This window comes from Pipistrellus hanaki (assembly GCF_964339955.1).
Source record: "Pipistrellus hanaki genome assembly, chromosome: 2".
Lineage (NCBI taxonomy): Eukaryota > Metazoa > Chordata > Mammalia > Chiroptera > Vespertilionidae > Pipistrellus > Pipistrellus hanaki.
The window spans coordinates 193,946,218-193,999,501 of NC_140504.1; the positions used below are offsets into that span (position 1 = coordinate 193,946,218).

General features: G+C 59.2%; 1 protein-coding gene across 4 annotated transcripts; it reads left to right on the plus strand.

Moving 5' to 3' along the window:
• The first annotated feature begins 2,655 nt into the window (after positions 1–2,655).
• On the plus strand, positions 2,656–45,268 carry DHRS3 (dehydrogenase/reductase 3). 4 transcript variants are annotated; one of them, XM_084872069.1, is made up of 7 exons: positions 2,656–2,832; positions 2,944–3,052; positions 36,771–36,914; positions 37,689–37,808; positions 38,092–38,330; positions 42,405–42,530; positions 44,749–45,268. In XM_084872069.1, the coding sequence occupies exons 3-7, from the start codon at positions 36,831–36,833 to the stop codon at positions 44,831–44,833; spliced, it is 654 nt and encodes a 217-aa protein (XP_084728195.1). In that variant the 5' UTR covers positions 2,656–2,832; positions 2,944–3,052; positions 36,771–36,830; the 3' UTR covers positions 44,834–45,268. The 4 variants fall into 4 exon arrangements, with proteins under 4 accessions (XP_084728195.1, XP_084728197.1, XP_084728194.1 ...); XM_084872071.1 differs by lacking the exon at positions 2,944–3,052; XM_084872068.1 differs by lacking the exons at positions 2,656–2,832; positions 2,944–3,052 and adding an exon at positions 3,746–4,797.
• Positions 45,269–53,284: the final 8,016 nt, after the last annotated feature.

Here is a 53,284-nt window from a genome sequence, read left to right on the forward strand (position 1 = left end):
TCAGCTCTGAGATCTTGAAGGACTTTCTTAACGCCTCTAAGCCTCAGGTAAGTACCGTAAAGGTAGAAGGCAAGGCGTGAGACCCATTTACTTCCAGCTTTCAGCTGGGATGCTAATGAGAAAAGGGCCTGGTTAACAGGCTTTACGTGTTTGACCCTGAGGATGCAATAGTAAGTAAAAAAAAAAAAAATGGGGCTTGGCCCTGGGGGTACGAGGAGTGGGGTGACTGGTTACAGCCTGGTGGCCCATCCAGGGCCAGTAAGTTCCCTGCAGGTCCCAGGTGGCTCTCTTGGGGTGGGGGTGGGGGTGGGGTTGGGGTGTGCACCTATAATCCTGGAACTGGCTGCCTGGCTAGACGGCACTCCCGCCCGCCCAGCCCAGTCCTCACACCTCCCTGGGCCGGGAGGGCTGAGTCATGGAAACAGTTAGCTCCTCAGGCTGCACCTCTCCTCCCTCCTCCTTCAAGCCCACAAAGGCTCCTTTCACGTTTGGGGGGCGGGAGGGGGTGGTGGGGAGAGGCTGTGGGGCCCGCTCCCCAGGCTGGGATGTGAAATTCAAACTTCACCCTGGAGTTCAATTCCCCACCCCTGGCCCCAAAGGAGGCTAAGGGGGGGAGGGGCTACCAGGAGCAAAGGACCAGGGCTGGGGGGAGAGGGTGCGAGGGGAGGGCAGCAGGCTCGTGTCCCTTTCAGTTCTCCGTGGAGCCAAGCCCAGGGACCCTCTGTGTGGCCGAGAGTGGTGCACCCCAGCCAGCACCCCTCGCCCTCCTCTTCCTTGAGAACTTGGAGGGGGGAACTCAAAGGAAGTGACAGTGCTTCTCGGGGCACCGATGACAAACGAGGCCTAAGGCCAGAGGCTCCCAGGGGTACAAGCCCACAAACCCACTCCCTGGAGGTGGAACCAGCAGAAATGAGGCGTCTGCTTCCCAGCCACCGTCCAACCCAACTCCTTTTAGGATTGCCTGCCGTTGCTTTTTACTGTATTTCACCCGAACCTGGTGGTCTGGAGAAGAGGCGGGCACCCCGTGTGGCCTGGCAGGAGTTCCTCAGATTTGCTGAGCCTCCGTTTCCTCCCAGAAAAATGGCCCAGCGGCACCCGCCTCCTCGGGCTGTGAGGAGAGTAAGCGAGAATCTGTGCAGGAGGCCTGGTACGGTTACAGTCAGTGTGGGTTCTCCGCCTCCTTCTCCCTCAGACACAGGCCCCGAGAAAATGTAGGTAGAACTCTGGCCACCAGGTTGGTTGGCATCTGAACCAGCTGGAGATCAGGGGCCTTAGGTGAGCACGCTGTTGTGTGTATGTGCTGCTGAACACCTCTGTGCCTCAGTCTCCCCATAAAGCAGTGGGTGTGTGGGGGCCTGGGGGTAAGGTCTTCAGGAGCCTTTTTAGGCCTGAAAGGAAAGGGATGGATAGCTTGGTGGGTTTAGCAGAAAAGGGGGAGGCGGAAGGCGGGAGCAGTACTGCACCCCGGCCACTAGGTGGCCCCGAGGATAACAGATGAGACCAGGCTGAGCGCACCCCTTCCAGCTCCAGACTTTCTGAGTCTTCTTCTTGGCAGACCTGGCAGACACCAGGCATGGCCTGGTAGGAAGGGCCGGGCTCTCCAGGGCTGGGATTCCTTTTCCATTTTTACAGACCTCCCTCCAAGGAGGAGGCGGCGATCACTCTAACCAAGTGCTGACTTGAGCCGTGGCCTGGGAGTTGGATGAAGGCAACGGCCTGCCTTTCGGTCCTACTTCTGGAGGGTCGGATGGAGGCCGGAGGGAGCCTCATCCTGCCCCTCTCTGCTCCCTCCTGCCCCAATGGGGTGGGTGGGAAGACAAATCAGGTCTAGATTCGGATCCTTCCCTCCTGCACTTCCTGGCAGGGTAACCTGGCAAATGGGGACAATGCTTTCCCATTGCATGGTCCATGGGAGATACAGTCAGAAGATAAGCATTTTTAAAATTTTATTTTTTATTGTTGAGAGTATTGTAGATGTCCCCCCATTTTTACCCTTTTGCCCCCCTCCACCTGATTCCTGCCCCACCTCAAGCCTTCATGGGACCACTGTCTGTGTCCATGTGTACATGCATATAAGTTCTTTGGTGAATCTCTTCCACCCACCCTCGCCCCTTCTCTCTGAGATCCGTCAGTCTGCTCCATGCTTCCAGGTCTCTGGACCTCTTTTGTTCATTAGATTCCACATGTATGCGTTCCGTGTGGGACAGAGGGTCTCTCATCCAACCCCACTCCCAAGCTCTCCCAGCTGCTTCCCGGTTAAAAGTCCCCCAGTTCACCTGGAAGATCCTCCCCTGCAGAGCTTCTCCCCGGAACTGGGCGGGGGGGGGGGGGGGTCTTTGCAGAGGAAGAGGAGGTAAACCCCAGCCACCTCTCCCCAAATCAGCCTGGCTCCCAAAGACGTCCTCCCAGGGTCCTCGGCATTGGCCAGGGAACGTGGGGCAGGGAGGCCCGACCAAACCTGCCCGCAGAACCGCTGCCCCAGATCGCAGGGCAGCTCCCGGGGTCCCCCTCACTCCTCCTGGCCTGGGCCCATGGGGGCCGCAGGAAGCGAGTCCCATCAGCACTTCTAACCGGGGCTGCTTCTGAGTGAGTCACCTCCCAGACTTCCTGCAACAGACAGCTCTGCAGAGCTGGGTCCCACCCTCCAGCAGGGACGACGGTCTTGGGGGAGGGGAGGAGACAGGAGGCTCCAGGGTGGGTGCCCAGCCAGCGAGGGCGGCCCACGGAGCCCCACGCAGAGAAGGCGCCGCCAGCCAGCGCGGCACGGGGGGCACCGGCTCAGGACGGTTTGTTTACAGGCTTTTGTGATTAAGGAAACTGCTGTCAGTCACGGTAATTCTAGCCCAGATGAGCCATAAATACGCTCCCACCTAATCTTATGGGGATTTTTATTGGCACCTTGGGGGCAGAGTTCCTTACCCTGCCCACCTTTTCTCCCCGCAGCAAACCCCTTTCCAGCAAACTCCCCAGCTGTTTCCCCCATCAGCGCGGGGCTCCCGGCGCGGCTTTGGAAAGCGCCCGCCAAGTGGAGACAGAAGACGTCTGGGCAAAGGTCGGGAGTGGCTTCCTGGTCCTACCTGCAGGCTGGTGTGTGTGTGTGTGTGTGTGTGTGTGTGTGTGTGTGTGTGTGTGTTGCCAAACGGCCTGACATAGACCCTGGGCGACCTGGTTAGATCAAGGCATGCGCGAGCTCCCCCGGGCCTGCCCCGATCAGGGGGTCCCCAGGCACCCCCGCTCCGGGAGACCGCACCCCCCGCTCCGGCGACCGCGTCCGGAACCGGGAGGAATGTCTCCACGAGGGAGCCGGTTCGCAGGACTCGGTCCCAGCGCGTTGGAGTTACAGCTGCGAGCCGAGCCCTCAGAGGCCCCGCCGGCAAGCCCCGGCTTGCAGACCGGGGAGCTGCCCCGGGAGGGAGGACGCGCGCGGAGCGAAGTGTGCGCGCCCCCCCGCGCGCCCCCGCGTTCCCCGCGCGCGCTCCCCCCGCGGCCGCGCAGGGGGGAGGGGAAGCCGCGGCAGCCAGTCAGAGGCACGGGCGTGAAGCCTCCGACCATCTTTAACTGTCAATCAGACTTAATGGGGTATTAAAAAAAAAAAATGGGGGGAAACACGGCGGCCGCCCTCCAGCCCCGCGCGCCGCCGCCCGCCCCGGGAGCGGATGAATCAGGCGGCGCGGACCCGGGCGTCCGGGCCACGCGCGCCCCGCAGCCGGGCCCTCTCCAAGTTGAAAAAGGACAAAAAAAAAAAAAAAAAAAAAAAAAAAGCAGGCCATACATGCTATCGAGGGAGAGAAAGCGAGCCGGATCGGGCGGCAACTCCCAGCCCGGGCGGCTGGAAGCGAGAGAGGGAGGGAGGGAGCCGGAGAGGAGAGCGGGCGGGCGCGCGCGAGGGCGAGCCCTGCAGGGAGAGAAACGGACACCCGGACCCCCCGCCGCTGCGGCGGCTGCACGGCGCTGGCCATCGGAGCGCCTTTAGGCAATTTCCTGAGCCCGAGCCTCGCCGGGAGCCGGGCGGCTTCCGCGGGCTGACATTGGGAGCTCCAAGCACTTTTTTCCCCCACTCCCCCCCCCCCTCCTGGAGAAGGGGTGGGGAAGCGCACCAATTTGGAAACAGAGTCTTTTTTTTTTTTTTTTTTCCATCTTGCACTTTGAAACGGCGGGGCTGTGGCAGGGTGCGCGCGTGCGGCGGGTGCCCTCTCCCCCCTCCCTCCGCCCGGGCTCCGTCCCCGGTAAACATTTACCTGCGAATTCCCCCGCCGCCCGCTGCCCGCCGCCGGGGCAAGCAACTTCTTGTTAGAACTTCCCACCTCCGGCTTCCCCTCCGCCCCGCTCGCGGTCCCAGCCTTCGCAGACGCTCTTTTCCCTCCTCCCCAGGAGGATTTATCTTTTTTCTTTTTTCCTTTCTTTTTCTTTTCCTCGCCCGGTGCCGTGCACTCGGGGAGAGGTGGTTTCCAGCGCGGCCAGGTGGGACGCCTCTCCGCCCCTCGTCCCGTTGTATTTATTATTGTTTGTGGAGAGGTGTTTTCTTCTCTTTTCGATTCCTGTTTTGCCCGGCGGCGCGGGGAGTTTCGCCCCCCGCCCTGCCCGGCCCCGGCGCGGCGGAGGATGGGGTGGAAGTGGCTGGGCGCGCTGGTGCTGTTCCCGCTCCAGATGCTCTACCTGGTGGCCAAGGCGGCCGTGGCGCGCGTGCTGCCCGCCCGGCTGCGGGACCTGTCCCGGGAGAACGTGCTCATCACCGGCGGCGGCAGGGGCATCGGGCGCCAGCTCGCCCGCGAGTTCGCAGAACGCGGCGCCCGGAAGGTACGGGGGGCGCTGCGAGGCCGGCGGGTGGGGGGGCCGAGGCTGCTTGGGATCAGGGGATCGGAGGGCGGGATGGGGAGGGTGCCGATGGGGGGGAGGGGTGCGCCCACCTGCCGCCGCCGTTGCCCGGACCCGCGCCCGCCCGGGACCTGAGAGTCGCCCGCCCGCCGCCCGCGAACGCTGAGCTATCAGTTTCACCTTGTCCGTTTCCCATTCCCCGGCCCCGGACTGTCTGCTTTGGCAGGTCCCGGGCTGCTCTGCCCCCGGAGGGCTCCGTGGCTTGGCTGGCTGATCGCCCGCACCCCGAAACTTGGGAGACCCACCCATTCCCCACATGCCTCCCTCCCTCCCCGGGAAGGTGTTGCGTCCCCCCCTCCCTCCTCGCTTCTCCCCTCCCGGCCACCGCCGCGGCGAGCGGAGGGTGTGTGTGCGCGCTGCTGGGCGAGCTGGGAGCCAGCGGCTGCTTGCTGGCGCTTCGTGTTTTCCTTGGCAACCCCGCTCCCCGGCCCGACCTGGGCGGCTGCGGCGCTGGAGGCACGGGGAGAGAGGAGACTTGGTTTGGGTTTGGGGGGGGGGAAAAGGAGGGGAGGGTGGTCTTTGATGGTCTAGCCTGGCTTGACAGGCGCTGGGAGGCCCAGGTGTTTGGAAATCTGGAGAGAGGGGGTCGGGGAACCGGCAGCTGATAAAGAGCCCTTGTTCTTCTTACCTTCCACCCTGTGTTCCCCCCTCCCTCCAATACAGCCTGGGAGGGGATCCCTGGAACTTTCTGGGAGTCCCAGCACCTCTTCCTCCAGCTTCCCCAGACCTGGTGCTGGGGAGTGGGGAGGGTGAGCCGGCTGTCACCCAACTCCAGCCCGAGCCAGGCTGACTCACCCAGCGCTGCGAAGAGGAAGAGCAAAAAAACAGAGAATTCGTTTGAAACTTAAACTGTGGAGAGCCAGGAGGGGGTGAAAGGGCCCGGCACAAGCCAGCTGATCTGACAGGGGGCCACATACCTAGGAGATTAAGTAAATAAGTAGAAAACCCGAACCTGCGTGCAATTCCAGGTTGCTTTTGTTTTGCTAAACGCTGCCCTGAGATTTACAATTCCTCCGGGGAGGCTGGGGCTGCGACTGAACTTTGGAGCCGGAGCTATCGGCCAACGCTGATCGCCATTAACTCTTCCCTCGCCGGCCGCGGGGGGCGTCCTGGCCCATCAGGGGGGGGGGGGGCGGGAGGGGGCTGCTGGCCCCGGGCTGCCTGCCGCTTCTCCTTGGGTGGTTTGGACAGCTGTTGACCTTGGAAGGGGAGTTTGGGAGTGTTTTAACCCTTGGACACACACAGAAAGGAGAAGTGGGACGCGTTCTCAGCAGTTTCATTTCCTCGGGATGATGCCCTTGGCGGAGGGGCGCGGGAGGGCAGAGGAGGGAGTCCTTGCAGGGGGGCGTGCAGTTGAGGACAGTCGCGTGTGATTGTCATTCCTTAGCTGTCTGCACCCCACAGACACCTCCTCCTGACTCTCCCGGCTGGCCCCGGTCCTGGCTCTCTCGCCGCTCCTGTAACTGGCTGCAGTAGGCACCCGGAGAACTCCTTCAGTCAATCTGGAAAAACTTGACTGACTATAAACAAGCCCAAATTGAAAGAAGCCTGTGGCATTGGGGGAGGAGGGAGGGGGGAGCGTGCAGAGTGGGCCCTGCAAGTTCACACACTGGGAACCGCGGCCCCGCCTCACTCAGGTTGGACCCTCTCTTCCAGGGGAGAATCGGGACCCATGGGAAATGTCTTAAAGTGGCACCAGGTCCCCAGAAACAGGATCCACGCCCCCCCCCCCCCAAAACTCCCAGTGCCCTTCACCCTAGGTTCAGTCACCAGACCTGTTGGGGTGACCAGGAACGGAGCTCCCTGTAACTCATAATTATCCGGCCAATTACTGGAGCCACTTCTGAACGAGCTGTCCTCTCGCTGTCACACTGTCGCCGTGGGAAATTTGGAACCTTGCCTGACCTTGGGACCATCTCCAGACCTAGGAGAGTGTGGGGGCCCATGAACGTGGGGACCCAGGGACACGTGTGGTGGAGTGGGGAATTCCCAGGAGACTGGGGCGTGGGTGATGTGCCCCATGGGCCTTGGGCAGGTCCTGGAGCTGCTGGGGAGAGCGGGAGGGCAGCGCCCCCTGCAGCCTGCAGTGAGGTGAGGCAGGTGGTAGTGTCAAACCACAGATGGCCGTGCCTCCTTTGGTGGAAGGAGGGGCTGCCTCTGAGAGCCCTTCCAGCTTGGATTTGGGGTGGGGTGGACTCAGAGGGGGAAAGGCCCCCAGAGAGAGAGAGAGGAGGAAGAGCCGAGTCTACAAACAGCCAGCAGGTCCCGGAAAGGTCTGTTTACTTTTGGGGGGCGCGCGCCTATCCAGTTTCACACAATGACCTTGAGTCAAACAGGACTTGCGATATTTGTGGACAGTAGTGTGCCTTAGGCCGTAAAGGTGACCCCAATAAGGGCTTTTCTTAAAGGGACACAAAGGCTCCGGGGATTAGAAAGGTTCGGTTGCAGGGGTCCTCAAACTTTTTAAAGTGGGGGCCAGATCACGGTCCCTCAGAGAGCTGGAGGGCCGGACTATATGAACTACTAATTCCTACTGTAACACCTCGGCTGCGCTCACTGCCCAAAAAACCTGGCGGGCAGGATCAGACTCCCCTGGGGGCTGCATGTGGCCCGCGGGCCGTAGTTTGAAGACCCCTGGTAGGGTCTCTCAGGGGAAGGCTCTTCCTCTTGATTTTCCATGTCCTCCCGGGGTTCCTGCCAGGGAAGCATTTACAGAGCTCAGGCCCATCCCTCTTCCCCCCAAAGGCTCCTGGCCAGCTGGTCAGCTGGCCCAGCCTCCGACGGCTTTGACCTTGACATGGTTTTTACAGGAGGAGCGGGGAGGATGAGGAGTGGACTGTTTGTTTGGAAGCATTTGCAGTGGCTGTTCCAGCCTTGGGTCCAGTACGAGGACGCGGCTGGGCCAGAGGCCTGAGCCATGATGGCAGGCTGGTGGAGGCAGGGGCCACATACAAGGGTCTGAGCGCCCCGAAGAGGAGGGGTAGAGCCGGGACTCGGGGCCCCATTTCAAGAAGGCGGTGTGAGAACTGGCTCGCAGTTGCGTCTGCCTTGCTACTACGGAATGGACGGTGTGTGCGTCTCCAGCCCTGTTCCTAAAGCAGCTAGCCACGAACTAGCCTCTGATGTAGATTTGTGAATCCCATTCTCCCTCACATCCGTCCAGCAAGTCCCGTGCTCATCTCCTTCCCGACACTGGGGCAGGCCCAGGCCCACCAGCCCCAGGACGGCAGCCTCAGCTGGGTCCAGGTTAGGGGTGGATCCACTAAAGATGAATGAAGACGGAGAGGCATGGCCAGGTGCTCACAGTCGAGGCGCAGATTACGGCGTGCGTTAGTTTCCCGTGGCCGCCCTGACAGATTGCCATGAACTTGGCGGCTGACATCAATGGCAACACATTCTCTCTCAGCTCTGGGGGCCACAAGTCTGGAATCGAGGTGCTGGCAGAGCCCCACTCCCTCCAGAGAGACTAGGGGACAGCCCTGCCTCACCTCTTCCAGCCCCTGGTGCCTCCTTGTGGCTCCCGGTGGCGTCCTCGGCTGCCGCAGCCTCCCCAGGCTCTGCCTCTGTCTTCACAGGGCCGTCAGCTTTGTCGCTCTGTGTGTCTCTGTGTCCTCTCATCTTCTCAGAAGGACACACTCATTGGGTTTAGGGCACATGTAGAGGCCCCCTTGGCAATGCACATGGTTGACCTTTAAATTAATGTCAGCTGAGTCCGAGGTGACTGGCATGGCCGTTCCCAGGAAACAGCCTCCCAAAATGTCTGTTATCAGTACTGATTTCTTATCTTGGAATGAGGGACGAATAGGACCTGGGCACACCCAAAACTTCTTTGACCCTAAACCGCCCTCTGGAAATCAGTACTTGTGCTGTGTTGTGTGTGGTGGGTGTTGACTGTCCCTCCATCAGAGTGACAGTCCCCACCCGGCACCCAGCTTTTGGATCTATTTCTGCCTCTTGTCCCTTTCTTTCTTTTCTTTCTTTCTTTCTTTTTTTAAAAAAAATATATTTTATTGATTTTTTACAGAGAGGAAGGGAGAGAAATAGAGAGCTAGAAACATCGATGAGACAGAAACATCGACAAGCTGCCTCTTGCACACCCCCTACCGGGGATATGCCCGCAACCAACGTACATGCCCTTGACCGGAATCGAACCTGGGACCTTTCAGTCCGCAGACCGACGCTCTACCACTGAGCCAAACCGGTTTCAGCTCTTTTATTTCTCAATCCCCAGCTCCTCCACTCAGGAACCTGTCCTTCTCCCTTTCTGTGCGGGACGTGGAAAAAGGAGAAGCACCCCCCGCAGACACACACTAAGTTCAGTATGACCTATGACCTCATCTGAAGACCCTTCACCAATTACCTTTCCAAAGACCTTAGTGCAGTGGTCGGCAAACTCATTAGTCAGCAGAGCCAAATATCAACAGGACAACGACTGACATCTCCTTTGAGAGCCACATTTTTTAAACTTAAACTTCCTCTAACGCCACTTCTGCAAAATAGACTCTCCCAGGCCGTGGTATTTTGAGGAAGAGCCACACTCATGGGGCCAAAGAGCCGCATGTGGCTCTCGAGCCGCAGTTTGCCGACCACAGCCTTAGTGGATATAAAAGGGGCCACCTACTAATCCTGACGAACGCAGACGGAAAGTAACCACAGGGGATGACCGGAACACGAACATTCTTCACTAAAATGAGTCATCGTGGTAGGCACATCCGGGGCCTATGGCTTCCCCGACAAAGATCTGTCTTTACCTTACCGGAGCCTGCCTGTTGTCTTTGCATCTAAGATAACATACCTCTGAGCTGTCAGAGGAATCTCCTTTTCCAGACCCCTGGGGCTCCTGTAAGCACCGAGACCAGAGGCCCTTCCCTATTCCCTTGTCTCCCGAAGCCATCTCTGTGCCTGTAAATGTTAACTGCCAACTGTCCCGCACCCAGCAATGCCAAAGTACGTGTTTCTTCGTTTCTCTTTTTATCCAATCCCAGGGGTTCCCTCTCCCCGGAGCTTTCTCCCGCCCCCTTAACCGACCAGCACTGGTTTCAGGTAACCCTCCCGTGTCTCCTCCTTTGATTCTAATGGAAAATGAGCTTCAAAACTTCCATTCTCCAGAGCATCTTCTCAATTCGTTACGATTTTGCTTTCTGGCCCTTGTCAGTTTGGCTCAAGTAAACTCAGGGAAAAAATTCTCTACGGGTTTGGACGTTTCCTAGGTTCACACCCTGTTTCCAAATAAGGTCCTGTTCAGAGGTTCCGGGGAAACATGAATTTTGAGGGGACACCAAACAGAGGAGGCCCAGGAGAGCTCAGGGAAAGCTTCATGGAGGAAGTGGCATCTGAGTGAGCCTCGAAAATCACAGCCCAGCCGGTGTGGCTCAGTGGTTGAGCGTCAACCTGTGACCCAGGAGGTCACAGTTCAATTCCTGGTCAGGGCACATGCTCGGGTTGCAGGCTCGATCCCAGTGTGGGATGTACAGGAGACAGCCCATCAATAACTTTCTCTCATCACTGGTGTTTCACTCACTCTCTCCCTCTCCCTCTCCCTTTCTGAAATCAATAATAATAAAAAAAAAAAAAAACATATATATATTTTTTTTAAAAAGAGTCAACCAGAAGGGATGTGAGAAGGGCGATCAAGCACAAGAAACCACCTGGGGAAAGGCTGTGTTCCGGCTGGGACTGAGGGAGGGGAGGGAGAAGGCAGAGAAGGAAACTATTGCAGAGCTTGGGAGGTAAGCAGGGACTTCGTACCTCACACTCAGCATGGCTGGTACTGATGCAAACAGGACAAAGAGGGAGGAGAGGGGTTCAGACTTAGGGGACCATGCAGAGTCTTTGGGGCAAAAGTGCTGCACTAAACACCTGGCATGTGATGGTCACAAGGGCATGGGTGGCTTGGGAGATGCGCTGCCACCTCCCGGACCCGCACCCCAAATGCAGCCTTTGGTGGGAATTTCTGGGAAAAGTACCGGCTTCCATTTGGCAGGAAGGCGGGCTGCCTGTCCCACCTGCAGCATCAGGGGAAAGCCTTTCAGCTCCTAGCATGTAGTATCCGGTCCTGAGGTTCAGACAATGGGCCTTACAACTCGGCCTGTCTCCTGAATGGACAAACACCTCCCTCTGTCTGCCACCTCCTTCCCCCGAGGGGGGGGGGGTGGCGGGGGGGGGGGAGACACAAAAGCAGCAGCACCCACCGCTAGGGTCACGCCCCCTGCTGTTGGCTCACCTGGGCTGGGAGGCCAGAGGCCAGAAGGTTCTAGACTGGGCCCTGCTGAGACCCTGCTTCCGGCTGCAGCTAACACACCTGTGAAGTAAGAGGGGACACTCAGACCCTAGCCCGCTCTAAAATTCTCCTAGGCCAATGGTCGGCAAACTTTTTAGTCCACAGAGCCAAATACCAAGAGTACAACGATTGGAATTTCTTTGGAGAGCCACATTTTTAAAACTTAAACTTCTTCTAACACCACATCGCCAAAATAGACTCGCCCAGGCCATAGTATTTTGTGGAAGAGCCACACACAAGGGGCCAAAGAACCGCATGTGGCTCGCGAGCCGCGGTTTGCTGACCGCTGTCCTATGTGGATCGGCCATCCCAGGAAAGAAACCGATGGCCAGGCTCCCTGAGTTGGGAAGGGACTCCAGCGAAAGTCGTTTGTCCTCGTGGCTGCTCATCTCAATGAAAAAGCAGCAACTCGGTTAGAAAACGCATCCTCAGTGGGTAGGACAGCCCACTTCCCACCCCGCCCCCGCCCCCGCAGCCATGGATGTATTCCTGCTCTTGGAGGAGATGTGAATATTTCCAACCTGGAGCTTTCCAGGTAATGAGTGGCCTAAGTTTTCCAATGAGCGTGTCAAGCATAACTTCCTGTTTATTATCCTAAAATCACCAAATTGTCTATTTGGGCTTCGAAGAATGCCCCCCTGGGCCCAGTAACACTGATTCTGAATCAAGAGGTCCTGCTTTGGCCTGGCCGGTGTGGCTCAGTGGTTGAGGCCACGGTTCCTGCTTTGGTCTAGCTAGCCCACTCCAGGTGCTTCTGAACTTTCAGCCTTCTGAGCCCAGGGCTCCTGTGGACCCCTGCACAGAGCCCTTCCGACCTCCTTTGCATGCTGGTTCCTTCTGGTTCATTTCCAACCTCTTACTGTTTGAGGTATCACTGAGAAAACCATCTCGACCTTATTGATGAGAAGTTGGCTCTTAGCTATCCTTTTCTATTTTTTTATAATATATTTTATTGATTTCAGAGAGGAAGGGAGAGGGAGAGAGAGATAGACACAGCAACGATGAGAGAGAACCATTCATCGGCTGCCTTCTGCATGCCCACACTGGGGAATCAAGCCCAGAACCCGGACATATGCCCTGACCGGGAATCAAAGCTTAACCTCCTCATTCATAGATCAATGCTCAGCCACTGAGCCACACCGGCTGGGCTTAGCCCTCCTTTTCTGTCCTGGAAAGAGACCTGGCAGTTGCAATCACTGCCACTTGTCCTCGAAGACCCGGTTCCAACCTGTCGCCGCCCAAATCCAGCCTCATCCTGGGTTCCAGACCCGACACCCTCTCCTTTGTCTTTGGGCAAAAGCAGGACCCCACTTAGAACGTGCTAAGGCGTTCTCCTTGTTGGCTGCAGAGGACACAATCTGAAGGCTGTCCCACGCGTGGGAGATATTTGAAAGGAAATGTCTGAGACGTTATTCAGAGGAAGCGCACAGGTCAGGAGGCAGTTGGAGCCAGAAGAGCAGGAGGAAAGTGAACCTCAAATGTGCGCTTGTCGGGGACCAGTGAGGGCGCTTGGATGAGATATGAAGATGCGTGCGTGTCTGGAGCCTGAGAAAGAGAGCGGACAGGACAGGCGAGGCCCCCAATGGTGGACGGCACTCACTTAGACACTCAGCAGACACGTGCCTGGATTCCTGCTCCCTCCTTTCCCGTGTGGCCTCCTCCGTGGGCCTTGCCTCCTTTGTTTTCTCCTTCCCACTTGCTGCAACCCACCCGGTTATTTTGTGTGTCTTGTTTACTATCTGTCTGCCCTGCACTGAACTGTCAGTCTAGGTGGGGATGTTTGTCTTCACTGCTCACTGCTACATCCCCAGTGCCTGAGGAGGGAATGTGCCCTGCCCCCTCCCCTTCCCCCTTCCCCTGTCTCCCATCCCTTATCCTGCTCCCCCACCCCCACCAGGCTCCCTCACACACCACACTCTCATCCCTCATTCTCTGTGCTCCTGCCACCCTGGCCCCCTTGCAGTTCCCCGAATATCCTCAAGATCCTTGTACTATAGGTGACCCCAGTCCTATATGTGACTACCACAGCATATGTGACTGTGGTGCTACACGGGACTGTAGTATTGTATGTGACTGCAGTACTGAGTGCGAGTGGTGCTCCATGAGGCTGTAGTGCTATCGTGACTACAGCAGTCATGTGACTGTGGTGCCATACATGAGGATACCGTGTCGACTGGGGGGTGACATGTGACTGTACTCTGTGTGACTACAGGATCATACAGTGCTTCCACACATTCACCATGTTGCCCATGCCCAGGGCAGGTACGATCAACAGCCCCATTCTAAGACACAGATGAAGTGAGCTGCCCAGGATGAGTCAGACTTTGAACCCCAGATCCCCAGCTTCAAAACCAGGCCCTTTCCTGCCAGAAGACATAACCTCAGCCAGCTGCCTACCCCCCGTCGGGGTCACGGCGAGGTCAAGAGACTAGCTGTGGCATAGTGGGGCCTCCGCACAGAGGGTTCTGCTGAGAGGGCCGATAAGCAGTAGCGGAGTCAACAGGAAGGCACAGGATGTCGTTAAAATTACTTTTACAAAAACAATGTGTTAGCCACGGAGCAGCAGTATTTGCATACAATGACTGGGACGCTTGCCAGGGGATTGAGGTAGTCATGGGTTATCAGGCCTCTGCTTTAAACGAGTAACTGATAAGCAGAAAACCAGCAGCAGCCTGGTTTCATTCCCTTGACCAGAGTACTTCCAGCCAGACCTGAGGTCACTGAGCAGGAGCCTCCGCAGTGATCCCCGAGCTGGGATAGAACAGAGAAGGGAGAGATCATTATAAATCAAGGGAAGCCTTAGAAGGCTTCTTGAAGGAGGTGGCAACTGAGTCTTTATCTTTTGCTGCTGATAGAGCCCTGAGAGGAGCTGAAGAAAGTACAAATGCCCCGAGAAGAATGCACAGAGATTCCCATTTTCATACTTTTAAGGGACCTCCAGCCCCACCCCCGTGCCCATCTCAGACTCCAGGTTAAAAAGGCCAGGACTAGATCTGATCGAACACCGTCTAACTCCTTCCGGTTTGGACCTAGGTCCAGGACTGGAGCTCCAGTCAGTGGCAGGGGACCATCTGGTGCCTTACAACCCAGGAGCCAGGACCGAGCCCGGAGTGGACAGTGCAGGTCTGTGGCCTGGTGGTGCTTCATGCCAGCAAAGGCCACCCAGCCCAAGTCCGTCTGACTCCACTGCCACCCCTACTTTAGGGAAGGTGACCTTGGACTCCCTTTCAGTGGTCTTGCAGAGGAGGGGCTAGAAAGCATTTGGATCAATGAGCCATGTGGTCATTTTGTCCACACTGAAAGGGACCGCTGGGAGTGGTCAAGGACAATTCTGTCCTGTCTAGAGACTCTGCCATCCACAGTCCCAACAGCCCCCAAAACAAACCCAGCTCCAGCTGATGTTTATTTGTTTATTTATTTGCATTGATTTTAGAGAGGCCAGGAGAGGGAAAGAGAGACATCGATTGGCTGCCTCCCGCACGCCCCATACTGGGGATGGAGCCAGAAACCAGGGCATGTGCCCTGCCCTTGTGGTTCATAGGTCGATGCTCAACCACTGAGCCATGCCAGCTGGGCACCAGTTGATGTTTTCAAACCACATTTCCAAACTGGGTTCCAGAGCACCCGAGGGGCTCCAGGGAGGTGGGCCCTGTGGGAGGGGCTGCGGGGGGAACTCTGAGAGGCCCCCACCTCCATGGAACTAGATTGGCTTCCATTCCATGTAATCTTATGTTTCATGTAGGATTGTGTGTGTGTCTTTTTAAAAAGTGTCATGGATTTAAAGAGAAGAAAGAATAGGCCGGAAAATCACTGTGTTAGCCAATCACTGCAGATACCTCTGCCTCACTTGGATCTCAGAGGCATCTCCCCGAATCTTTAGCCTTGGCTCCTTACTCCAAGGTGAGGGAGCTGGTGGATGGAAGTGACACCCTCTTAATTTGCGCCTTTGCCCCTCAGAAAGGGGGCCCCCACTCCCACCCCAAGCATGCCGAAGCCCAGGCCCTGCTCAGCCCTCAGCCAGGGCCCCTCTGCCGGCACTGAGGAGCCCTAATTATCAAGCAGGCCTGAGACAACCTCCTCAGCCTTGGAGAAATGTGATGGGGCCACCCAGCCCCAAAGCCAGGGGCTGCCTATAGGTACAGCCACCACGCTCTTTTGAGTGGCAGAGCCCAGCCTGCCTGCCAGAGCACTCATGCCCTTGTGCAGGTCAGGGCTGCTGGGAACCAGTTCCTGATGCCACAAATCCTAGGAGGCCTCCCGGTGACCTGCTGTGTGACCTTGGACAAGTAACTTGATCTCTCTGGGCTTCATTTGCCCCATCTGACACTTGGAGTGAGATAACGTAGAACTCCCAGGTCAGCATGAGAACTCTGGCAAGATATGATGGCTCCGGCCGAAACCGGTTTGGCTCAGTGGATAGAGCGTCACCCTGCGGACTGAAAGGTCCCAGGTTCGATTCCGGTCAAGGGCACCTACGTTGGTTGCGGGCATATTCCCAATAGGGGATGTGCTGGAGACAGCTGATTGATGTTTCTCTCTCATCAGTGTTTCTAACTCTCTATCCCTCTCCCTTCCTCTCTGTAAAAAAAAATTAAAAAAAGAAAAAAAGAAATGATGGCTCCGTCCCCATGGGTGGCAGGGGTCTGTGGATACCCGCAGCCTTGGCTCTGCACCTTTTGCTCATTGAATCAGGTGCTCCACTGGGCACGAGGGACAAAAGGCAAACGACCCGCTGGCGGGACTCGCCCTGCTTCCGGGATTCCCCAGGGAGGAAGGGAGAACGCTGCCCGGGCCACAGAGGCCTCAGGAATGCCGGCTCTTGACCCTAGCAGTCAGCGGGAGGGAACCCGGCTCCCACGGGGAGGGCTCACAGCCTGTGACTGGTGACTGTGGCCGAGGAGTGGAGGCCGGTCCAGGGCCGGGCCTCTGCTCCGTCCCTGTGGGGGCCCACTCCCCTGACCACCTCCCAACTTCCCCTGGGTGAGCATTAGTCATTTTCACCGCTGCGGCCAAGTAGCTCAACTGGTCAGGGCTGGGCTGTGGTGAGGTCAAAGTCATGGGTTACCATGGCAGCTCACCACGCTTGGTGGCTGCTTGTTGTCTTCTCCAGGAGACTGACTGTAAGAGCCTCGGGGACAGGGGACGTGGCCTTTTACCGAGTGTCCTGGGCACCTGGCACACAGTAGGCACTTTATCATCATTTGCCGCCCGAGCAAATGCATGACCAATCCATCACGGCTAATTAGAGACCATGTTTAGTGCGCACCTACTACGTGCCAGTACTCGAGAGTGGTTTACTTCCTCCAGGAACTGGGTACTGTTATCATCCTCGTTTCACTGGTCAAGATGCTGGGGGTCACGAACTTGAGGTCACACAGCTAGTCAGTGACCAAGGAGGGTTTGAACCCAGGGCATCTGCTCTTGAACCCGTGAGTTTTGTTGCCTCCCAGTCTTCTGTGGAGCAGAATAGACCATGTTGACAGCCCCAAGCAGAGTTGTGCAAGTGCATGCCTTTGGCAGGCAGGCTGTCCACATGGGTCAAACGACATGAGCTGCAGACTTTCCGATGGGCCCGGAGCTGTGCCTCAGCCTGGAGTATTGGCTGGTGTGAAGGCCCCTGTCTGGTCTCAATCTGGGCATGGCTTTGCCAGGACTCGGTCTCTCCTTCGGCGGGCCCTCTCTGCCACGGGGCTGCTCACCGCTGTCCCTGCTGCCTTCAACCCCCCCCAGCTTCCATTCAAGTGGACAGAGTGGTGTCCTCTGCCTGGCCATCCCAGAGGGTCCCGGGATTGAGTCTCCCTGCCTGGGACTGCGTCCGCCTGGAGAAGTCCGGGTTCTGTGGTTGATTGGCCAGCCGTGAGTCAGAGGCTCGTCTCTGAGCCAGGGGCGTACCAGCCCCGGCCAGAACACTGTGTTTGAGAGCGGGGAGGTAAGCTTTGGTGGGTAACATCGGGGTGCTGTTCCAGAGCAAGGGGATCGGGAACAGACGTCCAGACCTCCTCCTGTGGGAGGACCCATCCAATCCAATCCTTAGGAGGGAACTTCCAGGAGATGCGTGCCCGCCTGTGAGCTAGTCCTCCCGGGTCTGGCCCTGCAGACCTTGTCAGGTCATTCACTGACACTCACAGGTAAAAAGATGAGATGAACTTTTCAGAGTTGGGCTGAAGCATCCTTGCCAACGGGAAATTTGTAGTTCAAAGAGGCAAAATGGGCGGCCACTCAGAGTGGCCTAGTCTGTTGTCACCAGACCTTCTTTGTAGTTTTTTTTTTTTTTAATATAGTTTATTTATTTATTTATTTTTTTGCAGAAAGGAAGAGAGTGGGATAGAGAGTTAGAAACATTGATGAGAGAGAATCATCGGATCAGCTGCCTCTCGCACACCCCCCACTGGGGATGTGCCCACCACCAAGGCACATGCCCTTAGATGAAATTGAACACGGGATCCGTCAGTCCGCAGGCTGGCGCTCTATCCACTGAGCCAAACCGGTTTCGGCTTCTTTGTAGTTTTTTGTCTAAATTTCAGGCCCCGCTGATAGGAGAGGAAAAGGAAAGCCCTCTGCTGAGTCACCGTCCATGGTGGTGTCCCCTGGGTGTGAGGAGCCGGCTCTCCCTCCTTTCCCGCTGCAGGCAGATGAGCTGAGGGCCCTTCCAAGGTCAGAGGAAGTTTCTGGGTCCCTTAGAGCTCCTCAGACCCAGGGGGACACGGTCAGGCCCAGCCCACTGGCCCAGCCTGCCCTGACCTCTCACAGGCCCCGAGGCAGGTCGTGGGGAGCTGGAGCCAGCGTGACCAGGGGCAGCGTGACCTTCCTGCAGACAGGCAGCCCTGCCAGGCACGCCCATGTGGAGTCAGGCCACCCCGGGCTCCCACATCCCATGTCCTCACATCTCACTTGGCAGAGAGGGGGTGTCTCCCCTCACCTCTGCAGGCCGCTTCCCTGGGAACACGCAGCAGAGGGGCGGGGTCCTCCAGGCCCCCAGGGGCACTGGGCAGTGAGCGGGGCACGCTGTGTGCCCTCTGAGGGCTCATGCCCCCTCGGCTGGCAGATCTGTTGGCTTGATCTGGGGGTCACCTCTTGAGTTTTTGTGTTGACAGGTGTGTTTATGTGTGTGCATGTTTTTCGTGTTTTCTTTTTTCTTCCTCAAGGAGCCAGTATACAATGATGACTCAAAGTTCATATGCTGGCTTTTCCATTCCCTTGCTGAGTGGCTCAGGGCAGGTTACCAGACCTCTCTGAGCCTGTTTCTTCATCTGTAAAATGAGGACTAATGAGATCATGTATGGAAGGTCCTGAGCACAGACTGAGTGCTCAGCACACGCTGGCCATGGTGACGGGCTGTGGCTCAGATCCGACTGTCCACTCCAGCCCCCACGTGCACTTCCACGACAGTCTCAGGGGCATCTCTCTGTGACAGGAAGGGCTCCTTTTAAACACCGAGGACTGTGGTGCCATTGAGAGCCCGGACTTTGGAGCAGCTCGGGTTCCTTTTCCATATTTTTATTTTTAATACTCACTCGATATTTTTTTAAATTTATTTTTAGAGAAAAAAGGAAGGGGGAGAAAGAGAGAGAGATACCTCTGTGAGAGAGAAACATCCATTAGTTTCCTCCTGTAAGGGCCCCGACCACGGACCGAACCCAAAACCTGAGCAGGAATTGAACCCACAACCTTTTGGTGGATGGGACAATGCTCCAACCAGCTGAGCCACCAGGCCAGGGCCGTGCCTGGGTCTTCATCCCAGCTCCTTTGGCTGGAGGCCTTAGACAAGCCCCCAACCTCTCCATATAAGCTTCCTGTGGCTGCTCTAACACATGACCACGGACTCAGTGGCTGGCAACAGCACACATTTATTCCACTGAGCCAAACCGGTTTGACTGGGGGGTGACATGTGACTGTAACCAAGATGTCACAGGTGCTGGTGTCCACCCATCAGCTGCCCGCATTCCTTGGCTCACGGCCCCTTCCTCCATTTTTAAAAAAATTTTTAAAAAAATATATTTTATTGATTTTTGTACAGAGAGGAAGGGAGAGAGATAGTTAGAAACATCGATGAGAGAGAGTCATCGATCAGCTGCCTCCTGCACACCCCCTACTGGGGATATGCCCGCAACCAAGGTACATGCCCTTGACCGGAATTGAACCCAGGACCCTTCAGTCCCCAAGCCGACGCTCTATCCATTGAGCCAAACCGGTTTCTGCCCCTTCCTCCATTTCAAAGCCAGCAAGGCTGCATCCCCCTGACCCGGCTTCCAGTCACGTCTCCCTCTAACCCCCCCTCTTCTGTCTCCTTCCTCCATTGCTAAGGCCCACCCAGGGTACTTTTCTACTCTAAAGCCAGCTGATTAGCAAATGCAATTCCACCTGCCACCTTAACCCCCCTTCCCATGTCGGGTGACACATGCTCAGGTCCTGGGGGTTCGGATGTGGGCATCCTTGGGGGAGGCCATGATTCTGCCGGCCGCTCTCTCTGAGCCTGGATCCGAAGTGACAGTGCTAGCCCCACCTCCCAGGGCCCGGGAGGACTCCCGGAGGCTGCTGACCACGCAGGCCAGCCGTGCAGAACACGCCGCGTGGGTCTGTGCCGGGCACCAGCTGAGCACTGAGCTCTGCTCCAGGTGCCACCGCGTCACCAGGGACGGACGATGCTCCCGTCCCCACTGCCGAGCATCTGGCAGTGTGACTGGGGCAGTAGGACGTCATCGGGGAGGGTTTGTCCTTGGAGAGCAAAACAGCAACGGGAAACTGTAATTGACCCCGAGCTGGATGGGCAGCTGCTTCAGAAGGGAAAACTCTGGGTCAGCTGGAGGCTTCCTATGGGGAGAGGGGGCAGGCTGGAAGGGCGTGAGGGCCTTTCCTGGGCACAGGGACCAGGTGGGCACAGCAGGAAAAGCACCGGGGCCCAGGACCCTTCCTTACTCTCGCTGGGCAGATGGACCAGTGGCATCCGTGACACTAGGGTGTGGTGGGCGCTTGGACAGCAAACCGGGCAAAGTATGAGCACAGGGCATGGCTTCTAATGGGTCTTTGTTTTTTTGTTTCTTTTATCTTTTCTTATTAAATCTTCATTGTTGAAAGTATTACATACTTCCCCTGTTATCCCCATTGACTTCCCTCCCCTCCCCTCCCCCACCGACCTTTGAGTCATTATCAAAATTCTTCCTACACGCTAAGTGGCTGACAGGGATAATCCGATGAGGTCCTCATAGCAACCCAATGAGGCAGGCACTATTACTGACCCCGTTTAAAAAAAACACACACACAAGGAAACTGAGGCTCAGAGAGGTTCAATACTTGCCCAACATCACACAGCACACACACACAGCCATGGGATTTGAACCCAGGCAGCCTAGCTTCTGGGGAGGAAAGGCTGGCGATGGTGAGGACTCGGGTCTGAGGAGAGGCATCAGGGATGCGGTGGATGCAGGAGGAAACACCCCAGGCAGAGGGGAAGAGCGAGAGGTGGACCCCCTGGAGGAATCCCGGAGTTGGGGCCGGCCAGAGGGAAGGTGTGTGAGCAGCGTAGTGGAGATGGACAGGGCCTGGCCTCGCAGGGCTCGATGCCCGTGGAGTTTGCACTGGATTTGGGAACACCAGGGCGCCAAAGCAGGGTGTGCACAGTTCGCATGGCCAGGCCAGACATGGTTCTCTGATGGGCAGGACAGGGTCTCTGGACCCCTAAAAGCCACGCTCTGCAGGGCTGGTGCCAAAGGGAACCCCGCCCCACCTGGCTCCTGGGCCCAGGCCCATTCAGGTTTGCTCCCAACACCCGGCCCTTGTAGGATGAGCTGATCAGGCCATTTCTCATTGCGATGCCCAGTCGCTTATCCCGAATCTCCCCGGCCCCCTGGGCCAGACCTCCAGGCTGATGGTGGATGCCGGGCACCAGCCAGAGAGAAGGGGCAACTCTGTGGCATTTGACCTTCATCAGCAGAGAATAAAGTGATTCCTAATCAATAGCTGTAGGAGAGACACAGCTATCAAATAGGCATAGCTTGCATGTCATTGGAAGCTTGTCCTGGGGAGGCCAGGGCATAATTAGTGGAGGGTCTCCCTGGGACATACCAGCTTAGCTCGGGGACCCCCGAGGTTCAGGTGTGGTAGGATGGGGATGCAAAGGAGATGCCTGATTTAAAATAAAATAAAAAAAGTCTGTCTTTCCTCTCCCAAAACAACAGCTAAATCCGCACCTTCGCCCGCAGCTCCGGGAAATGTTGCCAGGATTGCGGTCCTGGCTCAGCAGATTCCGGGCTGACATTCCCAGGACTTCAGCGTCTCGTCTCTTAAAATGGACCCGTAGCTCAGGCCCACAGCCCCGTGAGGACTTGCCTAAATGCCTGGGTCAAATAAAGGGGAGAGGACTCCGGAGTTGGGGGTTGTGGAGCGGAGCGGAGGTGCGGGCGCTGGGGGTGCCCTGTGGGAGGCCTCGGAGTCAGTGCTTCAGTGGCGACCACCGCTCTGTGACTACCCCCCCCTCCCCTCTGTAACAGTGCTTTGTACCGACCGCGTTTGCCTTAGGCGGGGGTAGCAGGGTGTGTGTGCAGGCACCCCTTGCTTAGCCAGCTGCGGTCAGCCCTCCCTTTGGGGGGTGTGGCAGGGCCGGGGTGGAGCCTCGGGCCGGGCATTCATATTGCTATGGAGCCCCTTCTGCGTCATCACCTGGCCGGTGCCCTGGCTTCTGGGCCTGTGCAGTCACAGGGACGCTGGCTCGGCTCGGAGGTGCCTCTTGTTAACGCCCTGCTGTTGCCGCCTTGAAGAATTCTCAGTCATTTTGCAAGTAGGGGCCCAAATCTCCATTTTGCCCCATGGGGCCTTCCACATGAGGACCCACGGGTGGCCAACTTTTTCCTTCCAAGGTCCCCGTCAAGGGGCATTATCACCCGTTCCACAGGGGGGCGGGGGGAGGCAAAATGATTATATTCATTCGTTCCCATACTCACAGAAACCTGATTACCTAGCCAGATGCTGGCGTGAGAGCCTCCTAGAGGTGTGTGTGTGTGTGTGTGTGTGTGTGTCGGGAGAGGGGAACAGAAAAGTATCAAGCAAGCAAATGACTAACAATTTCAGACAGTGACAGCATGCTCCCATGACAATAAAACAGGGTGACGAGAGGGACTTCAGTATTAACCTCAGTGAGAGGGAAGCCGGGATTGGCTCTGGGGTGAAGCTGGGCCTGCTGCATTCCTGGGGCGCTTGTTCAAGACTCGGGGCCACTCTAGGGACCTGCGTTGGTGGGTTCCAGGTAGAGGAGTCAGTGTGTGGGGTCGGAGACTGCTCCCCTCTCTGTCTCCAGTCCCCAGGCCGCTCCCAGGGAGCCCAGAGGCCCGGGGCGGGAGGCCGGCAGGTGAGCAGAGCCTGCCTCCGCCTTTCTGAGCCTCTCCGTGCGCTCGCTGCCGGCCGGAGGGAGGCTCTGCTTCGCCCTCGCAGCCTGTGAGGTTTCCTGCCCTCCTGACCTTCCGCACAGCGGCCTCCGGAGGCCACTTTCGCTTCTCCCCGCTTCCCAGGAGGAGCCGATAGAGCCCAGAGATGCCAAGTGACTCATCCCAAAGTCACACAGCAAATCAACTCCAGAGCCCAGTACTGGCCTGCCCGGCTCCGGCCGGGCTGCTGTCCATCCCCGAGGGCCGTTCAGATGCCGCCGGGGCTGCCAGGGGTGTGTGGTCAGGAGCAGAGCGCGCTGGGAGATCCCTGGATAAGGGGTGACCCCCTGCTTGGGAGTGGCTGGTGGGGCACTTTGGCATCTGCTGGAGCCTGGAGGCAGGGCCTCCAGCCTTGGCTTCTGGAGGCAACTTCCCAGAGAGAGAGCCGAGTGGGGAGGCAGAAGGCCCAAAGCTGCCCCCAAAAGGCCGGCCCTGGGTTTGGAGGCCTGGGGGGGGGGGGCGCCCACAGGACCGGTCCCTCTGGGAGAGGCTGACCCCGGATGGGTGCACGCTGCCAGCCCCCCGGAGGGGAGGCCCGCTCGGCTGGGCCGGTGCCGCAGGGGCCGGCGGAGGGGGCGGCGGGCGGTTCACGCCGCGGCCAGCAGACGGGCCGCGTGTTGCAATGTCTGGTGGCGTTTGCAGCATCCTGTCCGCGCGCAGCCGGGGTAACCTCAGGCCGGCGGGGAGCGTGTGTGGCTCGCAGGCCGCCGGGCCGTGGGCCGCTGGCACCTCGCATCTCATTTACAGCCCGGGTTCAGCCGCAGGTCAGCGGGCCTGACATCACCGCGTTTGTTTACCGCGGGCTCCGCCGGGGAGGGAGGAAGCGGGGGCGGGCCCTGCGCGGGAGGGGGCCTCCCCCCAACAACCCCTCCCTCCCCCCCCCGCCCCGGACCCCTCCCTCCCCCGCCATTGACACCCCACCCCCGCCCGTCCTCGCCCAGCCCAACCCCCACAGACACCGTCCCCGACCTCACCCCCACCCCAACCTGTCCCCCTCCTCAACCCCCCGGCCCTCCCATCCCATCCGCGCTCCAACCCCAACCCCAACCCAGCGCTCTTTCCTCTCCCCCCCACAACCCCCACCCCTGCATCCAGATCCCGACCTGGCCTCCTCCCACCTCCAACCCCGCCCACAGCCAGTCCCGGGCCCTCGGCACCCTTCCCAGACGCCCCGCCCACTCTTCCCAGCTACCTCCCTTCCCACCCCTTCCCACCCCTTCCCACCCCTTCCCACCCCTTCCCACCGCCAAATGGGACTCCGGCCCAGGCCCCACCCAGACCCAGCCCCGCCCCGGCCCCTCTCGGAACCCCCGCGGCCCCCGCCCTGCACCCGCCCTGGGCTCTCCTCTCCCAAAAACTTCCCGGAGCCTCCGCCAGCCCCGCGGAGGGTTCGCCCCGAGGCTCCTCCCGCCGCCCCCGCCCCCGCACCCCGTCATGTGAGCGCGGGCTGGGCCCTCCGGGCGGGGCCGGGCCGGGATGGCCAGCCATTGCCATGGGGGGTGAAGGACTAGGATGCTGGGACGGCCGGCCACTCTGTTATTGGAAACTGGTGTGTTTACCCGCGGCGCTAGGTGGGTAGCCGGCCTGCTGGGCGGGCCTCCAGCACCTCTGCCCCGGGAGGCCGCCCGGCCACCTGGAGCTGCTTCCTGGCATATGGCCCCCTCCCCCTCCCTCTGGCCAAGCCCAGTGCTCTGGAAGCCAGAGGGACCTGGGATCTCTCTCTCTCTCTCTCCCACCTGGGGCGTGTGGAGTCCTTCCCCAGACAGCCGCTGGCTCAGGCCTCAGTGCCCTTCTGGTTGTTCTGGGCCCCCCCCCCCCCTCAGGCCTCCCAACCCTCAGCCTGAGGCTCCTTTTCCATCACCTCCGCCCCAATGCCCCCTTCCCCCAACCCGCACATCTGTCACCTGCCACACAGCTGCTGACTGGCCCCTCCGCCGCCTTGGTTCCCACCCCCAGGGCCCCCCTCACTTCAGCAGCCAGGCTGGTCCCAAAATGCCAGGCAGCGGCTGTCACTTCTCTGCTCCCAGCCCTCCGGAGGGCTGCCCGTCACTGGGAGGAGAATCCAAAGCCCCCCACCTCCTGTCTCCCATTTGGCTAAGCCACCTGGCTTCCCTGCCGTCCCCAAACTCATTCCCACCCCAGGGCCTTTGCACTGGCCGGCCCCTCGGCCTGGAATGTCTGCATCGCTGCCTCCTTCACTTCCCTCCAGTCTCTGCCCCAGTGTTCCCTTGTCAGAGGCCAAATTCTGTTCTGTATAGTCAACTGCCCGTGTGTTTATTGTCACACCTTCCACGCATGCGCAGGAAAGCAGACGCCAGGACGGCAGGGTGGGATTTTCCCCCAGCAGGGCCCTGAGTGCGTGAGTGAGTGCCTGAGCCAATGAGGCGGGAGGGAGTAGTGAGGGAGCTTGGCTTTGGAGTCCAAGTCCAAGTGTTGCCTTGAACCTTCCTGCCTCAGCCTCCCCCGTGGGCTGGACTGCGGTCCCATTCCTCAGGACGGTAATGCTGAGGATGTGCCCCCAGCTGGAAAGTGGTCTGACCGCTGGCTCTCTTCCCTATGGGGGCACCCCCGCCTCCTGCTCCCCTGGCTTCTCCCACCCGCGGCTCAGAGGGAGGAACTGGGACAGAGGTCATGGGGATCAGCCAGGAACTCTGACCTGAGCTGCTCCGCCCCCATGTTTTGCCCAAGTGCCGTCTGAAGGAGGCACAGCCCTCGGGCCCGCCTCGTGGGCAGTTCGTGTTTGTGGAAAGAGACACCAGCCCCCAGGTTCCTGGCTGGAAGGGAGACAGACACTGGCTCTGCTCTCCCCTGAGCCAGCCTTCGAGATGGTCCCCCTGGAGGCTGTTCCAGCCGCCCCAGAGCCGAGCCCGGGAATCACACCGGGAGGAGGCGCCGACTTCGCCGGGTTGTCGCACTTGCGCTCTGAGCACCTGCTCTTGGCGGGCGAGGACGGTGTGAGGTGTTGAGCGGGGCGTCCTCTGTCCTCGGGGACAGGATGCCCACCGCGGACGGAGGCCTGTGCCTCGGCCACAGGGAGAGCCTAAAAGGGCAGGGACGTGCCCGCCGATGTCCCCAGCAGCTCTGTGCCTCACTGCCCAGCCCTGTGAGAGAAATGAGCTCTCGGGCCCCGGAAAGGCCTGGAGGGAGCCTCCGTCCATGCCTGGGACTCAGTGGAAGAGGCCGGCCCGGAAAGGCTGCCTACTGTGTGATCCCAAGCCCATGCCACTCTGGAAAAGGCGGAATGGTGGAGACAGTGAAAAGATCAGTGGCCGCCAGGGGCTGTGGGAAGGAGGGAAGAACACAGGGTGTTCAGGGCCGTGAAACTGCGCTGTAGGATCCTGCAGGGTGTCATCACGCATTTGTCTAAAGGCACAGGATGGGCAGCCCCCAGAGCGGCCTGCATGGGGTCTGGGCTTCAGTGATGACGACATGTCGGTGTAGGTCCATCGGTTGTAACAAATGCACCATCTGGTGCTCGTGGTTGGTGGGGCGGGGGGCTGTGACTGCGTAGAGACCAGGGTTACTAGTATCAGGGGAATCTCCTTACCTTCTATTCCGTTTTGCTGTGGCCTTAAAACTGCTTTAAAAAAGAAAGTCTATGAATAAAAAATTATTTTTTTAAATATATATTTTATTGATTTTTTTTTTTTTTTTTTTTTTTTTTTTTTTTTTTACAGAGGAAGGGAGAGGGATAGAGAGCTAGAAACATCGATGAGAGAGGAACATCGATCAGCTGCCTCCTGCACACCCCCTACTGGGGATGTGCCTGCAACCAAGGTACGTGCCGTCGACCGGAATCGAACCTGGGACCCCTCTGTCTGCAGGCTGATGCTCTATCCTCTGAGCCACACCGGTTTCGGCTAAAAAATTATTTTTGGAAGCCAAGGACAAGGTTGGGAAGCGAGTGTCTGTGGGGGTGGGGGTGGGGTTGCACAAAGGCCTCTCAGGTAGAGGCACATGAGCAGAACATGTGGGAAGAGGGCATGGGAAGGGGGCCGCTTGGGGGAAGAGGACGGAGAGGAGCTGGTGCAAAGGCCTGGAGGGACGTGACTCCTGGGGAGGGATGTGCGAGCCAGCCAGGCCGGGGAGAGGGAGAGCGGAGGGCAGGTAGTGGGGCCTGCGATGATGGTAAACACTGGATTCACTCGGGGTGAAATGGGAGCCACTGGGAATTGTGAGCAGGGCCACAGTTGCATTCTAGAAGGGTCTTTCTGGGAAGGGGCAGGGCTGGGGAGGGGGTGGAGCAGGGAGAGCCGGATGGGCCTTTGTTGTGGTCCAGGGGGGTGCTGACAGGCTGGGCCCAGAGCGACAGCGCGGAGGAGGCGGGAAGTGGTCGCCTTCTGATTCCAGATGTCAAACGGGCTGGTCAGGTGGAGGGGAGAGAAGACTATTCCTGGGGGACATTGGGGTGTCCAGGGGGAGAAAAGAGCCGGACATCTGTCCGCACCATTCCCGCCTCCCCACCTACCCCCATGTCAGCCTGTGAAGACCCCGGGATCCTCCCCGGGGTGAGGGTCATCCCGGTCACCATTCCACAGACATGTGGTCAGCAAGACCACGTGCTGGCCCAGGGCAGGACGGCGGACGCCTCGCTGTCCGGTGCTTGTCACTGGCGTGGACATCTCCCCTGACGGGGTCCCCTGGCTCCCGTGGGTGGGGCACAGCGGCCGGAGCTCAGGCTGCCCTGGACGTCATTCCTGCGGCTCCCGGGGGCTGGCTCCGGGCTGGATGTCCGCGGGAGGAAGTCTGTCCGGCTCCGGGCTGCGGTCAGGGGCCGTGGGAGGAGATCTAATTTGGGGACCTTCGGCACAGTCCTCTCCGCAGCCAAGCCAGCGGCCACCAGACATGGTCAGCAGGCGCCACGGGGCGAAGCCAGGGCGCGCCTATCACACATGGCTGCGTGGGCAAGGCCTGCCTGCGGCGTGGGCAGCTGGGCTGTGCAGGGACGGGAAAGGGAGGATGTGTGCAGCCTGACAGGCCCAGGGGATGTCACCTCTGGTTCCCAGGGGAGCTGGGGGGGAGGGCTAGAGGGGGGCACCGGGCCAAGGACAGATGCAGGTGGAGTTTGGAAAGGGCTCCCAGGAGGAAAGGGGAAGGTTCGGAAGTCCGGGAAGGTCTTAGGCTGGTACCCGGCCTCTGGCATCCGTTCTAAGGGGCTGTGTTCGCGCACAGGGCCAGTAGGCTTGTTGGCACCCCGGTGAGAGCTGGAGGCACTAAGAAATGAACAGCTTCTGGGAAACAAAACACAACAACCAGGCAGCAGGCAAACTTCAGTCTTTTTTTATTTTTTATTGTTTTGGTGTTTTGTTTTGTTTTTACAGAGAGGAAGGGAGAGGGATAGAGAGTTAGAAACATCTATGAGAGAGAAACATCGATCAGCTGCCTCCTGCACACCCCCCACTGGGGGTGTGCCCGCAAGCAAGGTACATGCCCTTGACCAGAATCGAACCCGGGACCTTTCAGTCCGCAGGCCGACGCTCTATCCACTGAGCCAAACCAGTTAGGGCAAGCTTCAGTCTCTTTTTAAAAGTATATTTTTATTGATTTCAGAGGGGAAGGGAGAGGGAGGGAGAGGTAGAAACATCAGCGATGAGAGAGAATCATTGGTCAGCTGCCTCTTGCACAGCCCCACGCTGGGATGGAGCCCACAGCCTGAGCATGTGCCCTGACTGGGGATTGAATCTGTGACCTCCCCGTTCATAGGTCTACGCTCAACCGCTGAGCCATGCTGGTTGGGCCAAACCGCAGTATTTTTTTTAGCAGCAGAATCTGCAGAAATGACTGCTCCAGAAGTCTAATAAAGGTAGCATGGCTCTGGGTTACCAGGTCCCTGTCTACCCCGTCCCAGCTCTCAGCAGCCCTGTCACTAGCTTCCACCTTCCCCGGGCCGGGCCGGGCCAGGGTGTGGGCAGAAGTGGTTGGCTCAGTCAGGGGAAGGACAGGAAAGGGGGAGTGGGGGGTGAAGGAGGGTCTCTGAAGAGGTTCTGCCCAGTCAAGGCTGAGTCTAGAAGCAGAGGCCCCAGTGGGGTCATCCAGGCATCTGTCACCCCGATGACCCCGTTCTGTGAGGGACAGTGGGAACTTCTGTGAGCAAAAGGGGGGGTGTTTGTCTATCTCTGTTCCTGAGTTAATAACAACAATAATAAGCCCTAACTGGTTTGGCTCAGTGGATAGAGCGTCGGCCTGTGGACTGAAGGGTCCCAGGTTCGATTCCAGTCAAGGGCATGTACCTTGGTTGTGGGCACATCCCCAGTAGGAGGTGTGCAGGAGGCAGCTGATTGATGATTCTCTCTCATCGATGTTTCTAAGTCTCCCTCTCCCTTCCTCTCTATAAAAAAAATCAATAAAATATATAATAAAAATAATAATAGTATCTAACATTTACCCTGCCCTTTTGTCACCCTTCAGAATGGGTGCTCTGACTGACAACCATAATTCACAGCGCGGCTAAGTGGGTTTCCACGCTCCTGTGAGTCCCAAGTGGCAGATCAGAGAGCCGAGCCCAGGCTGCGGCTCCGGAGGTCTGGGCCACACTCCTCATGCTGGGATCCCCTTTCGGAAATGGACGGGGACGGGGACGAGGGGAAGCTCCATGCTTAACTCACACCCGTGACACCTCTAAGGGTGTGCGTGTTAACGTCTCCAATGACCCCCGCCCATACATGGCACCCACCGTGCACTTCCCGCCGGCACCCTGGCCTGGCCCTCCATGTCTGCACTCACTTTGTAACTTGTTCTCAGCTGGCCACGGGATAGATTTCAGAAGCACCCTCCTGCTGGAGGTGCTGGGTGGACGAAGCTGTGCACCCTCCACACTGACCTTCCACCCTCCCCCCACCCCCCCACCCCCCACCCGCCGCCTGGTTCGGGGTCTCTGGTGGGTGTTTTCTTGGCTTCTGAGAAGCCAACTCAGTGGCGCTCCAGTCCAAAACACGGCGCCCATGGGACATGAGTCGTCCCCGAGCTGCCAATTATAAACAGACGCTCCTCCTGGGACCATCTGAGACCACCCAGCTCACGCCCCTGGCGGAGCGTGTTCTGCAGCTGAGCGCTAGCCGAGACTGTCAAGTCCAGGCCCTCATACGAGCCTCTTTGGGCAAGGAAGGCGAGGCTGGGTAGGAAGGGCCTGTTCTCTGGCCAGCAGGGCTTTCTGGAGTCTGCCTGGCCTGGGCCAGATGGCAGTGGTGGCTGTGCCTGGTCCGAGCGGGCTGCTGAGGTTCCCAGCCGAGTAGGACCACCCGGAGGACCTTGTGACCTCGGTGGGCAGGGATGCTCACAAACAGGCCCAGCCCCCTGGCAGCCGTGCCCAGAGGAGGCCTGAACCAGAGTCAGGGAGGAGGGTAGGGAACGTGAATTCTGAGTCACACGCTCTGCTCATTCTGAGCCGCGTGAACTTGGGCGAGTCGTTCTATCTGTCTGAGCCTCGCCCATAAAATGGAGAGGGTGACCATCCCCACGTGGTTGTACTCAGCACAGCACCTGGATGTACTCAGCACAGCACCTGGCCCACGGCGAGTACTCCCTAGAGGTTAACCTTGGTGCAGTGTTGTAGGGAGGATGGAAGGAGCAGCCAGAGAGGCTTCAGAACTGCAGGGCATTCTATCAGGGTTCTGCAGGATGAATAGGAGTCCGCAAGTATACTTGGCATGTAAAACAAAGGCACCCAGCCCGTGCTGGACAGGAGGCAGAGCCACAGGGAACCCACAGTGGGTGAGACTCAGTCCCTGCCTTCCAGGAGCCAGGATGTAGACTCAAAAGGGCGATGTTAGCACACGGGGCCAAGCGCACGGTGTAAGGGGCGGGTGCCAGCCGGAACTCTGGAGCCCAGCATTGCCTCACCCGTGCACTCAGCAACGGGAGAGAGAGGCGGGCAATGCATGGGAGCCCGGACAGGCACCGCTGGGGGCGGGAGCAGCAGGGGCGGGGCCTGCGCTTCTGAGTTCCCCGTGTGCAAACACCTAGTTGGTGTCTGATTTGCGGGGGAAGCTTAGTTCTGCCTTCCATTCCTAAGACCATAAATAAGGGCACTTGCCCTTGAGACACTTCTGGTGCAGACAAGCAGAAGGAAGCCAACGGGGTCAGCCACCATCCCACCCGAGATAGCCCTGAGCCTACACGGCTGGTGACCTCCATTGACCTGCTGAGCTGCTGGGACTGAGGGGACCCTCATGGGTAACGCCGCGCCTTCTCCCTGAACCTGAGACCTCTGAGCATTTCCCCGTGTCGTGGCACTCATCGTTCTGATGGCTGCAGAGCAGGGCCCAGTGAGAGGCTGTGCTGTGTGTGTGCACTGGTGTGTGTGTCTGTGTGTGTGTGTGTGTGTGCGCTGTGATTTCCTCAGCTCTCTCCCCGCCAACCCCCAGAAACAATGATGAGAGCCCTCACTGAACTCAGCTTCTGCGCGCTAATCCCCACGAGACCGCCTGAAAACAGGAAATGGCTCTTCTCCCTCGGGGAGTCCGGGAGGGAAGGATGGTGAAAAAGCTCCGTTCCCAGCCCAGCTCTGCCACTCAGTTGCTGTGTGACTTCAGACAAGTTGCTCAGCCTCTCTGAGCTGCCGTTTCCTCATTATACAAGGATGTAAGATGGCAGCCTCATACTCCTCCCCGGCTGCCCCCCATTTAATACGAGTTCCCAGTTTATTCTTTATCCCGCTCACGGTCATGTGTGTTCGATGGTTCTCTCCTTCCTCCGGGTCTTCCTCCGCTGGAGCACGGGCTCCAGGGACAGGGACCGCGTCTGTTGTTCTCTGCTGACTGCTGGGCCCCGGGCACCACGCCCGGCCCCCGGCTGGCCCTCCCGCCCCTGGCTGGCCCTCCCGCCCACGGCTGGCCCTCGGCGCGGTCCTGGCACACAGATGAATATGTGGCTGTGGACGTCACATACTCAGAAGAAGGAAGGAATGAGGGATGGATGGATGGATGGATGGATGGATGGAAGGATGGGTAGATGGATGGGTGGATGAGGCGAGACAGAGCTCAGGAGGGACTGGGTGGGAATGAGCGCTGATGTGAGGACACTGGACACTTGGGAGCAGAACTCTCAAAGCTCACAATATCCCTCGGTGTCTCAGGGTTCAGGGGTGCTTCTGGGTTTGAGTCCTGCCTCCACTACCCACTGAGTGTGACTTTGGGCCTTTATTTCCTATAAAAAGTGGACAGTTACTTTGGACTGGCCTAGGTCAGGGCAGCTCTGGCCACGGTGGGAGGTTGGGGGAGCGATGAAGGGGCCAGAGGTCCTGGCCAGGCGGGCGGCTGTGGCCAGTGTGGGCCCCCCGCCCCGGGAGGCCACGGGTCTTTGTCCTCTTATGCCCTTGCCAGTCACAGGCGCAAGAGGATGGAAACTAGTGTCTGTCCAGAGGGAGGAGGCGGGAGGAGCGGAGCTGCCCTGAGCCCGTATGTGTAAGCCCAGCTCAGGCATCAATCCTGGGCGCCGACCCTCCCCAGCTGCCCCCCTTCATGGGAGTCACTTAGGAGGAGGCTGCAGGGGGTTCCATGGGCTCATAGATCTGTCCCCTCCCCAGCCTGCCTGCCCCACCTCCTCTCAGGCCCGCCTCCTGCCAGCCTGGTCCTTGCCCGCGTGTGGCGCTGGGTGGGCCTCCTCTGCCAGCTGTCCAGGGCGGGCAACAGGTGGTCTGGGCAGAGGCCACCGGGTGGGCCAGCTGAGCTGCACCAGCCAGCTTCCCGGTCCGTGACTCTGGTCCCCACGGGGGCTTAGGCGGCGGACTGCGGGAGGGAAACCCCAGGGCTTGCCGGCTCTTGGTTCTCAGCCTTCCTAATGCCACGACCCTTTAGTACAGCTCCCCGTGGTGACCCCCAACCATACAATTATATTCGTTGCTACCTCATAACTGTAATGTAAATGTCTGTGTTTTCCGATGGTCTTAGGCGACCCTGCTAGTAGTTCTCAACGTGTCATGACCCCCAGGCTGAGAACCGCTGCTGGAGAGCCCAAGACCATCAGAAAACACAGATGTTTACATTACCATTCATAACAGTACAGTTATGAAGTAGCAACAAAAATAATTGTATGGTTGGGGGTCACCACAACACGGGGAGCTAGCTGTGTTAAAGGGCCGCGGCATCAGGAAGGTGGAGAACCTCTGGTCTAACTCTGTGTTGAGAGTTCTGAGCCCCTACACTAGGGGTCCTCAAACTTTTTAAAGTGGGGGCCAGATCACGGTCCCTCAGAGAGCTGGAGGGCCGGACTATATGAACTACTAATTCCTACTGTAACACCTTGGCTGCGCTCACTGCCCAAAAAACCTGGCGGGCAGGATCAGACTCCCCTGGGGGCTGTATGTGGCCCTCGGGCCGTAGTTTGAAGACCCCTGCCCTACACGGTGTCTAGCACGCTAAGCGCCCAGCCTTTCTTTGTCTCCGGGCGGAGAGTGCAGTGTCCATGACGGTGTTTGCTGGGGAACATCAGGTGGTCTCAGGCTTAGGGAGGCCCTTTAACCAGCCGTTGCCAACCGGTGGTCTGTGCAGTCTGAAAGGCTGGCAGCTGCTGTTTGACCACCTCCCACCCCATCCCACCTGTGACCCTGAACTTCCACTCATCCGCTCAGCCAGCAGCACGGGCCGTGCTGGGCGCTGGGCTGTGACAGTGGACAGGCCAGAACCCGGGCTCCCGCCCTGCGGGGTTGGGTGGGAGGGCAGAAGGCAGGGCTGTCACAAAGCCCTGGGGCCCTGGGGCACCGAGCTCAGACCTGAGGAGGCCAGGCCCTGCCGCCAGGGCCTCCTCATCGGAGCCTCGGAGGGAATGGCCACACCTCGGGGCCCAGCGGGCTGCATCCTCCACCCATGGGAGCGCCACGCAGCCTTCCCTTCTCTTCCTGGCTCCGTCTCCAGCTGGTCTTTCCAGCCACGTACACAGGGCTGGCTCCCAGGGCTCTGACTGCCAGCTTCCTGGGCAGACAGACCACTGGGGCATCAGACCTCTGCTCTCCTTGCCGTGCCTGAGAACGTGGGGTCCAGGAAGAGTTCCTCTGGCCCAGCAGCTCCAGGCCCTCGCACCCCTTTTGCAGGAATGCCAGGTTTGTGCTGAGAAGACCAGGGTCCCAGAATGAAGGGCACCCATCTGGGATGCTGCTCTGGACCCTCGGAGGTGACCACTGTGCTCCCAGGCATCTGGACCCCCTGCACCTCCCAACAAGTCCCCCTTCCCCCCAACTTTAAGCTTCCTCTCTCTGTCCCCAGAAATCTCTGAGGCACCTCTCATGGCCTCACCAGACCCTAGGGAACCACGCAAGCCCCAGGGTCCTGTTTCTCTTAGGAGCTGGAGGTGGGATGGGGTTAGGTGGGGACCAGAGCAGGAGAAAGGGGGCCAAGGGTTACCTAAAGCTCACTCGGACATACTCAGAAGATGGATAGATATGGATGGGTGGGTGGGTAGATGGATGGATGGGTGGATATGAATTGATGGTTGGAGGGGGTCGGTAGAAGGAAGGAATGAGGGATGGATGGATGGATGGATGGGTGGATGGGAGGATGGAGGTTGGGGTGGGTAGAAGGAAGGAATGAGGGATGGATGGATGGATGGGTAGATGGATGGATGGATATGAATTGATGGATGGGTGGATGGGTGGATGGATAGATGGATAGGTGGATGGATGGGTGGATGGAGGTTGGGGTAGGTAGAAGGAAGGAGTGAGGGGATGGATGATGGTGGACAGCTGGAGTGACAAGAAGGATGGAAGGAAGCTTGGGTGATGGTGGCTACAGGCCAGGTGGCTTGGGGAGTGGAGCATGCGTACCCCGAATTACCTTCCGGAAGAGAAGTGTGGTCTAATCTGCTCCATGCAGTGACTCCCCAGTTGTCCTGGGAGCACAGGCTAGTTCTGTTCTTAGGTCAGCAGACAAGGAGTGTCCCCTGGACCTGCCTCCGTGCAATCCGTTCGCTCTGATGCACCTCTGGGCCACAGAGCCACCGATGGAGCCCCCGCCCAGCCCTTCCTGGTGTCAGGAAAAATGTATTTCTTTAAAATAAATAAAGTGGCCGGACACCGGGGGCTTTGGAACAGGGCTTTCCCAGAGGTGTGTAAGCGGTTGAGAACCCACTTTTTTATTTTATTTATTTTATTTCTAAAACTAGTCCAGACGTTTTAAAAACTCAATAAAAAATAAGTAAAATCCATTCTATAAAAAATAAATAAAATCTACACTTATTTGTGCCCCTTCCCCCTGAAGGGAAAGTTCTGAGATTTCAAGGTGAACCGTGGATGAAGTGTAACTCCCGACGGCTGGTGGTCGGTGGGACTTCGCTGTCCTGTGTTTCAAAGTGCAGAATCCTGGGGCCTCGGTCCGACCTGTCGGCACTCCGTCTGTGTCCCCCTCGACAATGTGTGCCTCCCAATGTCTGTCCCCGTCCTTCCATTGCTGGTGGAGAGAGACAATGTGGATTCGGACATGGAATGTGTTCTTTGTGCTGGTTTCACACGTTGGGCTTTATTCTGAAGGGGGCATTTCATCGATAATTTTAAGAAGCAAGAGAAGAAACACATAGAAACCATCAGCTGAATCTCCAGGGGCCTTCACCTCTTCCTCTCTCCGACGGTCTCCAGCCCCCGCCTGCCCTCCCTCTGCGCTGAGCTGAGTCTTCCTTGGGGTCCAGTCCGGTCTCCCCCTCCCCCTCCCCCCCGCCCTTGACCCTTTTTGCCAGCAGGGGCCTGCCTCTCTGGGCCCAAGGGCAGGCCGTGAGGTGTGTCCTTCTCGCTTAGGTCAAGGTTGAGAGACAGCCAGGCTTCTCTGCTGAGCCTTTATGGCCGCTGTTCCTCGGTTTGTCCAACCCCTTTAAGAATCCATCTTCTGGCTGAAACCGGTTTGGCTCAGTGGATAGAGCATTGGCCTGTGGACTGAAAGGTCCCAGGTTCAATTCCGGTCAAGGGCATGTACCTTGGTTGTGGGCACATCTTCAGTAGAGGGTGTGCAGGAGGCAGCTGGTCGATGATTCTCTCTCATCGATGTTTCTAACTCTCTATCCCTCTCTCCTCCTCTCTGTAAAAAATCAATAAAATATATTTTTTTAAAAAAAGGAATCCATCTTCTGGTTCTGCCAGGGTCCCCTCCGGGCGTGATGAGCCCCGAGTTTATGAACTGGGGGGAGGGGGGGCGTTTCCTTCTCAGCGGGAGCCTGGCCGCCTCTGCGCCTGGCCCTCCTTCCGAGTGTGACCAAGTGTGACCGCACCAGGTGGAGACCGCTCAGCACAGGCGCCTGGCGGCCGGAACCTCCCGGCGCGATCTAACCGCCGTGTCCATAAACCTGGCTCCAGCCCGCGCTGCTGAGAAGGCCAGCTTGTTCCCTGCTGAGAACATTCTGGAACGTTCTGCAGAAAGAGCTCAGTGATTGCTCCGCCGTCGCTGTGTGGGATGCCTGGAACGGGGCAGGCAGGAGGGGGCCGCTGGAAGGAATGGCTCAGTCTCGTAAATGTCACGTCAAGGACTGAGGTCAGACATGGGCTCAGAACCTCCTGGCTCGCTGCGGCTTAGGCTGAGGCCTTTATTTTTATGTGTTTTTTTTTTTCCTTTTCAGAATGTGGTTGTTTTTTATTTTATTTTTTATTTTTATTTTTAAATATATTTTACTGATTTTTTTACAGAGAGGAAGAGAGAGGGATAGAGAGCTAGAAACATCGATGAGAGAGAATCATCGATCAGCTGCCTCTTGCACACCCCCTTCTGGGGATGTGCCCGCAAGCAAGGTATACATGCCCTTGACCGGAATCGAACCCGGGACCTTTCAGTCAACAGGCCGATGCTCTATCCACTGAGCCAAACCAGTTTCGGCAGAAGGTGGTTGTTTAAAAAAAAATTTTTTTTTTTTTTTTTTTTTTATTTCAGAAAGGAAGGGAGAGGGAGAGAGAGAGAGAAACATCAATGATGAGAGGATCATGGATCGGCTGCCTCCTGCAGGCTCCGCACTGGAGATGGAGCCCGCAGCCTGGGCAGGTGCCCTGACCGGGAATCGAGCCGTGACCTCCTGGTTCGTAGGTTGGTGCTTACCACTGAGCCACACCGGCTGGGCTGCATCCCTTTTTAAAAAGTCATCTTGTTAATTTGCTTTGCATGCTCTCTTTGGATGGAGTCGGGAAGGCCAGCCTCTGGGCAGACTCTGTGAATACGGAAGGTCTGGGGGCAGGCCTTGCACTGCGGCGGCTTGCTCAGCAACCCCCAGCTCAGCGCCTTATCTTCTCCCTCCAGATCGTCCTCTGGGGCCGCACCGAGAAGTGCCTGAAGGAGACCACGGAGGAGATCCGGCAGATGGGCACTGAGTGCCACTACTTCATCTGTGACGTGGGCAACCGGGAGGAGGTGTACCAGACGGCCAAGGCCGTGCGGGAGAAGGTGAGCAGCCTGCGGGGATGGGTGGGTGGGGGGGACGGTCAACTCTCCGTGAAGCTGGCCCGAGAGTGCATGCACATGTGTGTGCATGCATGTATGTGTGCATGTGTGTGCTGCAGGGGCAGGGACGAGGGAGGGGTATGGGTTGGTGAATGACAAGAGTAATCATCTCTTGTCCCCTTTGGAATTTAGACCAAATGCCCCGTTGCCCTCTGGGAAAAGGCTTCTCCTGACTCCGGCCGTCTATTTTGGCGGCTGTGAGTGGGTCAGGGAGCTCCCAGAGAGCAGAGACCACCTGGTAAGCATCTGGCACACGGTGAATGCTCATATTTATGTAACAACCAGAGGCCCGATGCATGAAAATTCGTGCAGGAGTAGGCCTTCCTTCCACAGCTGCTGACACCAGCTTCCCTCTGGCTCCCGGGACCCGGGTTTCCATCCTCCAACCGCCAGTAGGCACCTGGGACCCAGCTGGCTTCCCTCCGGCCCTGGCATCGTCCGGAAGGACATCCGGAATGATGTCCGGTCTAATTAGCATATCACCCTTTTACTATTATAGATAACCTCATTTGTGGTGAATGCGCTCTGTGCCAGGTATAGGATGCGCCATAAATTATTTCTAACCCTCAGAACATCTCTGGTATGGCCATGAGCTCCATCTGACACATCAAGGCCGGTGCTCAGCATGGCGACGTGGCTGCCCAGGTCCCAGGGCCGGGGGGCGGGGGCCGGGCACCGGGGCTGCCCTGACAGAGCTGCGGCCCCTCCCGCCGGCAGGTGGGTGACATCACCATCCTGGTGAACAACGCGGCCGTGGTCCACGGGAAGAGCCTGATGGACAGCGACGACGACGCCCTCCTCAAATCCCAGCACATCAACACACTGGGCCAGTTCTGGGTGAGGCTCCGGGCACAGACCGGCCTGGGCCAGGCAGGGACCAGGGCCTTCCCTCCAGGGGCCTGGTGGCCGTAGGGCAGGAGGGGGGACTCACCGGGGCTTGGGCTCAGGCCCAGGGGGATGGATACCCAAGGACAAGGTGCTGGACAGGAGGAACGAGGGCCCGGGAGGCGGCTCCCGGCTCTGTGGCTGCAGGGCAGGGTGGTCTGTTCCCCCTGAGAGAGGGGGGAGGGGCTTTGGGAGGTACATCTGCTCCACACTGACCCTCCCTGCCCCTTCTCAGACCACCAAGGCCTTCCTGCCGCGCATGCTGGAGCTGCAGAACGGCCACATCGTGTGCCTCAACTCGGTGCTGGCGCTGTCCGCCATCCCCGGCGCCATCGACTACTGCACGTCCAAGGCCTCGGCCTTCGCCTTCATGGAGAGTCTGACGCTGGGGCTGCTGGACTGCCCGGGCGTCAGCGCCACCACCGTGCTGCCCTTCCACACCAGCACCGAGATGTTCCAGGGCATGAGGGTCAGGTCAGTGAGCAGAGGACTCTCTCCCTCTCCTCCCGCTCCCCGGCCAGGTCCCCTGCAGGTTGGACCCGGCAGGAGGCTATGCACAGATCTAAAAAGCACCAGAGCCCGTTCCCTCTGTGAGACGGGGGGCCTGCGGGGGTGCAGGGTCCTGCTTTTCACGCTGGGAGCCCTTTCAAGTCCCGCTGCGTGCAGTGGAGTATCCCCCACCGTGAGAGGGCAGCGCGGACACGGAGGCCCGCAGCGGGAGGGAGAAGCATCACGTTGAGCAGAAGAAGTCAGAGGCAAAGAGCGCGCTCCGTGCGGTTCCGTCTGCATGGCGTCCCGGAGCGGGCAGAACTGGGGCCGCCCCTGAAGTGGGGAGAACCTGCCGGGGAGCACGAGAGAACCTTCTAGCCCCGTGGTTGGCAAACCGCGGCTCTCCAGAGCCACATGCAGCTCTTTGGCCCCTTGAGTGTGGCTCTTCCACAGAACACCACGGCCTGGGCGAGTCTATGTTGAAGAAGTGGCATTAGAAGAAGTTTAAGTTTAAAAATCTGGGCTCTCCAAAGGAATTTCAATCGTTGTCCTGTTGATATTTGGCTCTGCTGACCAATGAGTTTGCCGACCACTGGTCTAGCCGTTCAGGAACGGTCTTTCTTCTCGATCTGGGCGGCGGTCGCAGAGGTAAACGGTAACCCCATTGCACACTCAGGTTGGGTGCCTCTCCTCTGTGCCCATCAGAGGCGTCCGCTGGCGTGGGTGCCCCGGGGGAGTCGCTCGCCCCCACTCTGCGATGGTAACTGAGCTTGGTTTTGGGGATCAGGAATCAAAGCGCCGGGTTCTGAATCACGCCTCGGCTGATGGGCGGCTGTGACGTCCTGAGCCAGGTCTGTCACCTCTCTGAGCCTCGGCTTCACTCTGCTTCATCTGTAAAACCGTGGGAACGTATTTCCTCCGAGGGATTATTAGGAGAATTAAAACGCGCTCCGGGCTCAGGGACGAACCACAGCTCTTTCTTGTTCTTAATCCTCACCTGGGGGTATTTTCCCCTTTGCTTTATAGAGAGAGAGTAGAAGGGAGAGGAACTTAATGTGAGAGGGAGTCATCGATTGGTTGCCGCCCTCAGGTGCCCCATTGTGGGGCTGGGGATCAAATCTGCAACTGAGCCGAAACCGGTTTGGCTCGGTGGATAGAGCGTCGGCCTGCGGACTGAAAGGTCCCAGGTTGGATTCTGGTCAAGGGCATGTACCTGGGTTGCGGGCACATCCCCAGGAGGGGGGTGTGCAGGAGGCAGTTGGTTGATGTTTCTCTCTCATCGATGTTTCTAGCTCTCTATCCCTCTCCCTTCCTCTCTGTAGGAAGTCAATAAAAAATATATATATATTTTTAAAAAATCTGTAACTGCGGTACATTCCCTTGACCGGGAATGGAACTCATGACCCTTCAATGCCTGAGGTGATGCTCTAACCACTGAGCCCACCTGCCCGCCATGAGGTCTTGGTTTGGTTCCTTTTACCTGGGCATACAGGAAGTGCTCCGGATGTGCACACTGGGTGAACCTCGCCCTCCGCCCTCCGTCTAGCTCACCCTCGCGCAGCTTCCTCTCCGCCACCATGAGAAGGAAACTCAAGGTTTTCCCAAGTCATTTTCCCACAGTGGCTCCGAGTGTGGGTCCCCACTGCCTGGGACCAGACCCCAGCTCCGTGCTGCCTTGGGCGAGGCCCCCGCCGTCTGTGCCTCGTCTCCTGTCTACAGGCAGGGGTGGGTGAGTGCGCCGCTTCCTGGGTCCCAGGCTCCTGGGTGTGGACACCAGCCTGCCTGCCTGGCAGGGGTGAGCTCTGGCTGCAGGCCGGGTCCTTGGCAGGCAGGGAAGGCCCGAGGCCTGGGAGAAGAGCAGGAAAGGGGGACTGGTCAGCACCAAGCGCCCATTTCCTGAAGAAAGAAAAACGGAGGAGAGCATTGGCGACCTCCCCAGCCAGGCCTAGCAGCTCCCCAGGCTGGAGGGTGGGAGGCGGGTGTTAGGACACAATCAATGGGTTTCCCAGCAGCAGTGCCCTCTGGGGGCCGCGGAGGGGGGATTGGGGGAGATGCTTGCTATTTTTTTTTTTTTTTTTAATAATTTCATTGATTTTTTTTTTTTTTTTTACAGAGAGGAAGGGAGAGAGCTAGAGTATTAGAAACATCGATGAGAGAGAAACATGGATCAGCTGCCTCCTGTACACGCCCCACTGGGGATGTGCCTGCAACCAATGTCCATGCCCTTGACCGGAATCGAACCTGGGACCCTTCAGTCCGCAAGCCAACACTCTATCCACTGAGCCAAACCAGCCAGGGCGCTTGCTATTTGTTAATTGCCATTGATTGATCTTCTGTGTTCCAGCCACAGCAGACGCTTTAGAAACACTGCCCCCAATTAGCCCTCATCCCCCTGCCCCCCACCAGCCAGCTCTCTCCCCATTTCACAGACAGTGAACTGAGGCTCAGGGAAGCAAGCTCACTGCCCGAGGTCACGCAGGTAGAAATCGGCTGAGCAAGCTTTTTGCAGAGTGGGTGCTGCCTCCGTGAGCGTGGACAGCCCTGCTGGTTCTCTATACCCCTCCCACCCCCACGGGGAGAGAGGAGCCGGTTCCTCCCACAGAGGCGAACTGAGGGGCCCTCCGGTCTGCCCGCAGGGGCCTTGCCTGGGAGGGCCCCCCCTCCCTGGACCACCGGGCTGAGTCTCTCCCCTGTCTGCCCTCCCCACCGGGAGCAGGACTGGCCCCGGTGGGAACGGAAAGCCCCAGTGTCTGTGGGGCTCCAGCACCAGCGAGCTGCCTCCACGCCGTCACCCCTGCAGGCCCCTGCAGGCTGGTGTTGCCGATGGCAGCGTGTGGGATCTGAGTGGGACACTGAGGAAGCCCAGGGCAGCAGGGAGGTGGGTGGGGAGGTGAGATCCCTGGACTCTCAGAGGCCAACCAGTCGCATGGGGGGCCCGGGAGTCGCCCTTGGCTCAGGGTGACATCAGACCAGGCGACTCATCCGCCTTAATCCTCCTGGTGCCAGAGCAACTCCCCAGCCCTTTGTGGGATTGAGGTCAGAGCCGGAGGCATGGGCGCTGTGCCTCCGGGCAGGGAGTGAGGGCGGGGGCGGGGCCTCACCCCCCACCCACTCCCCAGAGCCTCAGTTTCCCTCTCTGTGAATTGGGGGCAGTGATTCCCGGCGAGCGTTAGACCAGGCCTGGCACTCGGGGTCGTCATCAGTCTTTGGGTCTCAGGCCGGAAGCCTGTGCCTGAGCATAAGCCCTGATGTTTGCTTATTCAGTCGTGTGTTCGCCCCTCTGTGAAGGTTTCAGTGTGTCCGTGTGTGAGCGACCCAGCAGGCCGGCAGAGGCCATTCTCCACCGGGTCCCTGCCTCCGGGCAGGGCCAGCGGGACACCTCTGGGGAGGAGCAAGTCGCTTATCCATCCAACCACTCAGCACGCGTTTACTGAGCACCTGCTATGTGCGGACACAGCACACGGGGGACACAACAGGGAGCGAGACCCAGCAGACCTCTGCCCTCGGGGAGCGCACAGTCTGGTGGGGAGACAGGCCGTTAATAAGGAAACAAGCCAGCAGCCAGGCCACTGCAGGCGTGGGGAATGCGGTGTGTGTGTGTGTGTGTGTGTGTGTGTGTTGGTGCCGAGATCAGAGGCCACTCCGAGTGGAACAGCCCAGACGCCTCCCTGATGGGACAGCTGGTGAAGACCCTGGAACAGGAAAGAACTTCAGTGACAGGAACCAAAGACTGGCTGGAAGCCGGAGCAGAGTGGGGAGGGGGGGCCGGGTGGCAGGCAGCCGCCCACCGGGAGTGAGCAGGGCTCTAGAGAACGGGAGCCCAGGAGAGGGGTGGGGGTGTTCTGGGGGCTGGGCTGCGAGTCCTCGATTCTCAAAAGGAGACTCAGTGGGCAGAGGGAGGGAATCGGGATCTTCTGAGACTGGGGAGGGGAGAGAGGGTCCCAGCCGTTCTTCTCAAGGAGATGGCGAAGGGATGACCCAGACCTGTCCGCCGCGGGCACTGTGCACAGCAGCACCCGCTTCCCTGGGCAAACCCGCTGTGTCTCTCCCTGCAACCAGGTTCCCCAACCTCTTCCCGCCCCTGAAGCCGGAGACGGTGGCCCGGAGGACGGTGGAGGCTGTGCAGCTCAACCAGGCGCTCCTGCTGCTCCCGTGGACGATGCACGCCCTCATCATCTTGAAAAGGTACGAGGCCGGGGAGCGGCACGGGGCCAGGCTCCTGCCAACCTCCCATGGCCCCGTGGGGAAGAGGCCTCCGGCAGGAGAAATAACACGGGATCGACTAGTCATGTCTGCTGTGGGCGTGGAGATGAGCAGTGAGGGCTTGTGTGCCAAGGATGTCCTGTCCTGAATTTGGGGCCACGGTTCTCACACTTGCTGGTCCAAGGACCCCTTTACAACCTTAAAAAGTGTGTGTTTTTTTAAAAATATATTTTTATTGATTTCAGAGAGGAAGAGAAAAATAGAAACATCAGTGATGAGAGGGAATTAATGATTGGCTGCCTCCTGCCTGTTGGACCGAGCCCGAAACCCAGGCATGTGCCCTTGACAGGAATCAATCTGGGACCTTTCGGTCTGTAGACCGATGCTCTGTCCACTGAACCAAACCAGCCAGGGCTACCACCTTAAAAGTGATTGAGGCGCCCAAAGAGCTTCAGCTTATGTGAGCTGTATTATTATTGCTTACTGTCTTAGAAATGAAAACTGGAAATATTCATTCATTCAATTCTGTGTTAACATAAATGATTTCTTATGAAAAGTAAATACATTTTCAAAAGAAAAAAAAAAAAAGAACGTAGTGAGGAGAATGGCATTGTTTTCCTTTCCTGCAAAGCTCTTTATTGTCTAACGTAATTGAAGACAACCGGATTCTTCTCTCTGCCTCTGATTTTAATCTGTTGTGAGAGGGTGCGTGAGAAGGCAGATACCACCTTAGTCTGGTTGTAAAAGTAGCTTGCCCTCGCAGACCACCAGAGAGGTCTCAGGTACCCCCAAGGGTTCCTGGGCCACACTTTGAGAACCACTATTCTAGCGCCTACTCGTTGGGCGCAGCCTTCAGGAAGCTTAGTCTCATGGGGAAGGCAGAGCTTCGGGGGCTGCAGGGTCCACAGGTGTCACAGAGCTGGTCAGGTGGGTTTCCCGGGGCAGACCACCTGGGAGGGGGGCTGATGGGAGGAGATGGTCCGCCTCCAGGATATGCTCAGAACCTTCCAGACCTTGGGCAGCAAACCCTTCCCACGGAGCCCCAACCTGCAGGGGCCATTCCGTGCCACCCACGCAGGTTTCATGGCAACGGACTCCTGGCTCCTCTGGGCCCCGCGCCACCTCTGCCCAGAGGCTCTTACGGGAAGTGAGGCACCCAGGTCCCTGGATCGGACACCACCTCGCCTCCCTCTGGCTCGGTGCCCCACGGCTCCAACTGCGGGCAGAGACCTCACAGCGCAGGGGGCTGCCATCAGCCCCTCCTCCTCACACTCAAAGCCCTTTCAGAGCCAGGAGCAAGGTCGGGGCTGGAGGCGCCTGAGGGCATTGGAGCCATACCCTGGCCAGGCTGCCTGTTGCTCCGAGATGCTCCTTGGCCACCTCCTTCCACCTCAGGAGCTTGTTAGCAGCCTCTCAGACATTCTAGAAAAAGGCTAGACCGCCTCAGTGCTCTCACAGTAAGCCCCCAGCCTACACTTTCTGTTCTGCCCCCTGCTACCCTCCCACAGGAAGCAGAGACCCCCCCCTCCTCCCCATGCCCCGCACAACTCCATGTCTTCCCCTTTCCCAAGAGAAATCTCTACAGGCTTCACACCATCGACACCGCCTCCAGAAAGCCTTCCAGATTGCTCCTGCTGGAAGGGGGCCTTTCCCATGTTGCACCACAGTGGGCGAGGGCGCTTCAATTTGATTCAATCAATGGACAGGGGCCCCCTCATGCCGGGGTCTGTGCTAGGGGCCAGACGCAGAGGTGAACTCTCTGGGTCGCACTGCTTCCCCCACACCAGGGCTTGTGGGGGAGCAGTGCACCATGGGAGCCCAGGGAGAGCCTGGGCGTGCGTGGGAAGGTGTCCCTGGAGGAGGGGACCCCTAGTCTAGAAGGCCTCAGCCCCACCTAGTAAATATTTGTAGGATAAGTGGCACTTGGAGTCACTTGATACCTATGGGCCCTAAAATGCAAAGAATGTGGCTTTGAAAGGTTATTTCCCGCCCTTTGCTTTGTAAGCCGTGGTTTATCCACATACTTCAAAGCCCTTCCTCCACGGTGGTGGGTGGGTGGGGAGTGGCTTGTGGGCTTGAGAGAGGGGGTGGGGAGAGTAGGGGCTTCCTTCTACTGTGCCATCCTGTGTGGCCACACGTGGCCCAGCTGCTGGCCCCCACCCGCTGACCATCCTGTTTTCTCTCCCCTCGCTCCCCGCAGCATACTCCCACAGGCTGCGCTGGAGGAGATCCACAGATTCTCAGGAACCTACACCTGCATGAACACTTTCAAAGGGCGGACATAGAGGCGGGACGGAGACACGCTCAACAGCCGCGGAGCCCTCTGGGGCCGTGGCACCCAAACACGCACCCGCGCTCCCGCCCCTCGGCACACGTCTGCGGGGCGGGCGGGCCTGTCCTCTCCCCGGGGAGAACCCGGTGCCCCCCGCCGGCCCCAGGACCTTTGCACAGGACTGATGGGCATCGCTCCGGCCCCCAGGGGGAGGCGAGACACCAGCCAGCAGCCGCCGTGGCACTTTTGTACATTTCTGATTCTGTAGAGTTTATGGTTAAGTCGCTTCTCAGAGCTAACCAGCCGCAGCAGGGTGCAAAGACTTACCTCCGGGAGGCTCTGTGCTCAGATGATCCTCCTCCCCCTCCAAAACCCACTCGTCCTCAGCTTCTGCAAACCGGTGTGGACGGCAGGAAAGAAAAATAAAGAGAGATGGCTTTTGCGAGTTGCTTGGTTGAAATCCTTGGCCCTGGTCCTTGGTGGCAGTGGGGAAGGGACCAGCCCCAACCACAGCACCCCATCCTTGGAGAGAGAGCTGGTCTGTGTGGGGTCCACCACCCGCCCCAGCGGACAGGAGTGAAATGAGTGAGAAGAGGCCAGAGGTCGGGAGGGAATTGGAGCCTGGGCTGGGCGTACGGGGTCCTTGCTGACTCTGCCAGGCCCCTCCCGACGCCAGGGGTTAGGGAGCACTTTGCTCCCCCACCCCCTTCCCTGAATAGCCACGGCCCTGCTCGCCACGAAGCCACCAACGCAGGAGAGCACCTCGGTCCCCATTGAGCACTGGTGTCTACTGGGCACGTGCTGGGCGCCAAGCGGGGACTGCTGCCCAGAAGCCAACACCCCGAAGACACCAGCACCACCAGGCCTGCGCCACGTGGGCTGCAGGGGGTGGAAGTGAACTGGCTCAGGAGGAGGGGGTCTGTGCCGCAGGGGAGATGGGCACGGGCCGGGCATCGGGACAGTGCCAGCCAGGAGGAGTGGGCAGAGGTGCCCCGGGTTCCCGGGTGTGTGCTCTCCGCTCCTGCAGCAGCTTCACGAACCTGATCTTGGGCTCAGGGACAGGGGGCCCTGGTGTCCGATCTAAGTAGCCTCTGTCCACACAGCTCCTGCGGTAAGGTGGGCAGACATCTCGCTTTTTAACAATTTGTCCTGCGTCCCTTTAAAAAAGTCCCGATTTTTGGAAAGATTGTCCCAATTTTTAACCATTTGTTAGATTTGTTTAACAATTTGGAAAGATTCTTTCCCAAAAATCGGGACTTTTTTTTTAAAACGCCACGGGACGCGGGACAAATTGGTCACCTTACCCTACAGAGAAAAGGGTTCGGGGCGGAGGAGCAGAGGGGCAGGCGGGGAGGAGAAGGCCCCCGGCCACAAATCCAATGGAGGGACTTCTGTGGGGCTTGCTTAAAGCCGGCCGCGCGCACTCACAGCCGAGGAGGGCCTGGGTGGGGGTGGGTCTGGTCTGTGTGCAGAAACGCCACGTCCTGATGGCGCCCACCATGTACCGAGCACTTGCCTGCTGAGTCCTGAGGCCCAGCACCTCCCCGCTGGTTACCCACAGCCCCCGCAGCAGCCGAAGACCGGAAACAGCTCTCCAGGGCCCCTCCGGGTGCCAGCAGCCACGCTGTGTTAGCAGCCAGCACGTGACCCCCAGGCCTCAGGCCGCCTGCCCGTGGAGGGCGGCTGCTGCTCTGGGCTCCATCGTCTTCCTTCGGGGACCCTGGCCGACCGAGGAGCCTGCGTGGACGACGTCCTCTGTGACGGGGAGACTCAGCCGGCCGCCCGCACGCTGGCTCTGACACTCTGCCTGGAAGCAGTGCAGGACACTTCTGCTCACACTTCATTGGCCAGAGCCAGTCATGTGATGAAGCCCCCCCACGGGGGCAGCTGGGTATACCATCTCCATGGAGGGGTGGCAGGACTTCTAAATACAACACCCTCTGCCACACAGCGGGAGATGACACCCATGAGAACGGGGAAAACCCGGAAAAGCCAGCTGTAGGCAGAGGCTGCGGGAGACAGAGGCTGCGGTGACCAGGGGGACGTAGAGGCTGTGGGGGGAGGGGGAGGCGGGGCAGAGGCTGCAGGGGGGTGGGGGGGTGGGGCAGAGGTTGCGAGGTGGGCAGAAGCTGTGGGAGGCAGACGACACTGAGCTGGGCGACATGATGACCTCTCGGTGGCCCGCCAGGTGCTGGGCAGAGGCCCAAAGAGGCACTGACGGTTTTGCAGGTGAGGAAACAGGCTCAAAGCAGAGCAGCTGCGTGCCCAGGTGTGTGCGGCTGGCGAGTACCCACGTCAGAATGAGAACCGCACCCGATCCAGCCCACCAGCCGCCTCTCCCACTGCGTCCCCCTCACTGTGGTCCTTGCGGCTGTGTGTGGCCAGAGGGTGGGGCAGGGAGAATGCTGCTGAAGGGGCCAGCCTGGCACCCTTGCCGGCCTGGAGAGGTTGAGCCTGGAGTGTCCACGCATCACCCATCTTTGGTGTCTGGACATTGGGTGGTTGCCCTGGGCTCGGCTGCCCGCTGCTGCCCCCCCACCCCACAGCCCGGGGCCTGTGGCTGGTCCTCACAGGGCGCCAGGCTGGGCAGGCCCGTCTGGGTGCGCTGGGAGGGAAGAGCAGGAAGAAGTGGGGGTCCTGCCGGCTGCGCCCTGACTTTTCTGACCGTTCTGGAGTGGCAGGCGGGCTCTGTGCTCCCAGCCTGGCTCGGGGCCAGCCTTCGGGGAGGATCTGCCTCTTGGGGTTCCATGAAGCTGCCCTTGGCCTTCAGGCCGGGAATGTGAGGATGCGGGGGTCAGAGGACACCAGCCCCGCCGGCCCCCCTCAGGGCCCAGCGAGAGCAGAGCCAGGGTCGTGGCCACAGTGGGGCCTCGCCAGGGCCCCAGGGGCTTTTTCTGCCTGCCGGGCCTGCCTGGTCCCCTCCTTCCCCCTCCCTCGCTGCTTGGACACTTTCAGTCTTTTTCTGGATCTTTTCCCGGAGGAACCGGGGGAAAAGCCTTGGGCAGGCTCCCAGGAGGCCCATCCCGGGCCCTCCCCAATGGCCTGGCAGCGCGGGCCGTGAGGAGTGCGAGCGGAGAGCTAATTCAGTCCCCGGGCCCAGCCAAGCGCCGGAGAGTGACAAGCACCCTGCCCCCCGAATCCCAGGGGCAGGACGGGGTGTGCCAGCCCTGGGAAGACGGCTCGGGCCTGGGAAATGACCCAGTTGCCATGCCCGGGGCCCCTCCCCATCGCCCAAGAGAACCAGATTGGAGGTGGGCCCCGAGCCTGGAGGCGCCGGCCCCAAGCCCCATCCTGACGTGGGTCCAGGCGGCCAGGCCGCCCGGCCTGGACAGGGCTCCGGATGGAGTCCCGTGGCCCCTGGGCCGCCCGGGGCCAGATGCTCTGAGAAGTGGGCTCCCTTCTCCTCAGACCAGAATGCTGCGGGGCCAACCACAGTGCCCTGCCCCCAGCCCTTCCAATGGGCGACAGTCTGCACCCCTGGGGACATCCCAGTTCAATGGGGACAGAAGGAGGAAGCCAGGCACAAACAAACCAGCCCGCCGCCCCAGTGCTGAGCAGCTGGAGGGTGGGCTCGCCCGCCCACCACAGCACCCCCAGGCCTTCTCCAGCTTGGGGTCAGCGCTGGTGTTCAGGGCGGGATCAGGAGACTGTACACATACACACACACACACACACACACACACACACACACACGCCTCTCGCTCCAGGCCGAGCCAGGAGGGGACCCGCCCATGCACCCACCTGCAATTGTCCTGATTGGAGTGGAGAAGCTGGAGGGCAGCCCCCGAGGAGGGCAGAGGAGAGGGCCCGGAGGGGTGGAGGATGGGGACTCTGGTCTCCCCACACCGGGCAGGCTCCGGCATTGCTCTGGCACCTGAGTCGCTGCTGGCTCCGGGCGGGCCCTTTCTGCCCAAGTCCCTCTGAGGTTCGGGGTGAAAATAAACGCAGGAGGCCCCTGAGCAGCCACTGCCCTGCTGGGCAGCTGCTCTGCTCCAGGGCCTCTCAGGTGCATGGCCAGACTCAGAGGCAATGTCCTCAGAGAGCCCCCAACCACCAGGCAGGGAGGGCCCAGCAGGGCCTCATGCACAGCTGTGCAACCGGGGTCATGACCTCTCTGGGTTGAAGCAGCTGTGGGAATATTTCTGCAGGGCCCTGAGGCCTGGATGCCCCGGACAGTGCTCACGTGGCTGGGAGCCGACCCTTCATCCGCGCTGGCCAAGCGTCCACCTGAGGCTGAAGCTCAGCCTGTCCCATCCCCGCCCACAGGCATCCACCTGAGGCCATAGCTCAGCCTGTCCATCCCCGCCCGCAGGCATCCACCTGAGGCCGAAGCCCTGCCTTCCACCTCGCTGGGCTCACCTTTGCCCCTGGGATCAGGTTCGCACAGAACAGCGTCATTGCGACGTCACTCACACGGCGCTCAGATCGCTCGTTCAGAGGGTTCAGTGCAACGTGCTCCATCCATTCCAGGCTGAACGCTCTCACCACAGACTCCTCTGGAGCACACGTGCAGGGCGGGAGGGCCTTCTGCGTCTGGCTCCATCCGCGAGGCACGTCGTCAGGGTTCCTCCTGCAGGACCAGAGCCCTTCCTGTTCACACCGGACGGCCTCCCACTGCGCGTCGGCCACGGAGCACTCGCCGGGCCTCCTTCCTGAGGGACAGCTGGGCCGCTGGCACTGCCTGCGCTCTGGTCCCGCCTCCCTCTTCCCACAGGACACACTCGGCTGCGCGGGGCCGGTGCGCGGTGCTCGCACCCAGGATGGCACAGGGCACAGCGGCAGATGGTCAAATGTTTGCTGCCGGAATGCAGAGGGACCGGACCTTCGGCGGCTGTGTCACGGGCAGCTGACACGGGTGTGCGGCCCCCTCCCCTCCACCTTCCCGTGCGCGCACACAAGGGCCCTGCGTGGAAGCCGGCGTGTGGGATTGCATGTTTCCCACGGCGGCACTTGGGCATTTGGGTTCGTGTGACTGTGGGGGCCGCTTGTGCCCTGAGGGAGTTTGGTGGCTTCTCCCAACATCCATGCTCATGGATGCCTTTCCCTCCTGGCTGTGACCACAAAAATGGTTCCAGAAATGTCCCCACAGAGCTAATGGGCCCAGCTGGACAACCCTGGCCTACACACAGGTTTATTTTTTGTTTTTTGTTTTTTAAATATATTTTATTGATTTTTACAGAGAGGAAGGGAGAGGGATAGAGAGCTAGAAACATCGATGAGAGAAGAACACTGATCAGCTGCCTCTTGCACACCCCCTACTGGGAATGTGCCCACAACCAAGGTACATGCCCTTGACCGGAATCAAACCTGGGACCCTCCAGTCCACAGGCCAATGTTCTATCCACTGAGATAAACTGGTCAGGACAACACACAAGTTCTCATTCTTGCCCATCACAACCCCCGCAGGAGGACTTGGCCTTGAACAGCAGAGGAGTCCAAGACCAACGAGAGGGTTGGTGGCCAGGCCTCGGGGAGGGGACATGCGAGGGGACATGCAGGTTCTGCCCCCAAGGGGGTCCTTAACCCCCAAGCCAGGGCCAGGGATCAGGAGGCCCCCGATGACCTGCCCTGGGCCTGCCAGGTCACGGCCAAGAGTCCCCTTCTCCGTTTCCAACTCCCTCACGCCGCCCTCTTGTGAGGTCAGCCAGCACCGCAGTGTTCTGGCCTGCCCCCTACGCCCCCCTCCCCGCCCCCGAATCCTTATCATTCCTTTCATTTTTCCATGTTCACGGGACAAAGGAAATAAGCACTCGGAGGCAGACACAAGCTGCGCTCGCTCCTCCGCGGCCGCTGAGCTGTAACTGGAGCCGGCGTGGGGAGTCACGCTGGGACCGCGGAGCCCGGCTGTGGGCAGGTTAGCAGCCACACCCCTGGCGTGCGGAGCGGGAGACCAGGCGACTGGCCCCGAGTGCCAGGATGGGCTCCGGGGTGGTGGGCTTCCGGGGGGGGGAGGAGGGGGGAGGACCAACGGAGGGCCTGGGGCGGCCCACAGGGCCCGTCCAGCCAGGAGCGTGGAGCAAGCAGAAGGGGAAGAGGTCGGCTTCGGTCCCCGACGTCTGGCTGAAGTTCCCGACGCTGGCCCCGTGGGCCCCGGAGCAGGTCCCGGAGCCGCCCTGAGCCCCCGCTTCCTCGTGTGCAGGATGAGACCAAAGCCGGTCCTCCGTGGAGTTTTTTGCGTGAAAATCAAGGGAGTAACATCCATAAGTTAATGCACGTGTGCTTGGTATTCACAAAGAGCAATTCATACGTTAATCCACTTATACTGTTATGTTTATTTCCTAATCAAAGTTATAAGTTAGATATTGTTTAGGTGGTATGCGACAGACCCTCAGTGCTTCATTGTGTTTAATAATTAACACACACACACACACACACACACACACACACATCCGGCACTTCCAGGAAACAGAGGTAGCAAGAGATGCAGTCACCTGCTCAGGGCTTACCACACAGCTGGCAACTGGCAGAGCCAGGATTTGAACCCGCATCTAGTGGCAGAGCTCCTGTGCTCGACCTCTTGGGTCTCACGGTTTCTTGGCTAAGAAGCCTCCTATGGAAACAGCGAGGGAGATACTAGTCATCCGTCGCCAACGTTGCTATCGGCCACGCAGCGGCCTCTTCCCGGCCCACCCAGGCCCAGGGCGCTGTCAGGTTCCCACACCCGTGGCTGCTGCTCGGTCCTGGTGGCAGGTGGACCAAGCAGGCCGGCCTCGGGCCATCACCTGAGGTCTTACTGTGACCAGACGTGTTCCAGACGGGTTTCCCTGCAGAGTTTGCTGGGGTTGCCGTGCCACTGCACTGTGGGCCCGGGAGGGAAGGAGGGAGGGTCGCCCCCTCGGGGCCCCAGCCCATCTTTAGGCACACATGCTCTAGCGCGCGCGCACACACACACACACACACACACTCACTCACTCACTCACTCACTCTTCCAGTCCTCAGGGCTGGCGCAAAGCCGGTGCCCGAGCAGATGGCTCCCCTTAGCCAATTTCCGAGCCCCTAAAACGTGCCTAGCAGCCTGCCAGGTGCCTTAAGGAACGCTTACCTCACAGGGTGCCCGCGGAGGGCGTGAACAGTGGCGAACAGGAGCCTGCCCGGCCCCAGCCGGGAGCTGGAGGTCCCTTTGTGGTTTCCCAGCTCCGCCTGTCTCTGCCCCTCTCTGAGGGCATGAGGGGCTGGCAGCTTCTTGGTCCGGGTCCCAGCAACAGACACTGACTAGACGGGGGTGCTCAGAGGGGCCGGGCAGACCAAGCACCGGGCTTGGGAACTGGCAGAGGCTGAGCAATGCAGCTGGACCACAGCCCGCCCCCCCTCCTCCCCCGATCCTACCACAGGACAGTCTGGACCCTGGTGCCCATGCTCTGCTGCTACCACTACTGAAGAGGGCTACCCCATACCCCCCCCCCCCCCACACACACACCCTCCACACACACACACTTGTCGGTGTCACTGGTTTGAGTCAAAGCTGGGGAGCATCTGATTGGTGAGATGGTGTATGCAGGCCCTGCCCCAGTAGCCAGGAGCAGGGAAAGCAGCCGTGGAGCCTGCTGGCTAATGGCTTTCAGCCAGAGTTCCCCTGGAGCCACCCTGAACCTCCAACCAGCAGGTGGCTCCCCGTGGGACACTGGCAGACCCCCTGATAGACGGCAGGCGCCACCCACAGCAATTCTTGCTCAGGCAGAAGGAAGGAGTTATCCGTTCACAGAACGGGACAGCCCAATGAGCACTGATTTCAGGTACGGCTGGATCCAGGGGCTCCAGCAGTGTTTCCAGGACCTGACTCAGGAGCCACTTCCTCTTCCTTTGCCCTTCCGTTCCACAGACACACCTTGTTCTAGCAATGATGGCACACGGGCTGCTCAGCTCCAGCCTCATACCCTCCCAGGTTCGAGGACAGCAGGAAAAAGGACCCTTTCCTTTTAGTCATCCAGAGTTCATTCTGATTGGCTTGGTTTGAAGCACGTGTCCACATGTGAACCAATCACAGCCACTAGAGACATGCAGTGCTCTGATTGGCCAGTCGGAGTCCTATGGTCTGGTTTACAGCCCGGGAGGCAATGACCCGGCTGAAACACACCGCTGTGAACTAGAGAGGGGTGGCTCCCCAAGTCCAGTGGGGTGCCGTGGCCAGAAGGAGGGTGAGAGGAGTCTGGGGAGCCAGAGCAGCTGTCACTGGAATGGCCGTTGGAGGACTTCCTGCCTTGCCGCCGGGCCTTTCGGAGTGACAGCTGGCCGTGTCCTGACGGCAGTCCCGGGCTCCCAGAGGGGGACTTTGGCCTCCATGACTGACAGTTGGCCGGTGCAGTGACAGGCGGTTGGCAGTTCTCCTCTTGACTCCTGGCCCCTCCTGACTGGCAGGCAATGGGTGCCCCGGGGGGCAGTTGGCTGGTGCAGTGCTTGGCCGTTGACCAGGCCTAGCTGGCCATCCCTCGTGGGACTGGCCCGAGGGAGGGAGGGAGAGAGGGAG

Bases quoted from the DNA above. Each gene is read 5' to 3' on its own strand.
- DHRS3 (XM_084872068.1), top strand. From the start codon at position 4,603: ATGGGGTGGAAGTGGCTGGGCGCGCTGGTGCTGTTCCCGCTCCAGATG. The intron at 4,798-36,770 runs GTACGGGGGGCG...TTCTCCCTCCAG, and splicing joins CAGAACGCGGCGCCCGGAAG to ATCGTCCTCTGGGGCCGCAC. The intron at 42,531-44,748 runs GTACGAGGCCGG...CGCTCCCCGCAG, and splicing joins GCCCTCATCATCTTGAAAAG to CATACTCCCACAGGCTGCGC.